The sequence below is a fragment of the Pezoporus flaviventris genome, unplaced genomic scaffold, assembly GCF_033815535.1.
Source record: "Pezoporus flaviventris isolate CSIRO_AGI_PZ_B2104156 unplaced genomic scaffold, CSIRO_AGI_Pfla_v1 ptg000153l, whole genome shotgun sequence".
Taxonomy (NCBI): Eukaryota; Metazoa; Chordata; class Aves; order Psittaciformes; family Psittacidae; genus Pezoporus; species Pezoporus flaviventris.
The window spans coordinates 231,817-303,905 of record NW_026892701.1 but is presented as its reverse complement, the minus strand read 5'-3'; the positions used below and the strand labels follow the sequence as shown (position 1 = coordinate 303,905).

Sequence of the window (72,089 nt, the reverse complement as noted above, 5' to 3'; positions counted from 1 at the left end):
GATCCTGAACTCCACCATCTCGTGGTCGCTACAACCAAGGCAGCCCTCAACCCTTACTGCTTCGACCAGATCCTCCTTGTTAGTGAGGATGAGATCCAGCAGCGCTCCTCTCCTGGTCGGCTCATCCACCATTTGCAGGAGGAAGTTATCATCCATACACTGGAGGAACCTCCTGGACTGCGGCTGGGTTGCCGAGTGGTCCTTCCAGCAAACATCAGGGAAGTTAAAATCCCCCACGACGACCATGGCCTGTGACTGTGAGGCCGCTCTCAGCTGCCTGTAGAAGGCCTCATCAACTTCCTCACCCTGATCTGGTGGTCTGTAACAGACACCTACAACAGTATCCCCCCTGCCAGCCTGCCCCTTAATTCTCACCCACAGACTCTCAACTCGCTCATCATCTGTCCCTGGACAGAACTCGGTGCACTGTAGTTCCTCCCGCACATAAAGAGCAACTCCACCACCCCGCCTGGCTGGCCTGTCTTTCCTGAAAAGGACATAGCCTTCCATGACTATATTCCAGTCATGTGAGCTGTCCCACCACGTCTCTGTAATTGCCACCAGATCATAATCTCCTGACTTAACACAGGTTTCCAACTCCTCCTGCTTATTTCCCATGCTGCACGCATTGGTGTACAGGCATTTCAGGGAGCGAGCTGAGCACACCGATTTCACCCTAGGATTGTAGGAGGCCTCCCAGTCTTCATTAATTCTGGAGCACTGCCCCACTGGGGCAAGCCCAGCTACAAGCCCATCCCCCTTCGAATCTAGTTTAAAGCTCTCCAAATGAGCCCTGCTAATTCGTGCCCCAGCATCCTTTTCCCTCTGTGAGACAAACCTTTCTCACTTGTCATTGTCCAGACTGGTGCCCTATAAAACCAGCCGATATCAAAGAATCCAAAGCCCTGCCTGTAGCACCAGTCTCGAAGCCAATTGTTCATGAACTGAATCTTCCCATTCCTTCCCACATCAGTGGAAGATGGAAGGAGAGAGGAGAAGATCACTTGAGCCCCAGACTCTTTCACCATCCGCCCCAAGGCCCTGTAGTCTTTCTTCATCCCCCTCAGACTGCGGGAAGCAGCTTCCTCCCCACCTGTCTGGAAGACCAGCAGCGGGTAGTAGTCTGTCGGGTGCACCAGGTTGGGGAGCGCCCTGGTGATATCCCTGATCCGGGCTCCAGGCAGACTACACACTTCCCTATGATGAGGGTCAACTCTGCATATCGGGCCCTCTGTTCCTCTCAGAAGGGAATCCCCTACTACAATGACCCTTCTTTCTTTCTTAACAGAGGCAGTCTTGAGGTGCAAAGTCGACTCCCTTTTCCTATGTGGCCTTGTGGGCTGGCCTTGCCCCACCTTCTCACCTACCTCTCCTTCAAGATCCAGGGCCTCGAACCTATTACGGAGGGACACCTGGGGAAGCAGGGCAGGAAGGGGGGAGGGTTTCCCACAACGTCGAACTGGAACTCGCTTCCAACCCTCGTCGTCTTTTTGGTCCCCTACCTCTGCGCAACAGCTACAGGGCAGGGGCTGCCTCGGGCCATCCCCCTCTGTGTGAGAAGGCAGGGGGTCCTTCCCCTTTTGGGGGGTATCTCCCTGGAACCATCCCATATCTAGGGATAATTAGTTCCAAAAGGGTTTTTGATACTATGTTTGCCGTAGCTCTGACAACCGGAATTGCTTCTACCCAATGAGTTAAGTGATCTACTATTACTAATAGGAACTTCCACCTCTGCACAGGAGGGAGTTCAGTGAAATCTATTTGGATGCTTTGAAAGGGCCACATCGCCAATTCACGTCCCCCGGAGGTAGTTTTTCTTATAATCTTTTTATTCACTCTTTGGCAAGTCATGCATTTATCAGTTATTTGCTTCGCTAACCCCAAAATTCCAATACATCCATACTCCCTTAAAAAGTGGTCACACAGTGCCTGTGTGCCCCAGTGAGTCTTTTGATGCATGTTTTCTAATATCTGTCTGGTCAGTGGTTTATTAAGGAGTTGTCTCCCCTCAGGGAGTTTCCATTTCCCATGTTGATCCTGTTCTCCTCCTATTCTACTCAACTTTTTCTCTTCTAACTCACTGAATTTTGGAATCTCCAGTTCCCCTTCCTCAGGTAACAGAACCAACATGACTCTCTCAATTCCATTTACTGCTGCATCTCTAGCTTCTTGGTCTGATAGCTTATTTCCCCTTATTCCGGGTGTCATTCCTTTCTGATGTCCCCTAACATGCACTACAGCTATTTCTTCAGGTAATTTTAATGCTTCTAAGACTTCCAAGATAAGTCCTCCATGAATCAACCCCTTCCCTTTTGAATTTAAAAGTCCCCGTTCTTCCCAAATTTTCCCAAAGGTGTGCACTACACCAAATGCATATTTCGAGTCAGTATAAATAGTTCCCTTTCTATGCGCTAGGTATTCTAAAGCTCTTTTCAGAGCATATAGCTCGCACGTTTGAGCAGACCAATCTGAGGGTAATTGCCCTTTTTCAATAATTTGCATCTGTTCTCTGTTGAGTAGCGTATACCCTGACATCCTTTTTCCCTGTAGACATCTAGACGATCCGTCCACATATATTCTTTCACCCTCCGGGAGAGCCTGTTCCATTAAATCCTCCCAAATCTTGATCTGGTATTGTATAACTTCTAAACAGTTATGGGTTAAACTTTCTTTTTGCTCCCCATATAAGAACTGAGCAGCGTTTAGACTTCTGTCCACCATTAATGTTAAATCACCGTTATTAATTAATATCGCTTCATACAAATAAAAGAGTTTGTCCTGTGAGAGTCCAGCAAGCCCTCAGTCCCGTCTGTCAGCATGTCTGTTCCCACTTGTCCGCCTGCCACAGCACCCATCCCATGCTTTAACACAGGAGCTGCGCCAGCTCCCCTCCTTTCCCCCTTGGTTTTCCCTTTTTTTGTTTGTTTTTTTTTTCACAGTTGCTCACCCTGCTCTGCAGAGGCTGCAGATGCCTGCCTCTGCAACAGCACTTCTGGTTTAACCCTTTCTTAACTCTGAATGTGAATCTGCTGCTTGTTAACAGTGACAGCAATTTCTTTCTCCTCATTAATATCAGATAGGACAGATACAGAGGATGTGCCTCTCTCAGAGGTTTCTGTGATACATGATTTTTCAACCTATCTTCCTTTTTAACTTTAAACATCTTTCCCCAGTATCACAGGCTCAACATCGCTCCAGCTTAGCTCTCTGTTATTCCCTGTCCTTTTCCAAAGCCAAAATTAAGGGATCTGGCTGAGCTGTATTAATTTTGTATTCAGTCTGTCATGCTGGGTTGTTTCTTAAAGTGAAAAACATACCTGCATACATCACTTCATCCCGTTTTCCTTGCCGCTTTAACAAGAACATCAATTGTAACAACGTATTATAGTTCAAAAGTTCCATTGAAGGGCCACTTTTCCCCATCTTCCAATTTATATAAATTGGAATAAATAATTACAATATTTGATCAGTTTCCTTATTCACACTTTCTCCTGGTGGCCCCCCTCTATACCTTTCCAATGAGCTAAAATGCAACCTAATGGGCTCTTTCTGAGAATTCCCCCACTCTGTTGTCCTCCCATCATAATCCTTTAAATATATATGATGCGGTTAGCCCTACATTAATAACATTTTACCCAGAATAAGAGGTATAACAGAGTTCTGCACCCACAACGGATACACCTAAATTCCAAACAGTTCTGTTAAATAAACCTCTTGTTTCCCATCAAAAGAGGTAACATATTTTGAACAATCAGGACACTTAGCCTGGATATACAAACTACAGTGATGACAGATAGGGCAAGGGCTAGTTCGAGCCCCGTGCCAGGGAGCTTGAACACTACTTTGACAGTTAACCCCTATATTGCCCTACTGGTTCTTTAGTTCTCACAAATTCTCACAAATTACTCATATTAATTCGCCCAAACGTTCAATCCGGTCCCAATCGGACCAATTTCTTAGGCAATTAACACACCAAAAATCCTGATCAAATTCCCCCACACTTTTATCCTCACAAACAAAACATTCAAAGACAAAAATTGGTTTGCACACAACACTACGGTGGACAAGACAACGAAACTCAACAATAGGTTCAATTTCAAAGGACATACGCTTTGTCCGTCTCCAGCCACTCTCCTCGTGGAGAACACAGAACTGCGGATCATGACTCCATACTCGCTTCGCAGCTATGCCACATCTCACTCACACAAAACACTCATTCACACAAGGGCCCATCTCTCAATCACCCACTTCACACAGAATGTCGTCTAAGCCAGTAATTGGTAACACATAAATCTCAAGCCATTATTTACCCGCCAAAGGTTCATAAAGCCGTTAGTACAGTTACCCTGGTACCAAACCAACCCTTGGGGCGAGCATCCACGCTCTTTGCCTCATGTAGGACGTCTCCTTACGACTTACAGGTATCCCCTTTACCTGATATTCCCCAGGAGGTAGAGCCCCTGACACCCCTAGTCTTGTCTCTCCTACCTGAACCATATTCCCTGTTAGCTAACATAACCCCCAGTGGACTGTCCGGGGATATTTCGGCCGGCATTTCCTTGCTCCCTTTCTTTCCCGGGACTTGGCTTACCTGCCCCTTGTCCCATACTTATACCCTGGGGGGTCTTTCGGTCTTTCTTTAGTTACTCGTTCACTTCGTCTCTTCACCAGCCAATTCCCTGGCGGGAGATTGGAACCGCGGTTAGAAAGACTCTGCACTCACTTCACAGATCCTGGCTACCTGGTCTGTGTCTTCACAGATCCAGGTTAACCAGTCTGTGTCTCATTCACACACCGATCACCCCCATATTCCCGCCTAACCGAACAGTACTTACAGTCCGTTTTCTTGTCCGGGTCTTCATGCACGTGAATTACAGGCAACCGCGTTTTTTCCTGGGAGCCCTTCCCTGCTTTTGCTTTATGAGTCCCCTTCTTTGCCCAGGATATAACCTGCAAGCGCCAATGAGACCAGAAGAAACCGAGCAAACTGCCGAAATCGGCAGGGCGCGCCTTTCACTCGGATTCCCCTAGGCCCACGGAAGCAAAGCAAGTTTCATCCCGGACGAGCCCCCATTTGTGAAATATGAACTCACTCCTCTAAATAAGATAACAAGGTTTTATTGAGGGACAAAGTCAATAAAGCAAAAGCACAGCTCTGGGCTCATGACCGTAGCCAGAGGCGCAAGTGATTAGCTTTTCTTACAGGTTTATATACTTCACTATTACATTAGTTACATACATATTCATAATTCCCGCATATAGGCGGGGGATATTATAACTAGCTTCAAGAATTTACCTTTTTAACTTGTTGTCTAGTCTTGTGTCTTTAGCGTGTTTTGTTTCTGTTATTGTCAACTCGTACGGTTATATCCACATAACCACACCTATGATTTGCGAAAGTCAATACATTTATGTGTTTATCACAACCTTAAAGCTCATCTAGTTCCAACCCCCTGCCATGGGTAGGGTCACCTTCCACTAGACCAGGTTGCTCAAAGCCCTGTCCAAGCTGGCCTTGAACACTTCCAGGGATGGGGCAGCTATAGCTTCTCTGGTCAACCTATGGACAGTGCCTCACCACCCTCATAGCGAAAAGTTGGTTTAGGATTCTAATTTAAATTAAAAAATCACTTCACACAGAGAAGAGCTGTCCATGCCCTCCGAAGGTCGGCGGACAGCCCGACCCGAAACTGGGCCGTCCCGGGGACACGGCGCAGGAGGCGCAGCCCCGCCTGACAGCGGCGAACAAAAGGCGCCGCGTCCATCCCCGCCCTTTCCCTTCCTCGCTGCAGGGCCCGGTCCTTTCCGCGCAGGCAGCGCTGGTAGGAGAAGGCCCGGTAAGGGGAATGCGGAGGGGAAGGGTAGGACGCTGGCGAGCGGCGGAGCCACCACCAAACAGGCCGCGCAGGGTCGGGTCGGGTGGGGTCGGGTCACGTCGCGGCGAGCCGTGCAGGCGGCTAGGAAAAGGCGGTGCCCTGAGGAGCCAGATTCCCGCGGGGGAGACGCGGCCCCAGGCCCAGCCCTCCTGCCTCCCACTCCCGCCTTTGCCCAGCCCCCAGGGCCGCTTTCCTGTCCCCGCCTGTCTGCGGAGGCTCAGCTGCTCTCTGAGACAGGGAAGTACAAAATGAAATATAATCTTTTGTAAAATAAGTAAAATCAGTTATATTTTGTGGCTAAGTAACGTTGAGCTTGGTAGCTTTGTAACAATAGCAATGGGTAAGCTTTGTGGTAGATGACAGTGAAGAAGTATCTTAGGTAAATGTTTTACAATAACTAACTAGAACTGAACTAGTGTTTGCTGGCATGACAACGGGACTTTCCAAACCCCAAAGGACGAAGGGATGAAGATGATGAAGAAATGACCACCAGGGGTACCAAAGACCACTACCCCATTTGTGTGTGCATGCGGAAGTGGGTGTGGAATTATGTAAGGCGTTTCTCAGAAATGTCACAAATATGCATGACGTTTACTGGAAATGTAATGAATTATGTGTGTTAAGCAACAATATAATCACAGTCTGTTTGATATCCCCCGTGTCTCCCAGTGCTGCAATAAAGAATACCTGCTTGTCAACTTAAACTTTGTTGGCGAGTTCTTAGCGAGTTCTATAAATCACTGCACAGCAGTATGACACTCCTGATTTTCCTCTGGTTATTCACTTAGCAAATTCTGTAGTTGTACTGTGGTTTGTGATTTCCCTGACCTTGTTCCAGCCTACCTTGCAGTTTTTCAATGCCTGCTCTGGTAAGGTCAGGCACTTTGTAAAGGAGACCCTGTGGTGGGGTGCACCAGGGGTTTGCTACTGGCTTCCCTCCTGTTCATCCAGAGTCACTCAGCAATCAGACAGAAATAAGCATGTCTTAAAGTCTCACATCCCTTGTTCTAGGTCTATGCTAAGTCAGTGTAGACTAATTAGATGATCTGGCCCTCATTTTGCCATTTAGGAGGCAGAGGGCAACTGGTAAATATCACAGACAGCCCTTGTATTCATGCCAAGCCACTCTATTGTGTTGTACGTGGCTGTTCATGGTGCAGCCAAAGGACCGCAGCTGGGAGGAAACTGCAGACAATGATAGTCTTCTGGCCTAACTGGTCATTGTGATACATGGAAGAATTGTGTTAATTTATATAAAGTGGCTTTTGCTATGTCTGCTTCTACTTGAATTTGAAAAGAAGAAATTATTCTCCCTTCTTACTGCAGACTTCATAATGCTTATTGTATTCTCTTGTCAGGTCACTTGGTGCCTAAAGCATCCCACTGCTCTTCTGCTGCAGATAAAATAGTGCCTTTTGTTTCCCCTTGTTCAGGCCTGACCTCTCCTTTTACCCTGCCATCTGCATCTCTCTGATGTTGCAATTTTTGTGGGCTCAGCCAGTGCATGAGGAAACCTTTTTGGAGGAGGATTTAAGAGACAATCTCACAGGTTCCGAAATTTCCCTTCTAGTTTTAGGCCTTGGCCTCTCACAGCTGCAGTGGGATACTTCCTCCAGTGTCCCAATTCAGTCTGATTCATCTTTCTTCCAGCAAATCTGCTGCAAGAGCCCTCTCACCCTGAGTGGGGTGATTGCATTCCCCAGAGGTCACGTGTGCTAATGACGGCTCCATCCCCAGCTTCCCTGGCTGGCTGAGAATGCTCAGGGAAGTTCAGCCTGGAGGTTATTTGAGCCATCAGCGTGGCAGCAAATTCCCACAGGAGGTGTTCTTTTCATATCCCAAAATTGGCAGATATATTCCTGGTGCCTGAGGCACCCAGGGGAGCATTTCCTGGCTGGTGAAAGCGTAGGGCATCTTAGGCAGCCTGACTGCAGGTGCCTGCTGGCTTTTATCAGAACGGTAAAGCTGACATCTCTGTATTACAGCGAAGCTTCAAGAGATCTTTTAATGGGAACACACAGCTAGATGAATTTTGGTTTTAGACTACTTTCAGCATCAAATACACAGAATAAGGCTCTGAAAGAGCTTGTGCTTTGCATTCTCAGCACACACCACAAAGTCCTTCTGTCTAGGAGAGCTAATGCCTGGAAGATGCTTTAACTGACCACACACCTTGAAATATCTCTCCACCCCCTGATGCGTGCACATGTATATAAATATAAATGCACTCAAAGAAGCATTTTCTCCTATTACGTTTTCTGAATATTAAACATCAATGTTTTTGTCACTATTTTGCTTTTTATTACCTCTTTAAAGCTTATGTTAACTAGCAAATTAGACCCAAAACCAAACACAAAAAGCCATTGCTGACTGATGCAGAACAGCATAGTATTTGATTGGAAATAACTGCAACTACTGCAGCAATAGTATCAACATTAAAGTAATAAAACTAAGCACATCTCTAGAGGGCTCTACATACGGAATGATCTAACCTTTGTAAATGTTCTGTCATGCAGCAAAATCACAGAATCACAGAATCCCAAGGGTTGGAAGGGACCTCAGAAGATCACCTAGTCCAACCCCCCTGCAAGAGCAGGGTAACCTAGAGTACATCACACAGGAACTTGTCCAGGCGGGCCTTGAATATCTCCGATGTAGGAGACTCAACAACCCCCCTGGGCAACCCGTTCCAGTGCTCTGTCACTCTCACAGTAAAGAAGTTTTTCCTGACATTCACATGGAACCTCCTATGCTCCAGTTTACACCCATTGCTGCGGAGACAGTGTTCTCACAGGAGAATGGATAATTGGTACATAAACTCTGAAAATCCTGAAAGATACAGCAAGGCCATGAGAGGCCCGAGGAAGCCTAAACAAGCAAGATAAGAAGAAGCTGGATTTCACAGAGTTAATGAGAACTGTGGACTGTTGGCAAGCTTTCGAGGTCAAGTTCCCACACCTGTGCTTAACCAATTATATGCTAGTTGCAAAGGGTCTTCAAGACATGTATCCAATCATAATATGCCAAATCACTGTAAGTGCAGGTAAGAAATAGTATTTAAGGGGTTAAAGCTTTGTAATAAAGGGCTTTTTGTCTGATCATATTGATCCCTGACTGAGTCCATATATTTTCTGCGGCAATTGGCACCCGAACAGGGACCCCCCTTATTTTTCATATTGAAGCTGAAAGAATTAAAAAGCACATGGCACCAAAGAAAGTGGAAAACGCGGAGCCGCAGGGACATCGGCTGGGTTCGATCCGGCAGGACCAGGATCGGGAGGTAGTTGCCTCGGAACGGAGCCTAGTGAGCCCGGAAGACACTGCGCAGTGCAAATAAGGTAACAGCCGACGGGGTCTGGAAGAGGGTTATTAGGATGGGGAATCAATTAAGTAAAGAAGAAACGACCATCCTTAATCTCTTCCAGCATATCCTCTCAGTGAGAGGGATAGAATATGATGATAATTTGTTAAAAAGGCTATTGCTCTGGAGTAAAGAAAAAGAGCTGATCAAGGGGGTTAATGAAGCTCTTGATCTCGGGACCTGGGAAAAAAATCGGGACATGCCTCTGGGATGAAGTTACTTGTGGGTCTAAGGAGGCGAAATCTCTTGCTGCCCCCTGGCGACTAATGAAAGAGACTCTAGCCGCAATAAAGCCTGAGAGAGAGGCTGAAAAATCTGCTCTTAAAGCGCTCTTTGACTCGCCTTTGCAACAGCAGGGTGCGACACCTACATTAGATTCAGCACCCGGCGCTACAGCCATGGTGGTGTCGTCTGTTTCAGGCACAAAATATTCTGGTCAAAAACCGGCGCGCAGTAAGGTACGAATGTTTGAGGACCCTGCACCTGTCCCCTACCCTATGTCGACAACGCCTTTATCGGCGGTAGCTCCAGCTGATACTCAGGAGCCGGTAGGGGTTACTGAGCAAACGAAACAAACTGATGTTAACCCTTTTCGTGCCGCTACTGCCCCGAACTTAGTCACCAAGGATTTTTGCCGGGGTGGGAATGTCCTGAGGAGGAGAGTGTAACTCCGAATAAATACCCACCTCCGCCACATACGCCACCGCTTGCATCGCTCCCACTGGAGCTGCAAAATGAGTGGAATTGGGGGCAGTGGACAAAATCCTTAGATAAACAATTGCAGGACTTGCGGGACCGTCTGGATAAGTTGGGGGAGGAGAGGGAGCAAGCCTCAGAAAAACCGGAAAAACCGGAGAGCCCAGCTAAGATCAGTCCGTGTGATGTGCCGTTACAGTATGGGTTGTCTTCCTCATATACACAGCAAATGTTATCTGCTTTCTTTTCTAGCAATGTTCTAACTCCAAATGATTGTCTCAGAGTGGCTGCAATTTTATAAACTCCTTCCCAGCTCCTGCATTTTAAAAGTGGGTTTGAGGAGCTTGCTGCAAGGGCTGCAGATGAGTATTCAGAGTGTAATCCTCATCACCCTTTGCACGGTGTTTCATCTGAAATGTTACTGGGAAAGGGGCAATTTCACCCTGATGGAGTACAAGCTCGTATGAAAACTGGAGTTTTACAGCAAGCACAGCAATTGGCTTTAGCTGCTCTGAAAGTTGTGCCGGAAGCGGGAAAGCCTAATCCTTCATATACATCAGTAAAGCAGGGACCTACTGAGCCCTATATGCAATTTATTGACAGATTGACAGAGGCTATCGAAAAGAATATTGATCTGGCATCTAATGCTAAAGAATCCATGCTTATGTCTCTGGCTATGGAAAATGCTAACCCAGCTTGTAAGTGTATTTTGCAGGTTTTGCCAAAATCTGCTGGTCTTCAAGAAATGATGGATGCATGTTCTAAAGTGGGCACAGCAGAGGAAAAGGCTGGATACATGGCTACTGCCTTCGCCACTGCTGTTAAACCCCTTCTACAACAAGGTCAGGGTGATCGTGGGGGTACTAAAGGACAAGCTATTATTGAACGAACACATCAAACTTTGAAACAACTGTTGGAAAAACAAAAAACGGGGGAAGAAGGACGTACACCAGTAGCAAGGATACAGAAAGCTGTATATGTTATGAATTTTGTGCAATTGACAGGAGACTTTAATGACCCCCCTGCTATAATACATGGTCGGGCATTAGGTTCAGGTTATATGACTAAAACTCTGGGTATTTTGGTCCAGTACAAGGATTTGGAAACCGGCATTTGGAAAGGTCCTGCAGAAGTAAAACTAACTGGTCGAGGTTATATATGTGTAATTACAGATTCCGGTCTGCGGTGGGCGCCGGCTCCATGGGTGAAACCCTGGAAAAAACCAGCACCACCCCAGGACAACCCCCCTTGTCAGTGATTGAATCAATTGAAATTTCAGCTTAGGACTTCCATTTTATGGATGTTTTCAGTCCTTCTTAAAGTGAAGGGAGCAATCTTTTTTACGTTAAAGAAAAACAACAACAACAACAACAAAACAAAAAAAAACCAAACAAACAAACAAAAAAACCCAAAACCACTATGCAACACCCCCCCCTCCACCCCCCCCCCGAACCTACAGCGAGACAAACACGGGATACAGGCGTATTGTGTGCGTTTTTGGTGGTGGGAAGGTCTTTCATATGTTCTTATCAGGGGTATTGGGCATACTGTGACTCATAATACAGTCTCTCTGTGATACTCATGAACTAGAAGTTGGTAAAAATAAGTATGTCCAGGTTTCTATCAACCTTTGGAGACCTTTGTAGATACTGCTGGCCACTTCTTCCAGCACAGGCTGGCCACCTGTGTTGGAATGAGTGTGCATTTTGGTCAGTATAAAAGCCCAAGCCTCATGCGCTGTGGGGGAGGCAGAGCCTCTGCGGGGACGCCCGCTAAGGTTGAGCCTGCCACCTCGCACTGCAATGATGCTTCTCAGAGCTGTTTCTCTGTTAGTCTCCACAGGGTCCTTATGCCACATTCTGTACGTGGGACTGTGTAGTGGGAGTAATAATCGTCTTTTTGTGCTTCAAATATTGTAGTTGTGTGGAGTGTGCTTGTGGGATCCCACACGTGTGTGTGTGTGTTGAGGGCTATCGGTGTTTTGTGTATTGTTGGGTTCATGTAAAAGTTTTTAACGGGTAGCTGTTTAACATATCAGGCATGAAAGAGTTAATGTAAAAGTGTGGCTGCCGGCAGGTATTTATAGTTGCTGCTGAAGCAGGCAGGCGGCTGTAGCTGCTGCCCAGCAGGCCGGCTTTTGCAAGGAAAAAAAAAAGGGGGGGGGAAAAAGAGCAATGATGCATCAAACTCCATGACAGTTAACAATGTGCAGTTTAAGCTGTCTGCTTCTCAAGAACTGATACCATGGGGGAGGGGATATATTTGTGTCCTCCTGCCTACAGGTCCATGATGACTGCCTGCAAAGTTTCTCAAGCCTTACCATGAGCCGGACAGACAAAATTGAAAAACCTGATGACTCAGGTACAGGAGCTGACCGTGAATACCCCAAGCAGAATGAGATAGAGGAAGAGAAAAAATGAATGACTACAAAACATCACTTGGGGGCAAATGAAAAGTAACATCCTAAATATGTGTGCTTCTAAAGTAGCTATTATTAGAGGTTGTGATTTTGTATATGAAACCACCTGTATTTACTAGCTAGTTGCTAATAAGAAACTACACCTTGTATTGTATAGATTGGTCACTTGTAAAAGACATATTAGAGTGTGGAAATTTGCAGTAGCTGCTAGAAAATGCTAAGGCAAAAGCTAGAAAGATTTTAATACAATGGTAGTGTTATAAAGCAGGTGATGGAACAAATTAAGAGGGTGGGAGAATTCCACTGGTAAGAAATTTCTTTGGCTAATCCCTCACTGCCATCAGCATCTTCAACATGCTGCTGCACCCTGTAATAGTTACTCTGCTAATGTAAATTTGTGTGTGCCTTGCTGTAGTAGCGACTTGTTACTGGATGAAGCAGGTGAAACTCTGCATTGACAACAAGGTGCAAGGACTGAGGCTAACAAAATGCCTGCTACCACAATCAAGGGCAAGACTGGGTTGGCCTCTGTGTTTGCCACCAAGAAGAACCTTTAGCTCCGCTGTTGGCTGCAACCCAGCAAGCATGGAGCGGTGGGGACACATGCCATGCCAGACCTTGATGTGAAGGATGGCCTCCCCTGTTACCAGAGATCCATACAGCAGAAAAAAGGGGCAGGCCCAGCAGCCTGTCGTTGGCATATATTGGAGATATGATCTAGGCCAAATCCCCTGCTCAATTAGAGTCATCCAAACCATATATAAAACAAAAAGGGGGAGATGTGGAGACAGTGTTCTTACAGGAGAATGGATAATTGGTACATAAACTCTGAAAATCCTGAAAGATACAGCAAGGCCATGAGAGGCCCGAGGAAGCCTAAACAAGCAAGATAAGAAGAAGCTGGATTTCACAGAGTTAATGAGAACTGTGGACTGTTGGCAAGCTTTCGAGGTCAAGTTCCCACACCTGTGCTTAACCAATTATATGCTAGTTGCAAAGGGTCTTCAAAACATGCATCCAATCATAATATGCCAAATCACTGTAAGTGCATGTAAGAAATAGTATTTAAGGGGTTAAGACTTTGTAATAAAGGGCTTTTTGTCTGATCATATTGACCCCTGACTGAGTCCATATATTTTCTGCGGCACATTGCCCCTTGTCGTATCACTGGACATCACTGAAAAAAACCTAACTCCATCATCCTGACACTCACCCTTCACATATTTGTAAACATTGATGAGGTCACCCCTCAAGCTCCTCTTCTCCAAGCTAAAGAGACCCAGCTCCCTCAGCCTCTCCTCATAAGGGAGATGTTCCACTCCCTTAATCATCTTTGTGGCTCTGCGCTGGACTCTTTCAAGCAATTCCCTGTCCTTCTTGAACTGAGGGGCCCAGAACTGGACACAATAGTCCAGATGCGGCCTCACCAAGGCAGAGTAGAGGGGGAGGAGAACCTCTCTTGACCCACTAACCACACCCTTTCTAATGCACCCTAGGATGCCATTGGCCTTCTTGGCCACAAGGGCACATTGCTGGCTCATGGTCATCCTCCTATCCACCAGGATCCCCAGGTCCCTTTCCCCTTCGCTACTGTCCAGCAGGTCAACCCCCAACCTGTACTGGTACATGGGGTTGTTCTTCCCCAGATGCAAGACTCTACACTTGTCCTTGTTGAATTTCATCAAGTTTCTCCCCACCCAACTCTCCAGTCTGTCCAGGTCTCGCTGAATGGCAACACAGCCTTCTGGTGTGCCAGCCACTCCTCCCAGTTTAGTATCATCAGCGAACTTGCTGAGGGTACACTCAGTTCCCTCATCCAGGTCATTGATGAAAATATTAAACAGCACTGGTCCCAGCACCGACCCCTGAGGGACTCCACTAGTCACAGACCTCCAGCTAGATTCTGCCCCATTAACCACAACTCTCTGCCTTCTTCCTTTCAACCAGTTCTTGATCCACCTCACTACCTGATCATCAAGCCCACACTTAGCTTATCTATGAGGATGCTGTGGGAGACAGGATCAAATGCCTTACTGAAATCAAGAAAAACCACATCTACTGGTCTACTATCATCCAGCCACCTAGTTACTTCCTCATAGAAGGCTATAAGGTTGGTCAAACATGACTTCCCCTTGGTAAAACCATGTTGGCTGCTCTTAATGACCTCCTCATCCTTGATATGTCTAGAGATGGTGTCAAGAATAAGTTGTTCCATCATCTTTCCAGGGATGGAGGTAAGGCTGACCAGTCTATATTTACCCGGGTCCTCCTTCTTGCCCTTCTTATAGACCGGCGTGACATTTGCCATCCTCCAATCCTCAGGCACCTCTCCTGTTTCCCACGACTTACCAAAGATGATGGAGAGTGGCCCAGCAATGACCTCCGCCAGCTCCCTCAGCACCCGCGGGCATATTCCATCCGGACCCATCGATTTATAGATGTCCAGATTGCTTAACTGACCCCTAACCCAATCCTTATCCACCAAAGCAAACTCCTCCTTTATCCTGACTCCTTCTGGGGCTATAGGAATCTGGGTCCCCCGGGGAGAGTCTGCAGGAGTAAAGACAGAGGCAAGGAAGGCATTCAGCACCTCTGCCTTCTTTATATCCTCTGTCTCCAGGGCACCCACCTCGTTCAGCAGTGGGCCTATATTGCCTCTTGTGTTAGTTTTATCCACTATGTATTTGAAGAAGCCCTTTCTATTGTCCTTAACCTGACTTGCAAGATTAAGTTCCAAGGAGGCCTTAGCTGTCCTAATTGCCTCGCTACATTCTCTAACAATTGTCCTATATTACTCCCAAGTGGCCAGCCCCTCCTTCCATAATCCATAGATTCTCTTTTTCCGCATGAGTTTGCCCAGCAGTTCCTTGTTTAACCATGCTGGTCTCCTGGTTCCCCTACTTGACTTCCTACCCATTGGGACACTCTGATCCTAAGCTTGGAAGAAGTGGTCCTTGAATGCTGACCAACTATCTTGAGCCCCTTTCCCACCTAGTACCCTTTCCCATGAGACTTCCCTTAGCAATTGATTGAAGAGGCCAAAGTTGTCTCTTCGGAAATCCAGAACTGTGGCCTGGCTAGGTATTCTATTCCTCCCACACAGGATCCTAAACTCCACCATCTCATGGTCACTGCAGCCAAGGCTGCCATTGACCATCACCGCTTCAACCAGACCCTCCTTGTTGGTTAGTATTAGATCCAGCAGCGCTCCTCTCCTAGTTGGTTTGTCCACCATTTGCATTAAGAAGTTATCATCAGTGCACTGGAGGAACCTCCTAGACTGTGAATGATTGGCTGTGTAAGTCTTCCAGCAAATATTGGGGTAGTTAAAATCCCCCATGAGGACCAAAGCATGTAGTCGTGAGGCTGCTTTCAGTTGCCTGTAGAAAGCCTCATCAACTCCTTTGTCCTGATCAGGAGGTCTATAATAGACCCCCACAACTGTATCACCCATACCGGCCTGTCCCTTAATTCCTACCCACTTGCTCCTCATCTGCCCCTGGACAGAACTCAATACATTCTAGTCGCTCTCTCACATAAAGAGCAACTCCACCACCTCGCTTTGCTGACCTGTCTTTCCTAAAAAGGACATAGACATCCATGACCACATTCCAGTCATTTGAACTGTCCCACCATGTCTCTGTAATTGCCACCAGATCATAACCTTTAGACTGCACACAGACTTCTAACTCCTCCTGTTTATTCCCCATGCTGTGTGCATTGGTGTACAGGCATTTCAAGGAGCAAGCAGAGCATGCTAGCGGCACCCTTGGGAGGCGGGAGGCCTTCTGGTCTTCATTAATACTAGAACAATGCCCCACTAGTTCAAACCCAGCTACAACCCTCTCGCACTTTGAATCTAACCTAAAGCTCTGTGAGTGAGCTCTGCTAACTCTTGCCCTGGTACCCTTTTTCCCCTGCGGGACAGGGTCTAAACAACTATCTTTTCCCTCGAATGAAACAATAGATTGAGAGTCCTCCCTAGTCCGCCATCCTTCAAGCCCTAGCATGTTTCTCTTGGGCTTGTCCCTAACTGGCCCAGTTATCTCCCCTTCCCCCTTCATATCTAGTTTAAAGCCCTGTCAGTGAGCCCTGCTAACTCCTGCCCCAAAAACCTTTTCCCCCTCTGGGACGGGTGTATCCCACCTGTCACCAGCAAACCAGGTGTCTCATATATAGCAGCCCATGATTGAAAAACCCAGAACCCTGCCTTTGGCACCAGTCACGTAGCCATACATTAATCTGCAGACTCTTCTTATTTATCTCTTCACCCTTGCTTGTAACAGGTATGGAGGCAAACACCACCTGTGCTCCAGACCCTCTAACCAGCCATCCCAGGGCCCTGAAGTCTCTCTTCATTGCCCTTGCCCTCCTTGTAATAATTTCATCACTGCCAACCTGAAAAAACAGCAGTGGATAGTAGTCAGAGGGCTGCACCAGATCAGAGAGTTTCCTTTTAACATCTCTAATCTGAGCCCCAGGTAGGCAGCAGACTTCCCTGTGGGATGGATCTGGTTCACAAATGGGCCCTTCTGTGCCCCATAGAAGGGAGTCACCCACCACAATTACTCTTCTTTTCTTCTTGGTTGAGGAAGTTCTAAGGCATGGGGGTGAGTGACAAGCCCTAGGTGACTCACTAGATAGATCTACCCCTCCATCTCCATTTACCTGGCCCTGTAGTTCCAAGACCTCGTACCTGTTATTCAAGGGCAACTGGGAGGGAGAAAGGGATTGCAAGGGTTTTTGCTTACCTCTCCGAGGAAGGGACCTCCCTCCATACCTCCTTGTCCCTTAAGTTCACTCCTTCTATCTGATGGTAGGAGGGAAGGGGATCCATCACTTGTTCCACCACTTCCCTCTGCCCTTGCCTTAGGGTGTGGCCCCACCAATCTATTTCACTTTCACATTCTCTGTTGGCTCTCAACCTTTCTACCTCCTCCCTCAGTTCAGCCACCTGCCTGAGCAGATCATTTATTTGCTCACACCGCACACAAGCGGTGTCACTGGCTCTCTCCAGTACAAGTGCCGGGCTCAGGCATTTACTGCAGCCAGAGACTTGCACGGTCGCATGTCTGCAGGAAGGCTCAGTCTGGGTACCCACAATTATTCCTCACTACAGCTTTTGATCGTGTTGTGACCATGATCTATCTGGTCCGTCTACGTCTCTCTGAACAAGCAAGCAGTCCTTCCTCCTCCTGCGCTTCAGACAAGCCCTCTTGATCAGGCGGTCACCGCGCTCGCCTGCCCACGCAAACTGCCTCGACCTGCTCTGTTCGCTCGTGCTCCCTGGGCAGGTTTTTAACCACTCACAGCTGGTGCCGCTCCTCCTGGCTCCCCCCCCCCCCCGGTGAGTCAGCTCCTCACGTGAGCTGAGCTGCCGGCTCCTGGGCAAGTCCTGTCGAGGACTTGAGGCTCCCTCCTCAGTGGCTCTTGTCGCTCTGAGGTGAGGCTCCTGGACGCTGATCTCGCCCCACTCCGCTCCGGTGTTGCAGGCCTCCTCTCTCAAGCTACTCACCCCGGCAGTATAATACATTTACAATAGACAAGGTAGAGAGTCTGAGTCAGTCTCTAAAAGTCAAAGTGAACTCTCATGGGCTGCAGACAAACAGCTGCTGTTGGGTGTATGCTTGTTGCCTTGATAATCTCCGTGGGTAGAGGCATGGAGGGAATCTCCCGGTGCTTGGTGTCCTACAGAGGAAACTGGAGATGTTTTGCCCAAGGTGTATGTGTACAAGCTGATAAGGAGGAGGTGGGAGGTGTGTAAAGTTACCAAATGGGATTGTTGGTTAGGGGTGCCACTGCTCCACAGCCTGTGCTCTGTGAGCATTGCAGTGGTATGGCGAGCCTGTGACGGCACCTAGGTTTTCACTGTGGAGGCACCTGCATCAATAACATTAGAGGAATAGGTATTATTGTAAGCCTTTGATAATGGCAACAGCAAATAAGGGGCAGATAGGATGCTGTGATAAAAAGACAAATAGGTTACATGAGATAAGCGAGGAAGAAAAAAGTTAGAAAGCTTTATAAATTACAGCAAGGAGTTATGTGACACAGAAGTTTGCTCTTTGCTAGAGAGGCAAATAGGGAAGTAGGGCGTCATGGTTTAAGCCCACACAGTAACTCAAAACCACACAGCTCCTTGCTCACTCCCCTGCTTCTTCCCCACTGCTCCCAGAGGGAAGGGGAAGAGAACAGAAAGAATGTAACTACCACGAGTTAAGATGACAAAAGTCCAGTAAGTAAGGTATAATACAAAACCACTACTACTACCACCAATAATAATAATAATGATAAGGGAAATAACAAGGGGAGAGAAGCGGGAATGCTTTCAACTCTGCAAACTGACTCAATTCACCCAGTCCTTCAGCGGTTTCTACAACTTGTCGCAGGGGACTCCATATAGCTGCCTTTGATCTCCGATACTTTCCCACAGTATGGCAGGACCCATCAGTAAACAAGGCCCAGTTAGAATTAAACTTGGCTAGGGATGTTCAGGATAACAGGAAAGGATTCTCTAGGCACGTAGCAAATAAAAGACAGACTAGGGACAATGGAGGCCCCCAACGGAAGCTATCAGGAGAACTGGTATCGTGGTTTAAACACAGTCAGGTAACTTGTTCACTCACTACCAGTGTGTGGTGCCGAGCTGACAACAATCAAGGTCCGTGTCCGTCTCCCCCCCCCCCGCACCGGGGCTCTCCCCTTCCCCGCTCCCGGAGGAACGGGGAGGAGGATCGAGAGAGTGCAACTCCTACGGGTCGAGACAAGAACAGTCCAGCAACAAATCACCACCGCTACTATCAGCTAAAACAATGATAAGGGAAAATAACAAGGGAAGAGAATACGATACCACCGGCCAAGAAAGTGAGTTCCACCCGGAAGCCCCTGTCCTTCCGGGTAACTCCCAGTTACCCCCCACCCCGGGCATGACGTGCTGCGGTATGGAATACCTCCCCGGCTAGCCCGGGTCAGGCGCCCCGTCTCTGCTTCCTCACAGCTTCCCCTCCTCCCTGGCAGAGCATGAGCCTCACAGAGTCCTTGGTCAGGGTAAACATCACTTAGCAACAACCGACAACATCGGCTTCACCAACACTGTTCTCAATCTAGAAGTCAAAACACAGCACTGCACCAGTTAACACAAAGGAAAAACATGACTGCTACTGCTGAACCCAGGACATTATCCACCCCTTATTCCATACCATTCACGTCGTGCTCAGATCCCACATTTTCAATACACCATCGCTCTCCCACATATATACATCCATATACATACAGACCAAGAGGAAAAAATCATTTTCTTAGTGCATGGACCAATCCCTATAATGCTGCCGAGTCCATTCGGTCCATGATGTTCCAAGTTCATTCTCTGTTGGGATGATGGCTGGAGGGAAGTCAGGGCCAGTCGCTGGTGACCTGGAGACATCTAGTTGATGGGCTATAAAAGCATTACACAGCAGGCAACAGCATACAATTGAGTTCACTGGCTGTTTTCCCCTAAAATCAAATCCCCTTGAGGTATACATCGGACTTCCCCATCTTCCCGCATTACCCACCAAGTATATCCAGGTCCCTGAGCAAAAGCAATCCCACGAGTGGGTTTGCCTTTACCTGAAGCAGGAATAACCCAGACTGTCTTCCCCAGCAAATTCTTCATATGCACCACGGGAACTTTGTCCCCCTCTACAATATGTAAAAGTTCTGACTGGGCTGGGCCGGCCCTGTTGGCAGATCCTCTGGTGTTGACCAACCAGGTGGCCTTTGGTAAGTGTGTATCCCAATGCTTGAAAGTTCCCCCACCCATTGCTCTCAGTGTAGTTTTTAACAGCCCATTGTACCGTTCGATTTTCCCAGAGGCTGGTGCATGGTAGGGGATGTGATATACCCACTCAATGCCATGCTCTTTGGCCCAAATATCTATAAGGTTATTCCGGAAATGAGTCCCATTGTCTGACTCAATTCTCTCTGGGGTGCCGTGTCGCCACAAAATCTGTTTCTCAAGGCCCAGGATGGTGTTCCGGGCAGTGGCATGGGGCACAGCGTATGTTTCCAGCCACCCGGTGGTTGCTTCCACCATGGTAAGCACATGGCGCTTGCCTTGGCGGGTTGGTGGCAGTATGATATAATCAATCTGCCAGGCCTCCCCATATTTATACTTCAACCATCGTCCTCCATACCAAAGAGGCTTTAACCGCTTGGCTTGTTTAATTGCAGCACATGTTTCACACTCATGAATAACCTGGGCAATAGTGTCCATTGTTAAGTCCACCCCTCGGTCACGGGCCCATCTATATGTTGCATCTCTGCCCTGATGGCCTGAAGTGTCATGGGCCCACCGGGCCAGAAATAATTCACCTTTATGTTGCCAAGCTAAGTCCATCTGAGCCACTTCAATCTTAGCCGCTTTATCCACTTGTTGGTTTTTCTGGTGTTCCTCAGTGGCCCGACTCTTGGGTACATGGGCATCTACATGACGTACCTTCACCACCAGGTTCTGCACCCGGGCAGCAATATCTTTCCACAGTGCAGCAGCCCAGATGGGTTTACCTCTGCGTTGCCAGTTGCTCTGCTTCCATTGCTTCAACCACCCCCACAGGGCATTTGCCACCATCCATGAGTCAGTATAGAGATAAAGTACTGGCCACTTTTCTCGTTCAGCAATGTCCAGGGCCAGCTGGATGGCTTTCACCTCGGCAAATTGACTCGATTCACCCTCTCCTTCAGCGGTTTCTGCAACTTGTCGTCCAGGACTCCATACAGCTGCCTTCCATCTCCGATGCTTTCCCACAATACGGCAAGACCCATCAGTAAACAAGGCATACTGCTTTTCACTTTCTGACAGTTTATTATATGGTGGGGCCTCTTCAGCACGCACCACCTCCTCCTCTGGTGACATTCCGAAATCTTTGCCCTCTGGCCAGTCCATGATGACGTCTAGAATGCCTGGACGACTGGGATTTCCTATTCGAGTTCGTTGTGTAATTAGTGCAGCCCATTTACTCCATGTAGCATCAGTTGCATGATGTGTAGAGGAGACCCTGCCTTTGAACATCCAGCCCAGCACGGGCAGCCGGGGTGCCAGGAGGAGCTGTGCTTCAGTGCCAATCACTTCCGAAGCAGCTCGAACCCCTTCATACGCTGCCAGTATCTCTTTCTCAGTTGGGGTATAGCTGGCCTCAGATCCTTTGTATCCCCGACTCCAAAAGCCGAGGGGTCGACCTCGAGTCTCCCCTGGAGCTTTCTGCCAGAGGCTCCAGGTAGGACCGTTCTCCCCAGCTGCAGTGTACAGCACATTTTTTACATCTGGCCCGGTCCGGACTGGTCCAAGGGCTACTGCATGAACTATCTCACGTTTAATTTGCTCAAAGGCTTGTTGCTGCTCAGGGCCCCATTTAAAATCATTCTTCTTCCAGGTCACATGATAGAGAGGGCTTACAATCGAACTGTAATTTGGGATGTGCATTCTCCAGAACCCCACTGCACCCAAGAAAGCTTGCGTTTCTTTCTTATTAGTTGGTGGAGACATTGCTGTTATCTTGTTGATCACATCTGTGGGGATCTGTCTACGTCCATCTTGCCATTTTATTCCCAAAAATTGAATCTCCTGTGCAGGTCCCTTGACCTTACTCCGTTTTATGGCAAAACCGGCTTTCAGCAGGATTTGGATTATTTTCCTCCCTTTCTCAAAGACTTCTTCCGCTGTATCGCCCCACACAATAATGTCATCAATGTATTGCAGGTGTTCTGGAGCTTGCCCCTGTTCCAGTGCAGTCTGGATCAGTCCATGGCAAATGGTAGGGCTGTGTTTCCACCCCTGGGGCAGTCGGTTCCAAGTGAACTGGACACCCCTCCAAGTAAAAGCAAACTGTGGCCTGCACTCTGCTGCCAAAGGAATGGAGAAAAATGCATTGGCAATATCAATCGTGGCATACCACTTGGCTGCCTTTGACTCTAGTTCATACTGAAGTTCTAGCATGTCCGGTACGGCAGCACTCAATGGTGGTGTGACTTCATTCAGGCCACGATAGTCTACTGTTAGTCTCCATTCTCCATTAGACTTTCGCACTGGCCATATGGGGCTATTGAAGGGTGAGCGGGTCCTGCTGATCACCCCCTGACTCTCCAGTCTACGGATCAGCTGATGGATGGGAATCAGGGAGTCTCGGTTGGTGCGATATTGCCGCAGGTGCACTGTTGTGGTCGCAATTGGCACTTGTTGTTCTTCAACTTTCAGCAACCCCACAGCAGAGGGATCTTCTGAGAGACCAGGCAAGGTGGACAGCTGCTCAATTTCCTCAGTCTCCAAAGCAGCAATACCAAAAGCCCACCGGTACCCTTTTGGGTCTTTGAAGTACCCTCTCTTGAGGTAGTCTATGCCGAGGATGCATGGAGCCTCGGGACCAGTCACAATAGGGTGCTTTTGCCACTCCCTCCCAGTCAGGCTGATTTCAGCCTCCAGCACAGTCAACTCTTGGGATCCTCCTGTTACTCCAGAAATATAGATGGGTTCCACCCCTTGACAGCTTGATGGCATCAGGGTACACTGTGCACCGGTATCTACTAGAGCCTTATACTTCTGTGGGACTGATGTGCCAGGCCATCTGATCCACACAGTCCAGTAAATCCGATTGTCCCCTACCTCCACCTGGCTGGAGGCAGGGCCCCTCTAATGGTCGTCACAGCATTGGACACTTAAGTCGTGTTGAAAGGGGTTATTCTTCGTTATCACAGGAGCTGGAGTAAAATCAGCTCTTCCACTCCATCTGGGAAACTGCTCACCAGAGACTGAAGCCGTAGCTCTCATGGGACGATCAGTCTTGGCCCTTGCTCCCCTCTTCAGTTCACTCACCCATTCCTCCAAAGCTGAAGTAGGTTTTCCATCCCACTTTGTCATGTCTTCTCTGTGATCCAGCAGGTAAAACCATAGGGTACCCCGTGGCGTATACCTCCTATATCTCCTCTCTTGAACAATAGGACGCATTTTGTTAATAGCTGAGACGTGTGTTGGTACAAGTGAGGAGCTAGAAAAATCAGATAGATCGTCCCTCAATTGTTCGCGGTCCTGGGACAGTTTTTCCACAGCTGAGATGATGGAAGGGGTGAGATTGTCTTCGAACTCTCGGAGTTTATGAACCATTTCATCCACTGTTAGTGGTACTATGTCATTCCAGGTCACTGTTGCCAATGAATGGGCATATGATGACGGTGCATTCCGTGTAAGTTTTCGCCACATGGGTCGTGTACATTCAACTTCATCTGGATCTATAGGTGTATCCCCGTTATTCGGCTTGATGTGATAGATCATCTCTACGATGGCCGATTCCCTCAGAGACTGGATGCCTTTGTCTATAGTAGTCCACTTGGCCGAACGACTTGTAACATCGTCCTTGTACGGAAACCTTTCTTTCACAGCTGCCAAGAGCCTCCTCCAAAGGCTGAGGGACTTTTTCTCTCTTGCAATTGCTTTGTCAATTCCCCCTTCTCTAGCAAGTGATCCCAGCTGCTTGGCTTCTGTACCTTCTAGTTCGTGACCATCGGCCACATTCTCCCAGCATCGGAGTAACCAGGTGATGATGTGCTCCCCTGGTTGACGGGTAAAATCTTTTCGCATATTCCGCAGCTCGGTTGAGGTCCGAGGTCGAGAAGTTACCTCTTCTTCTTCTTCTTCGTCATGTGATGATGACTCCTGATCAGATTCTGGCCCGGGTGATGAGTGAGTTGTTTCTTCACCTTGCTTTACCCTTCTTGCCTCTTTTTTGCTTTTCCTCTTGCGTACAGGGGCAATTGATATTGGTACAAATTGGTCCTCTGGTTTAGCTGCAGTGATTATCACTGTGGTTTGAGTAGCGACTGTACTTGTTGCTGGGGGTGGTGTAGCTACCGTGCTTGGAGCTGGGGTAACCGTGCTGTCTGTTGCAGTTGAAGTTTGAGCAGCTGCTGTACTTGCCACTGGGGTAGCTGCGCAGTTCATTGCAGCCAAAGTTTGAGTAGCGACTGTCGCTTTGCCCTCAAATCCGCCGATATTCTTTTCCTTTTGAAGGTGCTGGATAGTGTTGAACAAGGCCATGTAAGCATAGGCCAAGCCCCAGCACGTTGCCGTGATTTGTCCATCTCTGGTATGGCCAGAATGACCACACACCTCATTTAAGTGTTTTACTAATTCTTCTGGATTTTGCAGTTGTTCGGTAGTGAAATTCCAAAATACTGGAGGGGCCCACTGACCTAGATACTTGCCCATACTATCCCACACACCCTGCCACTCATGGCTGTCCAGCCTCTGGGAAAATCTCTCGGTCCTCCTACATCGTCTTTTGACCCCAGACAAGACCCAAACCTGAATCTGCTTAACTCTTGAAATCAGTAGTGGGCAAAACACACTCTGTATGCGTGTTAGCATGGTGATTCCCATCACCATCAGTAAACAAGTCTCAACAGCATTAAAATGCCATTCAAAAAATTCAAAACTCTCAAATGTAAATGGTCTGGGGGGACGACTAGGAGGGTAAAAGGATGTCTCCTTCACAGGTTGAGCACCTGAGAAGGAGAAAAAAGATGTGTAATTGCTAAGCACCTCCATCATATACCTCCCAAAGTATAAAGGTGGTGACCACACTGGGAACATAAACCAGATCAGTTTCATGATCAATGATTCTATTGTATTACAAGTCATTACCATAAAGTACAATGGGATAAAAACCTTAGCCCAAGCCCCACACTTGAAAAACACTAATACAGCCAATACCGGATGGACGTAAGATATGGTATACTGAAACTGTGAGATCAAGAGGAAAAACCTTGAGAGCCAATAAATCAGCATTGTGACGAGTGACTATCAATCCAGTCAGATCTGTTCTTATCTCAACCCCTCGTGCCCCACGTTGGGTGCCAAAAAGAACTGTCGTGGTTTAAACCCAGTCAGGTAACTTGTTCACTCACTCCCAGTGAGTGGTGCCGAGCTGACAACAATCAAGGTCCGTGTCCGTCTCCCCCCCCCCCGCACCCCGGCTCTCCCCTTCTCCGCTCCCGGAGGAACGGGGAGGAGGATCGAGAGAGTGCAACTCCTACAGGTTGAGACAAGAACAGTCCAGCAACAAATCACCACCGCTACTATCAGCTAAAACAATGATAAGGGAAAATAACAAGGGAAGAGAATACGATACCACCGGCCAAGAAAACGAGTTCCACCCGGAAGCTCCTGTCCTTCCGGGTAACTCCCAGTTACCCCCCACCCCGGGCATGACGTGCTGTGGTATGGAATACCTCCCCGGCTAGCCCGGGTCAGGCGCCCCGTCTCTGCTTCCTCACAGCTTCCCGTCCTCCCTGGCAGAGCATGAGCCTCACAGAGTCCTTGGTCAGGGTAAACACCACTTAGCAACAACCGACAACATCGGCTTCACCAACACTGTTCTCAAACTAGAAGTCAAAACACAGCACTGCACCAGTTAACACAAAGGAAAAAAACATGACTGCTACTGCTGAACCCAGGACACCATGGGACCTGACGAAATCCATCCATGGGTCCTCAAGGAGCTGTCAAATGAAGTTGCTAAGCCACTGTCCATCACATTTGAAAAATCATGGCAGTCAGGTGAAGTTCCCGACGACTGGAGAAAGGGTAATATAACCCGCATTTTCAAGAAGGGGAAAATGGATGACCCGGGGAATTACAGACCAGTCAGTGTCACCTCTGTGCCTGGCAAAATCTTGGGGCAGATTCTCCTGGAAGCATGCTAAGGCACATGAAAAACAACAAGGTGGTTGGTGACAGACAGCATGGCTTCACTAAGGGGAAATCCTGCCTGACCAATTTGGAGGCCTTCTATGATGAGGCTATGGAACTGATGGACAGGGGTAGAGCAGTTGACGTCATGTACATGGACTTGTGCAAAGCGTTCGAGACTGTCCCATGTGATATCCTTGTCTCTAAATTGGAGAGACATCAATTTGATAGGTGGACCACTCGGTGGATAAAGAACTGGCTGGATGGCTGCACGCAAAGCGTTGTGGTCAGATTTGGAGAAAACTCCAGGCACAAACTTGCCAACAAAGTTTTCAGGCTGACAAGCAGGTATTCTTCATTGTGTCTCCGGGAGACACGGGGGATAGCTCCTCCTAATGTGTGTCTCCCCATTGCCACACAAGCCGTCCTTTTATAGACACTGGGCATACATACATATTCATGAGGCTACGTATGGATTACATCATTTTCCAGAATGTTCCCCGCATGCGTACAGAATTGTGGTGGTGGTCTCTGAGAGTCGTTTACTTCTTCCAACAATCTTCATCACTTCTGGCAGCCTTTGAAGCACGCGCAGTAGATGCTCATACCAATTTAATTGGTTTGTTAGCACCAGAGACATAATAATCCTCCTATCCTCCTACTTATCAGTTAGTTTAACTGTAGCCCATCCTGGACACCTGCGGTTCCCAGATACTCCTTATCCCTGTGTCCTGTTCTTCTAGACTGTTTTTCTTAAACTATGTCACAACTATAACGATTTATCTTGTGAGAGTTTTCAGTGTTTTCTCTGGCTGTACTCTATTTTTTTCTCTATGTATCATGCACCTCAGTAATTTTCCATTGCTACTGTTACAAAGCCATCAAACTTAGCATTACTTAAAACTAATTCTAAAGGTTTCTATATTCCATTTTGTGATTTTGTGCCCCCTTGCCTCAAACTCCCCCCTTTTTCTGTCCTTTTGCAAATTCTTTTGCAACATTTTGTACATTACCATTACCATCAAAATTCTTTTTGAAATAATTTCCCATTTCTACTTGGTGCTTAATTTCATTCCTTTTCCAATCATAAACTGTTTACAACACCAGAGGGAACATTGTCTCATACTGTAAAGAATACAAGAATGATTCATGTTAAGAACTTAGGAATCACTGTTACCAATGCACCTGTGACCAGTGTACCGTGTGTGGAATGGATAAAAACGACCTTGATTATAATAAATGTTGCTGTCAATGTAATGATGGGAAAGAAGAAGAAACAAGGGAATAAGCTAGTCCTCTCTTTAATCATTTAGACTGTTAAAACAATAAGGAACGCTTTTAGCTTTGTTTAGCTGCTTGAATGCTTTAAGGGGGTTAGGTAAGCAAGGAGACACATCCTGTTAAATATACGGGTCTAAGATTGTGGTTAAGCTTGTGATAGACATCTTTCTGTTAATGTATTACCAAGAAGTTTCAGTATGTTTCTTTACCTGGAGAGAAGACCCCAGCAACAGGGACAGAAACAAATAAAAAGAAGCCACATTGAGTTTTGGGCAAAGAAGACAACAGGATTGGCTGGAACTCAAAACCAGGAACTGAAACCCTGGACCGAAAAGTATAAGAGATTGTACCCCCAAAACGCCGCTGTGCGTTGTTGGCGGAGCGGAGACTCCCCGTGCATCCAGCGCTGCTTGCTTATTGCCTCTTGATATTAATCAATTATAATAAAATAATTAAATCAGATCATGGCAAAGGCTAAATTTTTATAACAATACCACAAGTAATCAAAATTAAAATAATTACCATCGATATTCCTGCAACCAGTTGCCTCAACCAGGAGAGATTGGGTAACCATGAAATTAGCTTTTTCCATATTTCTTCAAAACCCCAGGAGGTGTCATCCATGGCCATTTCATGAAATATCTTAGTTTGTTTCCAAATTTCCTCCAGATCTGTTTCGATTCTGCCACTTTGGTCTATATAGGAACAACAGCTTTCATTGATTATGGAACAAACCCCTCCTTGTGATGCCAATACCATATCTAGAGCCATTTGGCTTTGTAATACCACTTTAGACAGGCTGGTTAAAATTGGGTATTACAGCAGCTAAGGTGCATTCCCCCTTCCAGTTGGGGGGTAGAGTCTTATAAGCATTTTCTCCACATAACCAATACCATCCTTTCCCTTTAGGAACGGACCATCACTGAACTACGATACCATCTACATTAATAGTATGATTGCAATTTGAATGGTGACCTACATCTCTGACATTTAAACAAGCAAGATTTCCTACCCTGGTTCCTGGTGTAATACATCTTTGTGCACAGGTGTAATATTTATTACCAGGATTAGGATTAACTATTCCAAATTTTAACCTTTCCCTCGAATACAGATTGCCAGTGTTTGCCCACAAATTTGTCCATGAGACGGTGTTAGGAATTGGAACTCCAATTAATGGGAGATCCAGGCTTTCTCCTGATTTAGGCAACTGTGCACACACACAACAGTCACTACGATTAAAAACATTTGTAACATTCTGCACTAATTTCAGGTATAAGTTCAGGTCCCAAGTTTGTGCGCCAGTTATCATGAGTCCAAACTATGATCGACGCAATTTCATATGTAAGGGTCCTGAAGGTTCGATCCGCCATGTCTTCTCAGGCTCTGGTGTTTTCTTAATTCTTGAATAATGTATTCAAGCAGGTTGTTCCTTTATCTTCACTGCTGTAAAGTTGGTCAGTAATACCTGGTACAGTCCGCTCCACTTCTCCTGTAGAGGATCTCCTGAAAAATTCTTAACATAAACACAGTCTCCAGATCTGAAAGGGTGAATCGGGTAATCCAAACCTCTTGCTCTTGTCCCTACTATTCTCTTATTTATCTCCTCCAATTATTTTCCCAGATTGATCAGAAACTGTCAGAGATAGCCTTCTCCCACTTCCTGAAGACTTTCTCCTTTAGACTGGTACTGATATGGTCTTCCATACAAAATCTCAAACGGACTGACCTCTTCTTTAGACCGAGGTTTAGTTTGAATTCTTAATAGAGTCAGTGGTAACGCCTGGTACCAATATAAATTCGTTTCCTGACATATTTTACTAATCTGTTGTTTGATCAGATGGTTCATCTTTTCTATTTGCCCACTGGTCTGAGGCCTATATGGAACATGTAGTTGCCAATCAATTTCTAATTTTTGCTAATTTCTTGTAACAATTTTGCACTGAAGTGTGAACCCTGGTTGGAAGAAATTGCCGCTGGTACTCCAAAATGAGGTATTATTTCATTTAATAGTGTTTTAATCACCTGTCTTGCAGTATTTATCCTACAAGGGAATGCTTCTGGCCAGCCTGAGAAAGTATCCGTTAACACCAACAAATATGGATAACCCCCTTTTCTTGGTAATCCAGAAAAATCTGTTTGCCACTGTTGTCCCGGATAACTTCCTCTCCCAATTGTCCCAATTTGATTTCTATTTTCAGCTTTAGGATTATTCTTAAGAAATAACTGACATTGTTTTGTCACTAATTGAACTGTGGTGTATAGATTCCTTCCTACAATTTGTTTGTCTAAATATTTATACAAAGAGTTGCTACCCCAATGAGTTTTATTATGTTCTTCCTGAACTAACTTCCAAAGCTGGTTATAGGGGATTACAACTCACCCATCAGGTATTTGAGCCCAACCCTCTTCATTTTCCTGTCCCTTTAGATCCTCAATCAATTTTCTATCCTCTTTTGAATACCTAGGTTTAGATTTTTCAATTGTTAGCTTGCCGTCAGGGATTAAGGACATGATTTGAGATTGTTCAGCTGCTCGTTTGGCTTCAAAATCAGCCAAATTATTTCCAATTTCCTGATCAGTCACCTTGTTGATGTCCTTTACAGTACATAACAGCTACTTCTTCAGGTAGCTGAACAGCTTCCAGTAATCGTAGAATTTCTGTAGCATGCTTAATCTGTTTCTCTTCTGTGTTCAAAAATCCTCGTTCTTTCCAGACAGCACCATGTGCATGTACCACACCAAATGCATATTTCGAATCAGTCCAAATATTTACCCTTTTATTTTTAGCCAATTCCAGGGCTCTCGTTAATGCTATTATTTCTGCCTTCTGGGCAGAGGTGTTTTCGGGTAAAGGTTTAGCTTCTGTTACCTGTGAAGTGGTGGTAATGGCATATCCTGCCTTTCGTTTACCATTTTTCATGAAGCTACTACCATCAGTAAACCAAGAATCAGCATCTTCCAGAGGTTTTTCTTTCAAATCTGCTTGGCTCAAATATACAGTCTCTATGGTGGTCAAGCAGTCGTGTGTTAGTGGTTCTGTCAATTGTTCCCGCAAAAAGGATGGTGGATTCACAACGTTAGTGACCACAATTTCTATATCATCCTGTTCTACAATGGTGGCCTGGTATTTTAAAAAACGTGAAGGAGATAACCAGTGGGCTCCTTTCTGTTCCAGGTCTGCTGATACCACATGGGACACTAGTACCGGAGTCTTTTGTCCCAAGGTGAATTTGCGAGCCTCTTCCATATTCATGACGACTGCTGCCACAGCCCTTAGGCGTCCAGGTCATCCTTTGCTCGCTTCATCCAGCTGTTTTGAAAAATATGCCACTGCCCTTCTGTAGGGTCCTAGTTCCTGAGCAAGGACCCCCAAGGCTGTTCCTCATTTTTCATAGGAATGTAGCCAAAACGGTTTAGTCACATCTGGAAGTCCCAGAGCTGGAGCTCTCATTAACTCTATCTTTAAATTTCTAAAAGCCTCCTCTGCTCTATCAGTCCAGTCCAAAGAGGGAGGGTTTCCCTTCAACAGTTGATATAGTGGTCTTACCAGAACACCATAATCATAGGTCCAATGTCTGCACCATCCTGTCATTCCCAGGAATGTCCGGAGCTCCTTGAAGGTCGACGGTCGTGGAGTCTGGCAAATGGCTTCTTTTCTGGCAGTTCCAAGTTCTCTCTGTCTTCCTGTTATTTCATATCCTAGGTAGAAAACTCGGGTTTGGATTAGTTGGGCCTTTTGTCTGGATACCCGATAACCATTCAGTCCCACAAAATTCAATAATCCCACCATTCACTGGACACATTCTACCTTTGTTTCTGCAGCAATTTACAGGTCATCCACATATTGTATCTTAATCGGGGGAAGTTTAGATTGGATATAAGAAAGAAGTTCTTTACTGTAAGGGTGATGAGGCACTGGAATGGGTTGCCCAGGGCAGTTGTGAATGCTCCATCCCTGGCAGTGTTCAAGGCCAGGTTGGACAGAGCCTTGGGTGACATGGTTTAGTCAGAGGTGTCCCTGCCCATGGCAGGGGGGTTGGAACAAGATGAAGGTCCTTTCCAACCCTAACTATTCTATGATTCTATGATTCTTCTGATGCTCCCTCTAATGATAGAAACCAATAGTTATTCAGCTTTTCCTTTCTTACACTGTTCCATTGTATGGCTTCATTTTGTGTTAGAGGACCTAGTGACAGCGAGGTTGCCTTGGAGCCTTGTCTGCCACCGCCATAAACTTGGTGGTGTGGCTCTTCCTGGCCAGAAGACATCAGAAGGGGCTCCCAGGGTTAGCCCTCAGTTTCAAACACAGAAGATGAGATACATGACTTCCTATTGGTACACAGCACTCACGTAATTTCCATTGCATCCGACTGGAAATTTAACTCAGATGCTCCTGCCTTCAATTTTAAAACAAAGTAATAAGCAACCGGCCATCAGATTATCTAATCACAGTTTATGTCCTGTGACTGCAGCACTGTTTCATTTGGTCAGACCATTTAAGTTACCCACTGTCCAAAGCCAAATCCCATGAGCAAGTTCGAATCTGGTAGTTTAGGAAGGAACAGAGGGGAATGTGCAATAACCTGCTAGAGAGCAGAGATAATAAATACCAAGAGTTTGTGAATAGGGAATTCAAGTATATTTCAAATTATAAAAAATTGCTATTTTAAACAACCACTCTCTCCCCAAAGGACAAAATACAGCCTCTCTCTCAGGCAGTGGAAACTGTGCCCAAAGTACTGTCCTGGTTTAAGGCCAGATGGTAACTCAGAGCCATGCAGCTGCTCACTCAATCCCCCAGTTCTTCCTTTCTGCTCCCGGAGGGATGGGGAGGAGAATCAAAAGAATGTAAATTCCATGGGCTGACATAAGAACAGTCCAGTAACCAAGGTATAATACAAAACTACTACTACTACCACCAATAATAATAATGATAAGGGAAATAACAAGGGGAGAGAATACAAAACTGAAAGGGGAAAGGAAAAGAAAACAATAAACACAAGTGATGCACAATGCAATTGCTCAACACCCGACAACCAATACCCATCCTGATATGAGCAGCGATCTGTGCCTTCCAGGTAACACAGCCCAGTTTTTTGTTTTTTTTTTTTACCCCCTGCAAAAGCCAGCCTACTTCAACAGCAACTATAAATACCTGCCGGCAGCCGCACTTTTATATTAACTCTTTCATGCCCGAAATGTTAAACAGCTATCCGTTAAAAGCTTTTACATGAACCCAACAATACACAAAACACCGATAGCCCTCAACACACACATGGGATCCCACAAGCACACGCCACACAAATACAATATTTGAAGCACAAAAAGACGATTATTACTCCCACTACACAGTCCCACGTACAGAATGTGGCATAAGGACCCTGTGGAGACTAACAGCAAACCAGCTCCGAGAAGCATCATTGCAGTGCGAAGTGGCAGGCTCAACCTTAGCGGGCATCCCCGCAGAGGCTCTGCCTCCCCCACAGCGCATGAGGCTTGGGCTTTTATACTGACCAAAATGCACACTCATTCTGACACAGGTGTCCAGCCTGTGCTGGAAGAAGTGGCCAGCAGTATCTACAAAGGTCTCCAAAGGTTGATAGAAACCTGGACATACTTATATTTAGCAACTTCTAGTTCATAAGTATCACAGAGAGACTGTATTAAATGAGTCACAGTATGCCCAATACCCCTGATAAGAACATATGAAAGACCTTCCCACCACCAAAAACGCACACAATACGCCTTTATCCCGTGTTTGTCTCGCTGTAGGTTCGGGGGGTTGGGTGGGGGGTGGTGGATGGTGGGTTTTTTTTTTTTTGTTGATGTTTTTTTTTTTTGTTTGTTTGTTTTTTTTTTTTTGTTGTTGTTTTTTTACTTTAACGTAAAAAAGATTGCTCCCTTCACTTTAAGAAGGACTGAAAACATCCATAAAACGGAAGTCCTAAGCTGAAATTTCACTTAATTCAATCACTGACAAGTGGGTTGTCCTGGAGTGGTGCTGACTCTTTCCAGGGTTTCACCCATCGAGCTATCACCCACCGCAGACTGGAATCTGTAATTATACACATAAAACCTTGACCAGTTAGTTTTATTTTCACACCACCTTTCCAAATGCTGGTTTCCAAATCCTTGTACTGGACCAAAATACCCAGAGTTTTAGTCATATAACCTGAACCTAGTGGCTGACCATGTATTATAGCAGGGGGGTCATTAAAGTCTCCTGTCAATTGCACAAAATTCATGACATATACAGCTTTCTGTTTCCTTGCTACCGGTGTACATCCTTCTTCCCCCGTTTTTTGTTTTTCCAACAGTTGTTTCAAAGTTTGATGTGTTCGTTCAATAATAGCTTGTCCTGTAGGAGAATAGTGTCAATAGTAACATGGACTTATTTCAATTTACCAAAAGAGGGCAACATTTGTCTGCAAAATCAGTAACACCACACTGAGGGGGGCGGGTTGCTGAACTGATTTTCTTTACAGTACACTGCTTTTTAAAATGCCCCATCCGTCCACAATTATAACATCTCATACCTTTAGTACCCCCACGATCACCCTGACCTTGTTGTAGAAGGGGTTTAACAGCAGCGGCGAAGGCAGTAGCCATGTATCCAGCCTTTTCCTCTGCTGTGCCCACTTTAGAACATGCATCCATCATTTCTTGAAGACCAGCAGATTTTGGCAAAACCTGCAAAATACGCTTACAAGCTGGGTTAGCATTTTCCATAGCCAGAGACATAAGCATGGATTCTTTAGCATTAGATGCCAGATCAATATTCTTTTCGATAACCTCTGTCAATCTGTCAATAAATTGCATATATGGCTCAGTAGGTCCCTGCTTTACTGATGTATATCAAGGATTAGGTTTTCCTTCTTCCGGCACAACTTTCAGAGCAGCTAAAGCCAATTGCTGTGCTCGCTGTAAAACTTCAATTTACATACGAGCTTATACTCCATCAGGGTGAAATTGTCCCTTTCCCAATAACATTTCAGATGAAACACCGTGCAAAGGGTGATGATGATTACACTCTGAATTCTCATCTGCAGCCCTTGCAGCAAGCTCCTCAAACCCACTTTTAAAACGTAGTAGCTGTGAAGGTGTTAATAAAATTGCAGCCACTCTGAGACAATCATTTGAAGTTAGACGGTACTGTGCGCCAGTTTTTGACCAGAATCTTTTATGCCCGAAACAGATGACACTACCATGGCTGTAGCACCGGGTGCTTAATCTAATGTAGGTGCCGAGCCCTGCTGTTGTGAAGGCGAGTCAGAAAGAGCTGTAAAAGTGGATTTTGCCACCTGTTTCTCATCCTTCATTGCAGCTAGAGTCCCATTTAGTAGTAACCAGGGGGCAGCAAGAGACTTTGCCTCCTTAAACCCACAAGTAACTTGATCCCACAGGCGTGCCCCAATTTTTTTCAAAGTCCCGAGATCATTAACCCCCTGGATCAGCTCTTTTTCTTTACTCCAGAGCAACAATCTTTTTAACAGATTATCATCATATTCTATCCCTCTCACTGAGAGGATATGCTGGAAGAGCTTAAGGATGACCATTTTTTCTTTACTTTTTTGATTCCCTATCCTAACCCTCTTCCAGACCCCGTCGGCTGTTACCTTATTTGCACTACACAGTGTCTTCCGGGCTCACTAGGCTCCGTTCCGAGGCAACTACCTCCCGATTCTGGTCCTGCCAGATCGAATTCAGCCGACGTCCCTCCGGCTCCGCGTTTTCTACTTTCTTTGGTGCCATGCGCTTTTTAATTCTTTCAGCTTCAATATGAAAAATATGGGGGGTCCCTGTTCGAGCGCCAATTGCCACAGAAAATATATGGACTCAGTCAGAGATCAATATGATCAGACAAAAGCCATTTATTACAAAGCCTTAACCCCTTAAATACTATTTCTTACCTGCACTTACAGTGATTTGGCATATTATGATTGGATACATGTCTTGAAGACCCTTTGCAACTAGCATATAATTGGTTAAGCACAGGTGTGGGAACTTGACCTCGAAAGCTTGCCAACAGACCACAGTTCTCATTACCTCAGTGAATTCTAGCTTCTTCTTATCTTGCTTGCTTAAGCTTCCTTGGGCCTCTCACGGCCTTGTTGTATCTTTCAGGATTTTCAGAGTTTATGTACCAATTATCCATTCTCCTGTGAGAACACTGTCTCCACAAATTATCCATTCTCCTGTGAGAACACTGTCTCCACAAATTATCCATTCTCCTGTGAGAACACTGTCTCCACAAACAGCCCCAGCTTTCTCAGCCTGTCATTCCCAGCATCCGGCCCACTATAGATCATATCTAGAATAGCTGCTTCCCTCAGGGACTGTATGCCTCTCTCTATTGTGGTCCACTTGGCTGAGTGAATCATAACATTGTCCTTGTAGGGACACCTTTCTTTCACAGCTGTCAAGAGCTTCTTCCAAAGGCTGAGGGCTCGTTTCTCTTTTGCAATCACTTTGTCTATCCCTCCTTCCCTAGCAAGTGATCCCAGCTGCTTGGCTTCCCTACCTTCTAGTTTGTGACTGTCAGCTCCATTGCCCCAGCACTGGAGCACCCAGGTGTCCATGTGATCCCCTGGAAGACAGCTGAAATCTTTTTCAGTATTCCACAGCTCAGTCCATATCCAGTATTGAGAAATTACCTCTTCTTATTAGAATCATAGAGTAGTTAGGGTTGGAAAGGACCTTAAGATCATCTAGTTCCAACCCACCTGCCATGGGCAGGGACAACTCTCACTAAACCATGTCACCCAAGGCACTGTCCAACCTGGCCTTGAACACTGCCAGGGACAGAGCATTCACCACTGCCCTGGGCAACCCATTCCAGTGCCTCACCACACTCACAGTAAAGAACTTCTTTCTTATATCCAATCTAAACTTCCCCTGTTTATGTTTGTCCTTGTCCTGGGTTCAGCAGTAGCAGTCATTTTTCTCCTTCGTGGTAGCTGGTGCAGTGCTGTGTTTTGACTTTTGGCTTGGGAACAGAGCTGATAGAGATGTTTTGGTTTGGCCAAGGACTTTGTGAGCCTCATGCTCTGCCAGGGAGGAGGGGAACCCAGGAGGAAGCAGAGACAGGACACCTGACCCAAACTGACCAAGGAGGTATTCCATACCACAGCACGTCATGCCCAGGATGTAACTGGGAGTTAGCCAGAAGGGCTGGGAGACTGCGGGGTTGGAGGAGGTATGGGTTGGTGCTTGGTCGGGCTGGGGGGGGGGCGAGTTATCGGTTGGCTGGTGGTGAGGTGATGTATTCTCTTCCCTTGTTATTTCCTTTATCATTGTTATTATTGGTAGTAGCAGTAGTGGTTTGTGTTATACCTTAGTTACTAAGCTGTTCTTATCTCAACCCGTGGGAGTTGCATTCTTTTCGATTCTCTTCTCTGTCCCTCTGGGAGTAGGGGGAAGGAAAAGAAGGGGGGGAGTGAGTGAACGAGTTACCTGCCTGGGTTTAAACCACGACATTCAGCAGTGGCAGTCATGGATAGGAGCGGTCATCCCCCTTTGCAACACACCTGAGAAGACCCAGAACCGATTAAAATAAATAATAATAGCATACAATTTTTTCCCAAGCCTCCAAGCCACTCTGACAGAACGACTTCAAAATGTGTCAAGGATGGACTTAAATACATTTCCCTCATAGTTATTGGCAATAAAATCTTGTCATTCTGAAAAGGAGATGGCACAGATGAGCATCGATTGGCAACATAAGGGTGAATTATTTTTGGCCCAGTGGTCCCATGATACTTTAGGCCATCAGGGCAGAGATGCAACATACAGATGAGCTTGTGATACAGAGGTGGACTTAAAAATGGACACTATTACCCAGGTTATTCATGAATGTGAAACGTGCTGCAATTAAGGAAGCCAAACGGTTAAAGCCTCTCTGGTATAGAGGACAATGGCTGAAGTACAAATATGGGGAGGACTGGCAGATTGATTATATCACACTCCCACCAACCCGCCAAGGCAAGCGCCATATTCTTACCATGGTGGAAGCAACCACCGGATGGCTGGAAACATACGCTGTGACCCAAGACACTGCCTGGAACACTGTCCTGGGCCTTGAGAAACAGATTTTGCGGCGACACGGCACCCCAGAGAGACTTGAGTCAGACAGTGGGACGCATTTCCGGAATAACCTTATAGACACTTGTGCCAAAGAGCATGGCATTGAGCGAATATATCACATCCCCTAACATGCACCAGCCTCTGGGAAAATCAAACAGTACAATGGGCTGTTAAAAACTACACTGAGTGCAATGGGTGGCGGGACTTTCAAACATTGGGATACACATTTACCAAAAGCTACCTGGTTAGTCAACACCAGAGGATCTGCCAACATATCTGGCCCAGCCCAGTCAGAACTTTTACATATTGCAGAAGGGGATAAAGTTCCTGTGATGCACATAAAGATTTTGCTGGGGAAGACAGTCTGGGTTATTCCTGGTTCAGGTAAAGGCAAACCCACTTGTGGGATTGCATTTGCTCAGGTGCCCAGATATACTTGGTGGGTAATGCGGGAAGATGGGGCAGTTCGATGTGCACCTCAAGGGGATTTGATTTTAGGGGAAAACAGCCAAAGAACTCAATTATATGATGTCACCTGCTATGTAGCATGTTTATAGTCCACCAACTAGATGCCTTCAGGTCACCAGCGATTGTCCATGACTTCTCTCCGCCCATTATTCCAACAAAGAATGAACTATGACGAAAATAGACAAGCTCATCAGTGACCAGACAAGTTCCCCAGTGTCATCAGCAGGCAACAATCCAACACTGCACAACGTCTCTCCTGCTCTGAAAGACTGTTTACAAGAGATGAATCCCGACATCATGGACCAGATGAACTCAGCAGCTTTATAGGGATTGGTCCATGAACTAAGGAATGATATCTCCCTCTTTCTGTGTGTGTGTATGCGCATATATATATACATATGGGACAAGAGTGATGGTATATTGAAAAATGTGGGATCTGAGCATGACGTGAATGGTATGGAATAAGGGGTGGATACTGTCCTGGGTTCAGCCTAACAGTCATTTTTCTCCTTCTTAGTAGCTGGTGCAGTGCTGTGTTTTTGACTTTCAGCCTGGAAACAGTGCTGATAACACCGATGTTTTTAGTTCTTGCTAAGTAATTTTATCTGACCAAGGACTTTCTGAGTCTCATGCTCTGCCAGGGAGGAGGGGAAGCTGGGAGGAAGCAGAGACAGGAAACCTGACCCAAACTAGCCAAAGGGGCATTCCACACCACAGCATGTCATGCCTGGTATATAAACTGGGGGCAGTTACCCGGAAGGGCTAGATCTCTGTTCAGGTTGGTAGCAGTAGTCTTTTTGTGTTATACCTTAGTTACTGGACTGTTCCCATTTCAACCCGTGGGAGTTACATTCTGTCTATTATTTACATAAACCCTTAGTATATGCTCCTGCACCGCTGTGCAACCACATAGTCAGGAGGATCCCCAGTTTAAGTGGAAGATGTTGAATAGCATGAAAGTTTTTGTTTTTTTTTTCAAATAATGGGGTAGGGAGGGTTTTGGAAATCACATGGCGTTTTTGCAAAAAACAGATCATAGAGTCCTAGAATGGTTTGGGTTGGAAGGGACCTTAAAATACAACTAGTTCCAGCACCCTGCCCCAGATACACCTTCCACTAGACCAGGTTGTTCATGGCCAAAATTTAATACTTCATAATCATAGAATCATAGAAACATTGCTGCATGTTAAAAAAGGGATACAAGTTTTTTGATTAAAAAAATCCAGTGAGTGGCATCTGTTTCTTGTTGACTCTCAGAACTGATCCAATGTTGCTTTTCTTTAAGCTTCCACAGCATAGGTCTGTGTCCTGGGTTCAGCTGTAGCCATTACTTTTCTCCTTCTTAGTAGCTGGTGCAGTGCTGTGTTTTCAACTTTAGCCTTAGAACAATGCTGATAACACACCAGTGTTTTTTTAGATGTTGCTAAGTAATGTTTGCTCTGACCAAGGACTTTCTCAGTCTCATGCTCTAACAGGGAGGAGGGGAAGCCAGGAGGTAGCAGAGACAAGACACCTGACCAAACTAGCCAAAGGGGTATTCCATACCACAGCACATGATACCCACTCTTTCACAGACACCCCCTTGTCATGGGGAAACAGCTTGCGTGCCCTTGTGAGGCTGGGAGCTATTCTGGTGGTGGCATATGTGTCCGGTAGGGTCTCCCATGCCAGGCAGGTCTCAACTGAAGGGTCAAAGTGTGTCTATGGGCAGGATGGGCTCACTAGCCTTCAGGCAACCATCCTAGGAGAAGGACAACTCTAACTTCAAACCCAGGCAGATGGAGCTTGTTTAGCTCTGTAAGGCCATCCATCTAAGAGAAGGATACTCTAATCAAACCTACAACCTGAGGACTTTGCTGTCACCGTCCAAGCTCACTAGGCTCTGGCAGATAAACCTCAGGTGTAAAGGGTGGGGCCAGTTCTACGCACACTGTGCCTCACCTAAAAATTCCACTGCCTGGGACCAAAGGGTTTACCCACACTTGCAAAGCCCTGTAGCTACAGGCGAGGGACAAAACAGCAGGTGATAAGGTGCACTGGAAGTCGCAGACCCAACCCTGAATGCAGGCGGTTCAGGACATTGGTCGCTCCATAATGCCGCTGTCTCCTTTGAGAACTCACACGAAATTAGTCTCGAGGAGAAAAGACAATGTAGAAAGAATCGCGCCCCGCCTATACCACCCAAGGAGACCTTTCACTGTGCTTTTTGCAACCGGATTTGCCTATCCCATATTGTCCTTTTTAGTCATCAGTGCGCTTGTAGTAAGCGTGGGTAAAGCCCTTCCCAAATCTTCGTTCACGAAGTCAAGCCATGATGATGATGACATGATACCCAGTATATAAACTGGGGAGAGATACCCGGAAGGCGCAGATCGCTGCTCAGGTCGGGCTGGATATTGGTCGGCAGGTTTTGAGCAATTGTATTGTCTCCCCTAATTATTTTACCCTTGCTATTTAACTAGTATGAGTGGTTTTGTATTATACTTTAGTTACTGATCTCGAAAGTTAGGCAGGGTCGGGTTCGGGTCTAGTCTTGGGTTAGATGTGATATAGGAGGACCACCAAGAGATTTTCCCTGAAGCTGGACAGTCATGAGTTGCTAGGTGTGTGGGATCGTGTGGGCAAGCACCTGGGCCAGGGGGGCCCAACTGTGATTTGGAATTTCACCCCTGAAGAAGTGCAAAATCAGGAAAAATTAGCAGAACACTTAAACGAGGTGTGCTGTCATTCTGACAATACCAAGGAGGGACAATTTGCTGCAACGTGCTGGGGCTTAGCCTATGCCTACAGAGCCCTGCTCAACACTATCCAGCACCTTCAAATGGAAAAGGATGTCTCTGGATTTCATGGCAAAGCAACAGACAATGCATCTACTCAACTCCCAAAGCACAACAGCTACACCAACCCCGAGAATAGACACTGCAGCCACTCCAACCCCAGTGACAGACACTGAAGCCACTCCACCCACAGGGAAAGACACTGCAGCTGCTCCAACCCTAGTGGCAAACACTGCAGCTGCTCGTACCACAGCAAAAGACACTGCAGCTAAACCAAACGACCGGTTCATGTCAATATTGGTTGCCTCTGTAAGCAAGGGGAAAAGCAAAAGAGAGGCACAAAGAGCAACCCATGCAGTGAAGTAAGTCGAAGACCTAAGGCACTTACTACAGGGGACGGAATATGAACAAGAGTTATTAATACAGAAAGAAGAGAAAGAGGAAGAAGAAGGGAAGGAATGTCATCCAGAGGGACCTTGACATGCTTGTGAGGTGGGCTGATGCCAACCTCATGAAGTTTAACAATGACAAGTGCAAGGTCCTGCGGCGCCTGGGTCGGAGCAATCCAAGGCACCGCTACAGGTTGGGCAGAGAAGGGATTCAGAGCAGCCCTGTGGATAAGGACTTGGGAGTGTTGGTCAATGAGAAACTTAACAAGAGCCGGCAGTGTGTGCTCGCAGCCCAGAAAGCCAACCTTATCCTGGCCTGCATTAAGAGGAGCCTGACCAGCAGGTCGAAGGAGGCGAACCTGCCCCTCTACTCTGCTCCTGTGAGACCTCACTTCGAGTGCAGTGTGCAGTTCTGGTGTCCTCAACATAAAAAGGACATGGAGCTGTTGGAACAAGTCCAGAGGAGGGCCACGAGGATGATCAGGGGGTAACCCAGGAAGTAGCTATGTTCTAGGCGATCATTCCCACACCAGCAGCTGCTGTGCAAGTAGAGGGGCCTTGTTTCTCTGTGCTCTCCAGGGTACATGTCCCACTCAAAGCCACTGCCCTCGCAGAATGTTTAGCAGTTGCAGTGGCTTCCAGTGGGTTTTCATTTTAGCAAGGCAAGCATTTGAAGGGTGCCGCACTGTTCTCTGGGCTTCCATACTCATGCATAGAGAAGATGTATAGAGCAGGTAGCTGCAGTGCCCATCCTCCTCATGGCTTTTCTGCCAAGTCTCAACAAAGCTAACAATCACTGGCAATGGCAGTGATTCCCTGGTATGAAAAATCACTCGTTAGGAATTGTCTGCTGCTGCTATTGACTAATTTATCACTGCACACCAGCCATGAGAGGGTAATTACTGTAATGCTTTTGGTCTGAACTGGCTTTGAACCAGCAAGTCCGACAGAAAAGCTGTGTGTACTATCACCAGTGGTGTGAGCCAGCTGGGCTCCTGGGCAGCCAGCTGCCTGCGGAGGCTCCCCATCCGATGTGTGTACAGCCTTATTGAGACGTGGGACTTTACCCTCCCTGGTATGTAATTCACTGCTGAGGTTTGGGATGTTATCTGTCTCTGTTGTTTCTTTATCAAGACTTGCCAGCCAGCCAGCTGAAAGATTGGTGCATGAAAGGCAGCTAACTCTGCATTTTCTGACTGTGAGCACATCATATATGGCACCACACACTGAAGCATACTTTAAAGGAGCAGTGATGCACTTGTGTAGCTTGACATGGCAACAAAACCAGGTTTAACTTATCTTTGCTTTCCTTGTAAACACTCTGTGGGAGTTTTTCGATAGTTGAATTGGTTCCCAGTGAGCTTTCTCTGGAAATGCTCAGCAAAGCCCACATTTTTTCATGACTTGACATGAACGTCCATTCCAGCTCTGCAGCTTCAGGCATGCACATACGTTTCCATGGCATAGGAGTGACAGCATAGTATCTCCACCTTGGTAATAACTTGCTGGATAAGGCACTTTTGTTCCAGAGATTTCAAGCCAAGTCTAACTTTCTTCCCTGTTGTTTTGCTTAGCTTCCTGTAATGATGACTTGTAAGGAGAGCTAGCCAACAGACTTTGCTAAAAGGGGAGCCGCCCAAAAATGATTGAGCAAAATTCTAAATCTACGATCCCCCTGTGGACAATACATTTTACTTAGAAAAAAATAATAATACACACGTACTCTGAGCCAGATGTTGTCACTTTTATTTGTCCAGAAGAATGGATATAAAATCTGAGATTGAAGTACATCTGAATATTTCTGAATTCTACACAAAAGCTGAATTATAATGCAATCAAAATTATTTTTTCCATTCTTAAAATTCTGACTTGATTCTTGACTGATAGATGAAGTTTGTGCTGTGTAGTGTACTTACTTATCTACATTCTGGTTCATTCTAGTTTATGCAGAATGAGTATTATTTGTCTCAAAAGCATGTCAGGAAACTTTCTACATGATCAAAGAACATCTTGTGAAGCCCAATGTTTTTGCTGGCAAATATTAATAGTACAGGGGTTAGTATTGGTGTCAGTTGTAGCTAAAGAGCTCACTACAGCCTGTCCAATCTTCCTTGAAGTTTAAAAGAAAAATGAATTCTGCAAAAGGAAATAAGTAGTCCATTTCCCTTGGCAGAGCTCAGCACTAATTAAAATGTTCTTAATTTGTTTTAGTTTAATTCACTTCAAAAATGAACTTACATTAACCAAAATAATACCACTGTAATTCTGAGCAAGACTATCCACGCAGCGGATTTGTAGATTTTAATGAATTCACCTCGGTCTTTTGGGGGTTTTGGATAATTTTCTTGACTGTGACAAGTCTCTGCGTTGAGAAGAGGTCTTTTGCCATGCCAAAAAGGGTGAGAATGTGGCCATTTATTGTAAGTCATGCTGCCTGATATTAGCCATAAAGAGATTGTAAAAGCTGCAAGAGCATGAAAAAATTGAGATAAGGTTTTCCTTCGTCTACCCTGTATTGCTGTTGGCATGCGGGTCGTGTGCTAACACTGCCAGCGCAAGCTGCTGTGCACACTTGGAATACGTCCATCAGCAGCCTGGCCTTCCCTTATCCCTGTGATACAGAAAGACACCTGTAACTGCTGCTCAGGGACCTTGTGATTTGGGCTTTTACCAAACAAGAGCCAAATACAGATCCCTTTGGAGGGAAGCAAGACATTTTGCTAGGGGATTGCTTCTGAGAGCAAGGGCTGCCCTGTCTGAAGCCCTAAGCTCTTTACTTGATAGCCATTGAATTCAGTTGTGCACATGCTTCCTTGGCCGATTTTGGGAAGTCACAGTCACATGTACTTCAGTTCTCTATCTACAAAGTTAAGGTTCAATTACCAAGGTCAGAAATTCTGTGGGGCAAGTGCTACCATTGGATGCTGGCAAAGCGCCCATCCCAGGGCACCTCTGCTCTGCCTGGACTCTGCCCACGCTACTCTCAAATAGAGGTATGTGTAGATAGTTGTATGTACTGCTCAGGAAAAGCAGCTGATTCCTTAGGGAAGGGGAAAGATGGACTCCAAATGCTGCCCTTTAGGGTTTGACATTTCCATTTTTCATAAGCTAATTACTGATTCATACAGCTCATGGGATGCTTTCTCAAAGACCCAGTAAAGCCATTCAATCTTTTTTTGACCTTAAATATTTGGTCTCTGTTGAGGCTTTATTTTCTCCTAGGATTTGTAGAACTGGCACTAGACTTAATACATGAAATCTCTTTGTAACTTAGAGAAAATGCTGAAAGACAGCTAAATGCTAAAATATATTACTTTCATTTGCAGATTTTTCTCATGTAAAAGTTAAATAGATTTACAAAGCACAGGACCTTGAAGATCCACTAATATTACAATATTTTTCAAAACAATAGTACTTCCTTACTCAGGGACAAATGTTAAACCAAATAAAAAGCAGGATATTTAATTGCTTCTACCTTTGGTTCACAGAAGCATGCAGTTGTGTCTGTCCTGATTTTCAATTTTCAGAAGTCTGAGCTCTGCTTCTGGGTTTATTATGAATGTGTGTTGTGGAATTAAATAGTTTACTATGCAATAAACATTATGCTAATTGTCTTTAACATTTCATATTATGCAGCAGTAATAATGCATTTTTTGGAAAAGCTTTCATAAAAAAAGCAGTTGTCATGAAGAAATATAGCTTTCTTTAAAGTTCTTGTAAGAGAAGTGATAGTTGCAGGCAACCCAAAGCCAGCAACTAGTTGCTTATAAACCTTCTTTAACCCTTTTCTCTTAAGTTTTCTAATTAACATAAGGTTAAAGTAAGAGCAGTTGTTTCTAACCTGTAGTTTATAGTTTATTGCTTCTTTCTGAGCCTGGATGAAGGGACTGTGTGCCTGAAGCTTATTTTTGCAGACATATCCATTGATCTAATAAAATGCACAGCCTCACCCTACTAATCTTGATCCCTTTTTATAAAACTTTTATATGTAGACGTCCTGGGTTCAGCAGTAGCAGTCATTTCTCTCCTTCTTAGTAGCTGGTGCAGCGCCGTGTTTTGACTTTCGGCCTGGGAACAGAGCTGGTAACAATGATGTTTTAGACTGACCAAGGACTTTCTGAGCCTCATGCTCTGCCAGGGAGGAGGGGAAGCCGGGAGGAAGCAGAGACAGGACACCTGACCCAAACTGACCAAAGAAATATTCCATGCCACAGCACGTCATGCCCAGGATGTAACGGAGAGTTACCCGGAAGGGCTGGGGGACTGCGGGGTTGGACTAGGTATTGGTCGGTGCTTGATTGGGCTGGGGGGGTGAGTTATCGGTCGGCTGGTGCTGAGGTGTTGTATACTCTTCCCTTGTTATTTCCTTTATCATTATTATTATTGGTGGCAGCAGTAGTGCTTTGTGTTATGCCTTAGTTACTAAACTGTTCTTATCTCAACCCATGGGAGTTGCATTCTTTTCGATTCTCCTGTCCATCCCTCCGGGAGTAGGGGGAGGGCAAGAAGGGGGAGGAGTGAGTGAACGAGCTGCCTGACTGGTTTTAAACCACGACAGTAGACCTTTAAAATAAAATGTGCCTGACATGAGGACTTGCTTGTGAATAAGAACAGGGAAGACTGGCAGCATAGGATGAGAAAGAGTCATTGTGTAGTACAGACCCTATTAGCCTCTACAGAAGACACCTTGGTGTTGCATCTTTGCATAATGTGGTAGCAGGAAAGTCCCTTTCCCAACCCTGCAAAGTACCTGCCTATCCCTGTATTTGACATGAAGGCAGCTCTGTTTGCTAACCATCCCCCTGAAATACAGAAGTCAAGCCCTGTTTATGCTGTTTGCTCTATTAAAAAATATTGGTGACTCGGTGGCTGAGTCAAAATAAGTCCTCTTGGCTACATGCATCTGCCTCTCTAGGATACCAGCTTTAAAATAGACATGTGGATCCTTCGGATGAAAGAAGCACGTGTACTAATTTACTTTGTGGGGTAGCATGTGTGGCCCATGTCTTGTCATTGTTTCCCAGGTGAGTCTCCTGCTCTAACATTGTGCAGCAACAGTATTTCTGCTTTCCACAGCCATAATCAAACAAATGCTCAATAGATTAATTAAAAAGGAGACAGGTCACCAGTGGTCTTTTTAAATCACACCTGGGATCTGTCATATGCAAATCTGGACTATTTAATTAGCCAAAATTGCTTATTGATTCTCAAAAGCCTTTTCTTTTGGATGACTTTATATATATATATATAAATGAATGAGTGCTACAACCCCCTTCCCTTGGAAGATAACACAGGAGGCTCTGGGAAGCATGACTGTTTAGTAAGTCAGGACAACGTGCGAGACTGTATATATAGCTGACAGCAGCCCTGGTGTTTAATTCCTTGGCTATGCCCTCACAGTCCTGCTTTGGGGCAGAGTTCGGTCCATTGAGTCGAGCCACATGATGGTCTGTTCCTGGCATTAGGCAACTCTGCAGTCAGGTCTATCTAAATAGATCATGCCATTATCCTTGATAAGAAAAAGGCATTTTAGACGCATTCCTGTCATTCCTGGCTACCTTTGCAGGAGTGCTTTTTGAAGCATGCCCTTTCACACTGAAAAATCAAAGCCTTCCTTGGCAGAGAAATGGTTAGAACCTGGAGAAGGAGCTTTCCTAGGAGTGATGAGTGAGGCCCCATGGGAGCAGTGGGGCTGTGTGCCTCCAGCTACATCCCAAAGACTGTTTGGAGTTGCTGATGGTGAGCAGGCTGATGCAGGTGAGCAGGTGCTGGCTCTCCCACTTTCCACAGCAATCCACAGCTGTGAATTGATTTGGAGAAGAGAAGGCTGTGTGGAGGCCTCATAGCAGCCTTCCAATGTCCGAAAGGGGCCTACAAGGATGCCGGAGAGGGATGCCATCAGGGACTGCAGCAACAGGACAAGGGATAATGGGTTTAAACTCAAACAGTGGAAGCTCAGGTTAGATATAAGGAAGAAGTTCTTTACTGTGAGGGTGGTGAGGCACTGGAACAGGTTGCCCAAAGAAGTGGTAAATGCTCCATCCCTGGCAGTGTTCAAAGCCAGGTTGTGGACAGAGGTGGCCAGGTTCTGACATGGTCTAGTGTGAAGTGTTCCTACCCATGGTAGGGGGGCTGGAACTAGATGATCTTAAGGTCCTTTCCAACTCTAACCATTCTATGATTATTCAAACTACTAACAGTGTTTCTCCTATACAATGGGTTGCTGTGTGTGGCACTCCAAACTGATGGGTTTCCCCATCCTCCCCCATTTGATAACTCAGTTCCCTGGCTTAGGTGGCCACCCCTGTGCTCTCCTCATTAGGGTGTCTTGCTTCTCACCTCCACCAGGATCTTCCTTCCTGGACTCCTCAGCCAGCCTCATCTCTCTTTGTCTTTTATTTGTCAATCCTGTCTTGCCTCACTGTATCTTCATTCCCCTGGCTTCTTTTATCACTCTAGCTCCATTTTCCATCTCCTTCCCCATCCTGATTTTCTCTTGTGGCTTGGATAGCATGCAGCAGTGACAGACATCTTGCCCCACTTGTTCTTCCCCCTCCCCTTTAGTCTGGCTTTCATCTGCTCTGTGTTCAAGTCTTCTCAAGGAGTGCTGAGGTATTGGTGAAGGCATGAAACACTGAACTGGGAAGCACCAACTTTTTTTTTCTTCTTTTGCTAATATCACCAGGTAAGCAGATGAACTGTGAATGATATTATTCTGCAGCAGAAAAATACACTGGGGAGTTAGAGCTCAAGCAGGTGAAGGTTTGTGTAGCCAGTGCTTGGGAAGAGGCTCTCTCTATAGGCAGTCAGTTCTAGCTTTGACTGGCCTCCGCTCTGCTCTCAGACTTACTTTTACACTAACATTTTTACTTTCCACATCAACACTGTGCCCAGCTCCATTTACACTGATGTGCTTGCCAACACGATGCTTTGGCTTTTACCATGTTGCCAGATCTGTCCCCTGGATTCTGGCACTTTTGCAGGGCTCACCTGGTACCAGCAGGTTTTTGCCAGGCTGTGCCTGGGCCCAAGACCTGGCAGGACAGATGCTGGGGGCTGCTGAAAGGCAGAGGGCATGGTTCACTTTTAGTTGCAATGTGACCATCTTGCTGAATCCTTGGGTTATTTTTTTCTCAGATGGCCAAATTTGAAGCAATGACTCAAAACATCCACTCTGGTAAAAATCTATTCAAGTGCATAGAGTTGTTCAATGTGTTGCTGATTTCCTCTTCTACAGCAAGGCACTGGCCTTTCAGGCACACCAAGCGTAAAGAGCCTCACAGCTTTCAAATTTACAGCTGTCCAAATCAAATGTGCAAACTCAGTGGAGTTTGTTTATTTAATTCTGCTTTATACTACCCTTAACTTGATACCAAGTAAAAGAAACAATCTGGCAAAGACATCATTAAACAGATTAATAAGGACCGGATGATTCATTTTGTTTGAACAAATGGATTATTTTGCAGTCAATCAGAAGTACAAATGTTAACCAGCTTTAATTTTAGTTGAAAATGACAAGAGATCAGAAACAATTAAAGCAACTGTAAGGTGGGAGTACCCAGAGTTTGTGTTCTCTTGGATTTACACCTTACTAAAATTGCTTTCATTGCAATTCACAGCACCTGCTGCCTCCCCCCCTCCCCCTTCTTCTTCCTCCTGCACCCGGAGGGATGGGAGGGAGAATAGACAGAATGTAACTCCTACGGGTTGAAATGAGAACAGTCCAGTAACTAAAGTATAACACAAAACCACTACTGCTACCAACCTGAACAGAGATCTAGCCCTTCTGGGTAACTGCCCCCAGTTTATATACTGGGCATGACGTGGCGTGGTGTGGAATGCCCCTTTGGCTAGTTTGGGTCAGGTTTCCTGTCTCTGCTTCCTCCCAGCTACCCCTCCTCCCTGGCAGAGCATGAGACTCAGAAAGTCCTTGGTCAGTGTCCTGGGTTCAGCAGTAGCAGTCAATTTTTCTCCTTCGTGGTAGGTGGTGCAGTGCTGTGTTTTGACTTCCAGCCTGGGAACAGTGCTGGTGATACCAATGTTTTCGGTGGTTGCTAAGTGATGTTTACCCTGACCAAGGACTTTGTGAGGCTCATGTTCTGCCAGGGAGGAGGGGAAGCAAGGAGGAAGCAGAGACGGGGCGCCTGACCCAGGCTAGCCAAAGAGGTATTCCATACCACAGCACATCATGCCCGGGGTGGGAGGTAACTGGGAGTTACCCGGAAGGACAGGGGCTTCCGGGTGGGACTCGTTTCTTGGCCGGTGGTATCGTATTCTCTTCCCTTGTTATTTTCTCTTATCATTGTTGTTGTTGATAGTAGCGGTGGTGATTTGTGTTGTACATTAGTTGCTGGACTGTTCTTGTCTCAACCCATGGGAGTTGCACTCTTTCAATCCTCCTCCCCATCCCTCACGGGAGCGGGGAAGGGGAGAGCCCTGGGGGGGGGGGGGGGGGGGGGGGCCTCAACTGCTCTCAGCCCGGCAGCACTCACTGGGAGTGAGTGAACAAGCTGTCTGGCTAGGGTATAAACCACGGCAGTTTATTTTTGGTGCCCAACATGGGGCACGAGGGGTTGAGATAACAACAGATCTGTCCGGATTAATAGTCACTCGTCACAATGCTGTTTTATTGGCTCTCAAGGTTGTTCCTCTTGATCTCACAGTTTCAGTATATCGCATCTTACTTCCATCTGGTATTTGCTGTATTAGTGTTTTTCAAGTGTGGGGCTTGGGCTAAGGTTTTTGTCCCATTGTACTTTATGGTAATGACTTGTAATACAATAGAATCATTGATCATGAAACTGATCTGGCTTATGTTCCCAGTGTGGTCACCACCTTTATACTTTGGGAGTTACATAACAGAAGTGCTTAGCAATTACACATCTTTTTTCTCCTTCTCGGGTGGTCAACCTGTGAAGGAGACATTCTTTTACCCTCCCAGTCGTCCCCCCAGACCATTTACATTTGAGAGTTTTGAAGTTTTTGAATGGCCTTTTAACGCTGTTGAGACTTGTTTGCCGATCGTGGTGGGGATCACCATGTTGGCACGCATACAGTGTGTGTTTTGCCCACAACGGATTTCAAGAGTTAAGCAGAGTCAGGTTTGGGTCTTGTCTGGGGTCAAACGACGATGTAAAAGAGGACCAAGAGATTTTCCCTGAGGCTGGACAGTCATGAGTGGCAGGGTGTGTGGGATAGTATGGGCAAGTATCGAGATCAGTGGGCCCCTCCAGTACTTTGGAATTTCACCACCGAACAACTGCAAAATCCAGAAGAATTAGTAAAACACTTAAATGAGGTGTGCAGTCATTCTGGCCATACCAGAGATGGACAAATCATGGCAACGTGCTGGGGCTTGGCCTATGCTTACAGGGCCTTGTTCAACACTATCCAGCACCTTCAAAAGGAAAAGATTGTCAGTGGACCTGAGGGCAAAGCAACAGTCAGCACAGCTACTCCAGCTCCAAGCACAGCAGCTTCACCACCCCCAGCGACAAGTACAGTCGCTACTCAAACTCTGGCTGCAATGAAGAGCGCAGCTACCCCAGTGGCAAGAACAGCAGCTACTCCAACTTCGACTGCAACAGACAGCACAGCTACCCCAGCTCCAAGCACAGCAGCTACACCACCTCCAGCAACAAGTACAGTCACTACTCAAACCACAGTGATAATCACTGCAGCTAAACCAGAGGACCAATTCGTACCAGTATCGGTTGCCCCTGTATGCAAGAGAAAAAGCAAAAAAGAGGCAAGAAGGGTGAAGCCAGATGAAGAAACATTGTATTCACCACCCGGTCTAGCATCTGATCAGGAGTCATCATCACATGACGAAGAAGAGGTAACTTCTCAACCTTGGCCCTCAACCGAGCTACGGAATATGCGAAAGAATTTTACCCATCAACCAGGGGAGCACATCATCACCTGGTTACTCCGATGCTGGGACAATGGGGCTGATGGTCACGAACTAGAAGGTACAGAAGCCAAGCAGCTGGGATCACTTGCTGGAGAAGGGGGAATTGACAAAGCAATTGCAAGAGAGAAAAAGTCCCTCAATCTTTGGAGGCAGCTCTTGGAAGCTGTGAAAGAAAGTTTTCCATACAAGGACGATGTTATGAGTCGCTTGGCCAAGTGGACTACTATAGACAAAGGCATCCAGTGTCTGAGGGAATCAGCCATCGTAGAGATGATCTATCACATCAAGCCGAATAACAGGGATATACCCATAGATCCAGATGAATCTGAATGTACACGACCCATGTGGTGAAAACTGATAAGTCTTCTTGCTCGAAACAAGCGAGGGTGATATATGAATACACCCACACACCTCCTATCAAGAAATCTTTTCATTTTTGGATTTCAGAGCAGAAAGAGAACATCAACTCTTTTTGACATCTGCATAGCTAAGTCTATATACATGCTTGCCTAACCTTTGCATTTAGTATTTTTCTGATTTCAACTCTTAAAGCAACTTTTGCAAACCACATTAAGTCTTAGATTTTGACTGAATAAAAAATTTGGTTCAGCAGTTAAACTGAATCTACAGCTAACGAGATGTCACCATGCACATATAACAGACTGGCAGGGACAGTTGTAGTAGCTGCACAAACACACACAATCAAAATGCAAGTGTATGTTTTCCTTGAAGCATATACCGGCTTGTCCTGGGTTCAGCTGTAGCAGTCATTTTTCTCCTTCTTAGTAGCTGCTGCAGAGCTGTGTTTTCAACTTTGGCCCGAGAACAACGCTGATAACACACCCGTGTTTTTAGATGTTGCTAAGTAATGCTTACCCTGATCAAGGACTTTTCAGTCTCATGCTCTGCCAGGGAGGAGGGACATGGGAAGCCAGGAGGAAGTGGAAACAGGACACTTGGCCCAAACTAGCCAAAGGGGTATTCCATACTACAGCACATCATGACCAGTATATAAATTGGGGGGAGTTACCCAGAAGGCCCAGATCATTGCTCAGGTTGGTCTGGGTATCAGTCAGCAGGTGGTGAGCAATTGTATTCTCTGCCCCTGTTATTTCCCTTATCATTACTGGTGGTAGCAGTAGTGGTTTTGTATTATACTTTAGTTACTGGACTGTTCTTATCTCAACACATGGGAGTTATATTCTTTCAATTCTCCTCCCCATCCCTCCAGGAACTGGGGAAGGAAGAAGGGCAGGGGAGTGAGTGAGTGACTGCATGGTTCTGAGTTACCAGCTGGGCTTAAACCATGACATGGCTTTATCTCAGCTTTATTTTTACATACAGGATTTCTGTAGCATCAAAGAGTATATAAATAGCTCTGTTAGATTGCCTAGAACAGCTGAATTTTTCCACTAATTTTTAGCATCTGATTGTCAAAGTGACAGAATGCTCTCCTGTCTTCCCTATTTCAACAGATGACAGTGCTTGCTAAATTCATCTGGACAGCCCAGTTAAGGAACCCATAACATTTTCATGATCCATTTCTTGTGCTTCATGAGATACTACAGACAAAGGGATGGCTCTTGCCCCTAAAGGCACCCCACCTTCGACAACTTTCTTCACATCACCAAGTTCCATGTGCTATTTCTCTCTACACTACTGAAACCATTTAATATTGCTTTAACATTCCCTTCACATCTTTATCCAATTCCCCTGTAATTCAAAAGAAAAATTACTTGTTCCATTAAATCAAATTTTAATGGAGTATTTCAGTTGGGCAGTACACAGGTATGAGCAGAGAAGATGAACCAGTGTCATACCTCTCAAACAACCCATTCTGGCCCTGCTAGAACAGATCTCCCTCCATTCCTTTCCACTGGAACTGATCCACTCGGTATCAAATAACCACTTATTGAGTAAGACACTCTCGATGATCAGAACTCTTATGTGGAAGACATGACAGATACCTGTCCTGTTCCAACTAACATTTATGGAAAGCAAGCAGCACTAACTGCACTATATCACAGAGTTCATTTCATAACGTTGCAACAGTGTCTACTGTCCATTGTTTTCTGGATGTGTTGTGGCGGTTTCAGTGCCAACAGGTTGCGCATTGTCGGCAAGGTTGTGTGCGTGCTCGAGGAACAAGTCTTTCAGTACGCTCAGCTCCTTGGTCAGGAGTTTAATTTTTGCCTCTAAACGTTCATTTTCATCTTTGAGCTGGTTGACTTTTTGCAGCGTGTCTTGTGCTTTCTGCTTGCTTTTTAACCGGCTCTTTTTCACTGCCATGTTGTTTCGCTCTCTTCGCTGACGATACTCATTACTGTTTCTATCCACAAAGGAATTTTTCTTTCCCTGTTTGCTTGGAGGCACAGCTTTGCCTCCACCACCAAGACTAACAGGCACCAGCTGGGGAACCTGCTGCAAACCACTGGTGTGTGCTTGGGTGTGAATCACACTTACTCCATTTGCATCTGCATTGGTGTTCTGTTGGGATGTCTTGCTCATTTGGACAGGCTCTTCTTGGACACAACGGAATTTATTAAGACACTGAAAAAGATTAAGTTTCTAGAAGGTGTTTCCAAAAGGTCTTTGCACGGATTAAGGGCAAGGTGAACCTAGTAGGAACAAAAAAATAATTAAAGGTGCTAGCTTCAGCTAGAATCTTATACATCACTGGCTTTTAGCATAAGGTACTGATGGTACATCTGGCAATAACACATCACAACTGTGCTGGAAGTGGACAAGCTGCCAACTACATTTCAGAAGCCTCTTGAATGTATTTGGATTGGAAGGGACTGTTACTAGGTCATCTAGTCAAGCTGTTTGCATTGTTCACTGGCTTTACTCTTATTCCAAAGCCATCCCTGATGGATGGGCATCTAGCCTAGCCTTGAATATCTCCAGTTTCACAACCTCCGTCTTGGCAACAGGTTCCACTGTCTAACTTTTCCTCCAGTTATATAATTTTCTTAATTTTCAGACTGGAGTTTTCCTTCTGCAGCTTAAACCTATTAACAGCCTGACTCCTGAGCAACAGGACCACTTGATCCTTGCCCACTTCAGACCATCCCTCTGGGTGTATGCACAGACAAATTCCTCCCTGGTCTCTTTTCTCTGGAATGAGGGTGCTCAGACTGTCCATATTCCCTCAAGCATCTTACAACACTTGCTTTTGAAGGTGATGTCCACATCAACAACTGTTTTAAGGTCCGAGTAGAAAAAAATAATCTATGGAAAAATGTAGCATGCTCTGAAGGCTGTGACTGAGTGACATTAAAGAATCCCCCATGCCACAAGCAAGGTAAGACAAGCTAAGCCTGTTAATAGTACTGTAATGAGCAGGTGGGACAGGAATGCAGGGTGATGGCAATGTGAGTGAGAATCACTACATTGCAAAGACAGGGGACTGTTGCCACCCACAGGAAGACAGCAGCCACAGCTGATTTGTCCACAAAATATATCCCCCTGCTGTAGCTCCTGCACCAGTCGTTGTCCACTCTCATTTCCAGCAAACAGGCCTGATGAGCAGGACCCCCTCTCAACTGACTCACATTCTCCCACTGCTGAAGTCAACCTGCTCCTGACCCTACTGGTGGCACAAGGAGGACTCCACCACAGCTACTGACAGGACACGGCCCTGGCAAGGCTACCAGCTGCTCCCCTTCTCTTTCCATCTCACAGGATGACCTCCTAAACATCTGGGAGAGAAGTTTGGAAGTGATGAAGGGAAGGGCAACATGGTTCTTCTAAGTTACTGAAACATCTACCGATGGCTCAAATGATCAGTCAAACAAGTGTTATTTTTCTTTACCATGACAAGAAATCATCTAACTGGCATAAAACAATCCTACTCCAGGTCCTGGGTTCATCTGTAACAGTTATTTTTCTCCTTAGTAGCTAGTGCAGTGCTGTGTTTTCAACTTTAGCCTGAGAACAGTGCTGATAACACACAGATGTTTTAGTTGTTGCTAAGCAATGTTTACCCCAATCAAGGACTTTTCAGTTTCATGCTCTTTCAGTGAGGAGAGGCACAAGAAGGGGGGGGGAGGAGTGAGCGAGTGGCTGTGTGGTTCTGAGTTACCAGCTGGACTTAAACCACAACACTCCAAGATCAGATTGCACTGCAACAGTGCGGCCCTATGCTCTGTCACAGACATATATGCAGCATCACATGACTAATGTTCAACATCCTCCTTGCCCATCCTCAAGAGGACTTGATGGGACAGCAAGCAGTTGAAGTCAGCTGTGGGCAATGTATAAGCAGTGTCCAACCCAGGGATTATGGCTAGCATCAGTAACAGCACAACAGCTTGATGACTGCACTCCTGTGTCTAGCTGATGAATGGATGTGGTTAGGTGTTTGTAAACAAGCTGCTGTATGTCACTGGTCTTTCTAAACTCAAGGGTTCATCAGCTGTTTACTGGTCTTGTTTGTTTGTTTCGGCTATTTTACCTTCTGCTAGGGTATCATTAAAAAGGTTCAAATTCCATCTAGATCAATTGCAAATTTTCTTTTGTACTGAGGGAGCCAGAACAAGTGGCAGCTGCAGTACAGTTCAGTAAAATTCACAGGAAAGCCTAACAAGTTTGGTTTGTATGTTATTCAAAATTAACAGTCTCTCACTGATAAGTCTTCTTGCTCGAAACAAGCGAGGGTGATATATGAATACACCCACACACCTCCTATCAAGAAATCTTTTCATTTTTGGATTTCAGAGCAGAAAGAGAACATCAACTCTTTTTGACATCTGCATAGCTAAGTCTATATACATACTTGCCTAACCTTTGCATTTGGTATTTTTCTGATTTCAACTCTTAAAGCAACTTTTGCAAACCACATTAAGTCTTAGATTTTGACTGAATAAAAAATTTGGTTCAGCAGTTAAACTGAATCTACAGCTAACGAGATGTCACCATGCACATATAACAGACTGGCAGGGACAGTTGTAGTAGCTGCACAAACACACACAATCAAAATGCAAGTGTATGTTTTCCTTGAAGCATGTACCGGCTTGTCCTGGGTTCAGCTGTAGCAGTCATTTTTCTCCTTCTTAGTAGCTGCTGCAGAGCTGTGTTTTCCACTTCAGCCAAGTTTCCTGATTTTGAAGACAAACAAGAAACCACCTCTGAGCATCTTCATCGCAGTGCGAGGTGGCAGGCTCAGCAGTTATTCCCACGGAGGCAACATTGACCTGGGCTGTATGAGCTTTTGCCTCCCCCACATCGCATGAGGCTCCAGCTTTTATACTGACAAAAATGCACACTTATTTTGATGCCGGGGGCCAGCCTACATCACAAGAAGTGGCCAACAATATCTAGAAAGTTCTCCAAGGGTCAAGACTTTTCTTGGGAGTTCTAAAAGCAGAACTTTCCAAGTAGGGACCAAAGATGGACTCTCTGGGGAGGAGCCAAAGCAGACAAACTTTTCTATCTTTGTGCGTTTAGCCACAGACCATTATTTATTGTCCCTGACACACCATGGGATTTACATTCTTTCAATTCTCCTTCCCATCCCTCCAGGAACAGGGGGAGGAATAAAAGGGACAGCGAGCGAGTGGCTGTGTGGTTCTGAGTTACCAGCTGGACTTAAACCACAACACCAGTATGAGTAACTAGATAGCTGGACAACTCTAATATTGTGATAACTAAAAATACAGGAAGTAGTACTAGAAGATTCAGAACTAGAAAGAAACTGGAAATACGTAGTTGTGAGACTTATTAGCTGCATAGCAAGTAAGAACAAAGGCACTGGATTTTTCCTGTAAATGAACTCCAGGCAGTGCTACAATAAAATGGATGTTTGCTCTTAGAACAGAATGACTTCTTTCTTTACTTAGTATTTTCTAAAACAAAACCACTAGAAACTTTCCAAGGCTATAGTGAGTCAGCGGTAGAATTAGAAGTACAATCCTGAAATAGTAGTCACCACTAAGCAATGTTTCCTCTCCTTTCTCTTCACCTATTCAAAAAGGCTACCTCTGACAAATCACCTATTAATAGACAAATTTATATCATTTAAATTATTAAATTGGACTGAAGAAAATCTCAGAAATTTTCTGTTTAACAAGTATAAGCTTTTTCAAACAACTGGACAGAGATATTCATAATGCTGCTGCTTTATGAATTTATTTTTTTTTAAATATAGCCAGATTCCTGATAAACAAAACTCAGCAATCCTTCTTTCTGAAGCTCTTAGAACCTCAGCTCTGCAAAATTTAAATTTCTAACAACAGAATTCTGGTCTTAGTGCAGGTCAGTCCTGAATGTGAAAAGTAATTCTTGCAATACCAAAATGAAGTGGTTATTAACAGAAGGGAGGTTTGCAATAAGAAGATTAGGGAAAACCTCTATTACAGACTATGCACTTCTGGTATATTCCTGAATGAACGTCATCTGCTTGGTGATCATAAGGAATGCAATCATATTCAGTGAACTTTTCCTGTTCAGTTTTGAACACATCCAGGTTGAAAGAACAGGGGTAGCAGATACTAATAAAAGCTTTTATTTTGTTGTAATTCAGTGCATTTGCCCTCAAATACATTAATACATTGTATATCGCAGCCTGGAATGGTGTATTTTTTACCTAAGGGGCCTATTTATTTCCACTGGTAAAATATATATACAAATACATTTATTTTCTTCTCTGCTAAAATTACTGGAAACGACAGACTTCTCATCTAGAAGAATTCAAAGTCATGGATAGAGACCAGAGGAAAAAACTACACAGTAGCATCATATACGAAAAGTAAACTTCTAAGAAAAATGTGCAAAAAAAAAAAAAAAAAAATCCAGTGAAGGGTTATCCATAAGGGAAATAGAGGCAAATAACTGAATGCTTTGAGAAAAAAAGATTTTTTTTTTTCAAGTGTAGGTTGTAGTCCAGGGTGTTTGTATGGTTTTTATTTTAGGATGAAAATAATTGCCCATGAAGACAGAGCTAACACACAAAGAATCAGACACAACAGAAGGGATTCAAACAGCCACAAACCAGTTCTCACACTAAGTGGAAGGCTGCAGAGAACTTAATGTTATTTTAAGTGTTAAGGAAACATACTGAGTGGGTAATCAACAGGGGCATTTACCCTAACAGGCTCCTCTACACCTTCTGCCTCCAATTCCTACAGTTTCTATTTCCTCAATAGCATTTCTGCTTCTAACGATAATTTACTGTAATTACTTGAAGATACTGAATACCTGTGTATTTTTTTTTAAGGGATAAGGTCTTTAAAGAATCATGAGACTGGATTATGCACACAAAAATAAGATACAATATTATTGATAGTCATACAAGTAGACCTTTGCTCTAGGAATGCATCCAGAATGGAGCAAAACCAACTCCATCCCAGCAGCAACCAGCCTGTTTCTGACACCTGACACCCGACACCCGAGTTCCAGCATAGCTCAGTAACTTGTAAACAAGCAGGTAAAGGGTGTGTTTCAATGCCACCTCTCAAGCAGTTGCACATATATTTATGTGACTACTTTTTAGAATATGACAGAAGCAATCTATTTTTACTTTAATATTGGGGGGAGGGGAATCTTGCAAACACTAAAGCACACTGTGTGATGGTTTTCCTGTAACAGGATACAATGCCAACCAAGCATGGGAGCTCCCTACTTGCATGGAATTATGTGCAAGCTTTAATATTTAAAATGATCAGACTCTATAAGAAAAAGTTGGTCTACATTTTATTTTCTTCATCTTTCTTTGATGAGGATTAATGAATGAATGGTCATAAAGTGCTCTAAAATCCTAGAAAAACACTTTAAGAGCACACACTTAACTATTGGGAGCAAAGGATAATGGTTAATGCTTACCTGGAATTTTGCTCTACCTATAGATGGATGAGTCATTGTAACAAAAAATCTAACAGTTTCAACTGAGAAACAGAAAAGCATTAGAAATTTTAAAACAAATACTTGATAAATGACAAGGAAAAGTATCTTCATAATAATGAACTGAATAAAACTCTTTGCCCAGACTAATCCTCAGAATTCTTCTGCAAATGCGGTTTATTTTCACAGGGCTTTTCAAAAACAATAATCATCCCCTTAATCTCAACATCAGCCAGTCATAAAAATGGCAAATACAAATAACTATATCTACATCACTGAGCTCTGCAATTCTGCTTACAAATTTGATTCTTCCCACTTCTGCAGACATGGTTCCTAGGCAGGTCTACCCACTAAACTGAGTAACACAGATTGGTAACATTTTTCTCTGTAATTAAACAAAACCTGCTCCCCCCCACACACACTGTTTTCATTGCTTGCACACCTGAACTTGTTCAAAATATGCTACCCTATAAACTGACAATTTTCAAAGCTGCCCACTGCAAATACACACACCTACACACCTTTGTATTTCTCATCTGAAGAGCTATAACCACATCCTGCACACATACAGCTTGAGATAGGAGCATATATATGTTTATACTGCGATTGTTCAGTCAGACTTAAGGTGAGATAAACCAAAGTGTCTGAAAACATTAAGGGCCAAAAATATATAATCCTTATTATAAAATATTTTACTTTTTACAGACAACAAACATATACCAGTGAATCAGTACTTATTCATCCGATGACATTTTAGCTCTGTGATCTGGATGCTCCCTAATCTGCCAGGGTTTAACTTTTTTAATATTTGGGAAAATAAACCCACAAAAACCAAAATAAACACCCCCCCCAAAAAAAAAAAACCAAACAAACAAACAACCAAACCCTGGCTGATTTTTTTTTAATTTGCTGTAATTTCTGCTGTCAAAAGAACAGCTACAATTCTTACTTGGTGCCTTTGGTATTACTTCCCCCATACCTCTCATCCTCCTAGAGAGACAAACCACACAGCAGGTAAATTGAGATGGAAATACACAGCCAGGTGTTACTTACTAGCCCAGACCCAATTAACAGGTACCAATCAGTACAGAAACATAACACAATCTATTGTGGTGCCCATGGGGTATCACTGGCCAATTCCGTGCCAGCTGTTGCCATGCAACCACCCAGCTGGCCCCTGGCCTGGAGGTAGTCAGACCGCCCTCTCCTTCATGGGTGGCCGTGGGATGAGCCTCTAACGCTGCCCGCGAGGGGAAGGAATCAGAAAAACACAGGGTTTGTTCCTACCCCTCAGGCAGATGAGAACCGTGGGGTCCGTTGGGAGGCGCCACCAGCCTCCTCGGCCTGGGGATAGGGGTGACCGCCCAGTTCCTCACAGGCCGCCAAGCCCCAGGTGGGCCGGAAGGGCACTTGACACCTCCACCAGCCCAATCCCCCATCGGCGAGGGGAAGATAACACCGGCAGCGCCACGCTGGGGGGATATGCGTAGCTCTGCTACGCGTTTCTTTCTACCCTGCAACAGCACAACTCCATGGGGCGGCCTCAGCACCTCCTAGCCTTCCATGCCCCTAACGGGGCGGGCAGAATCAGTACTAGAACACACACCATCATTCCGCAGAGAGAGGGGGGCAGAAGCCCTCGCCCTTACAGGCTACCGGTGGCCTGATTGGTCGCGCCAGCTGCCAATTCCGGCGGGCGGAGCGGGAGGTGTCGCAATCGCCCCTCATTTGCACGCCTCACGTAAACGAAAGAGGTTCGGGTTCAGCCTAGTGCCCGCTGCCGTCCGCTCGTGCCGACATAGGTAAGTGCTACTACGCAAGGGGCGACAGGCCGGGGGTCTGCGGCAGTTCCCGTTTCTCCCTCCGCTGTGTCGCGGTGGATGCCGCGTAAGGGAGCGCATGATGCAACTGGTAGGCGGCCTTGCCTCTTTTCCTTCCTCTCCGCCGCTGAAGTCACGGTTTAGCACCTCTAACCATCCCCGCGCGGGCGGGGGAGGAGGAGTAGTGCTGCCGGGAGGGCGGTGGCACCGCTGCCACGGGCCCGTGGGGGAGGGGAGCGGGGCTGGGCTGGGTCGGGCCGAGGCGTCTCCACGTGTCATTGACGGCGGGGTCGGGCCGTCGTTACGACTCGTCGCAGCCGTTACTGAGTGTACCCGGCCTGGGGAAAGGTCAGTGAGCGGCGTGTGTAACACTGCTGGTGCCGTCACCGCGTAAGGCCGCGAGGGACCCCGGAGCAGCCCTGGACCGTGACAGAATGCCGTGCTGTAACGACTGGGACTCTGTAACAGCTCTTAATGGCGTTCTGAATGTCTTGACAAGTCACTGTGGTTCCCAACAAATTTTTAGTTCCAGATGCAACTTTCAAAATAGACCTAGTCCAAAACGCCTGGTGTCAGTTTTAGCTCTGACAATTCGGTACTCCCCTCAATAATAGTGGTTATAATGCCTCTTCAGAGTATAAAAATTCATAATTTGAAAATCTTGACTATAAGGCATTAGTTCATCTTTAGAAATAGTTGCTTTCATTACAACTCAAAAGACAGTCATATCGATACCTCCTGGCATCTGGGATTGTTTTTGGTTTTGTCATCAATGCTGCCAGCCTGCAGTTGAGATATATAGCTCAGATGTTCCGAGCACTTTTTTTTTAAGGATGTTGGAGTGTATTTTTTTCTTTTAAGGTATATAGAAAAGACAGATTCCAAGAAAAATATGGGAAAGCAATGTCAGTTATGGCAACAGATTATAGATTTGAATGACCCAGTCTTAAAGTTGTGTAGCCTTCAGTATGTGAGAATTACCATCAACTCTTACTAACTTGCCTGTGAGAGTGGGCAGAAAACCACTCGGGAGTGGATACTCCCAGTGTTCCACAAACATATGGCTGAAGCTTTATGCTGTTGTTCTTTGTACAGAGTCATCTGGATTTAGAGTCAGATCCTACTGGGGTATTCCTGTTGAAGTCAGAGACAAGGGAGACCACCTATTGCTGTGCAGATTGGGACTGATTTTACATTAGACAAGGCAGCCGAGTAACTGCAGTAAAGTCATTCTGACTAAAAATCACAATCAACAGTCACATCTCGGAAAAGGAGCAGAGAAGTGCTTTGTGTTGTTTGGGTTTATTCCCCCTTTTTTTTCTGCCAAATAAAAACAAAGGCAACTGATTTAATTAACAAATTAAAACACATCTTGTTTTTTACCAAAGCAAACTTTTTTTTTTTTTTGAAAGCAAAGATGATAAAAGCCTTGATTTGCTTGGGAGTCTTTGTGGTCTCTGAGGAGCACTGTCAGTAAGAAACATCTCTCTGCCTGATAACACACCTTTGAGTTACCAGCTATTATGCTGTAGTTGGTGGCCCAAGGAGAGAACAAGGCAGTTCTACCTGGTCACTGGAAACACTACCATGTGCTGGGTGGAATCAGCCTAGGGCTGTTGCTGAGCTTAAGGTGATGATCACCTTTATGTGAACAAGATGAGAAACTCAGTGGCTCTCTGAGGCTGTGCTGGGGCTATCACCCATTCACAAGAAATCAGCCTGTTTGCAGTAGGGGAGAGGAGCAGAGCAGCTGTGTTTGTGTGACAAAGTGAGAAATGAACTTTGAGACACATCTGCCTCCCTGCCCTCATGGCACCTCCCAATTACTGTGTATTTTACCCCACCCTTTATAAGGGCCCCCCTCTGTGTCTCATACCTGCTGCTTTTAAATCTTGCAGTGTTCCTTGAAGGATGCTCCATAGCACCTGTTGCTATCCTTCCCTCATTGTTCTGTTGAAGAACTGACAGTTGGTAATAGGAATCCAGGCTCCAAATAACCAAGGGGAAATTAGTTTCAAGAATGAGCTGTTGCCACTCCTGGGTTATCTGTGATATAGTGCAGTTAGTGCTGCTTGCTTTCCATAAATGTTAGTTGGAACAGGACAGGTATCTGTCATGTCTTCCACATAAGAGTTCTGATCATCGAGAGTGTCTTACTCAATAAGTGGTTATTTGATACCGAATGGATCAGTTCCAGTGGAAAGGAATGGAGGGAGATCTGTTCTAGCAGGGCCAGAATGGGTTGTTTGAGAGGTATGACACTGGTTCATCTTCTCTGCTCATACCTGTGTACTGCCCAACTGAAATACTCCATTAAAATTTGATTTAATGGAACAAGTAATTTTTCTTTTGAATTACAGGGGAATTGGATAAAGATGTGAAGGGAATGTTAAAGCAATATTAAATGGTTTCAGTAGTGTAGAGAGAAATAGCACATGGAACTTGGTGATGTGAAGAAAGTTGTCGAAGGTGGGGTGCCTTTAGGGGCAAGAGCCATCCCTTTGTCTGTAGTATCTCATGAAGCACAAGAAATGGATCATGAAAATGTTATGGGTTCCTTAACTGGGCTGTCCAGATGAATTTAGCAAGCACTGTCATCTGTTGAAATAGGGAAGACAGGAGAGCATTCTGTCACTTTGACAATCAGATGCTAAAAATTAGTGGAAAAATTCAGCTGTTCTAGGCAATCTAACAGAGCTATTTATATACTCTTTGATGCTACAGAAATCCTGTATTTAAAAATAAAGCTGAGATAAAGCCATGTCATGGTTTAAGCCCAGCTGGTAACTCAGAACCATGCAGTCACTCACTCACTCCCCTGCCCTTCTTCCTTCCCCAGTTCCTGGAGGGATGGGGAGGAGAATTGAAAGAATATAACTCCCATGTGTTGAGATAAGAACAGTCCAGTAACTAAAGTATAATACAAAACCACTACTGCTACCACCAGTAATGATAAGGGAAATAACAGGGGCAGAGAATACAATTGCTCACCACCTGCTGACTGATACCCAGACCAACCTGAGCAATGATCTGGGCCTTCTGGGTAACTCCCCCCAATTTATATACTGGTCATGATGTGCTGTAGTATGGAATACCCCTTTGGCTAGTTTGGGCCAAGTGTCCTGTTTCCACTTCCTCCTGGCTTCCCATGTCCCTCCTCCCTGGCAGAGCATGAGACTGAAAAGTCCTTGATCAGGGTAAGCATTACTTAGCAACATCTAAAAACACGGGTGTGTTATCAGCGTTGTTCTCGGGCCAAAGTTGAAAACACAGCTCTGCAGCAGCTACTAAGAAGGAGAAAAATGACTGCTACAGCTGAACCCAGGACAAGCCGGTATATGCTTCAAGGAAAACATACACTTGCATTTTGATTGTGTGTGTTTGTGCAGCTACTACAACTGTCCCTGCCAGTCTGTTATATGTGCATGGTGACATCTCGTTAGCTGTAGATTCAGTTTAACTGCTGAACCAAATTTTTTATTCAGTCAAAATCTAAGACTTAATGTGGTTTGCAAAAGTTGCTTTAAGAGTTGAAATCAGAAAAATACTAAATGCAAAGGTTAGGCAAGTATGTATATAGACTTAGCTATGCAGATGTCAAAAAGAGTTGATGTTCTCTTTCTGCTCTGCAATCCAAAAATGAAAAGATTTCTTGATAGGAGGTGTGTGGGTGTATTCATATATCACCCTCGCTTGTTTCGAGCAAGAAGACTTATCAGTGAGAGACTGTTAATTTTGAATAACATACAAACCAAACTTGTTAGGCTTTCCTGTGAATTTTACTGAACTGTACTGCAGCTGCCACTTGTTCTGGCTCCCTCAGTACAAAAGAAAATTTGCAATTGATCTAGATGGAATTTGAACCTTTTTAATGATACCCTAGCAGAAGGTAAAATAGCCGAAACAAACAAACAAGACCAGTAAACAGCTGATGAACCCTTGAGTTTAGAAAGACCAGTGACATACAGCAGCTTGTTTACAAACACCTAACCACATCCATTCATCAGCTAGACACAGGAGTGCAGTCATCAAGCTGTTGTGCTGTTACTGATGCTAGCCATAATCCCTGGGTTGGACACTGCTTATACATTGCCCACAGCTGACTTCAACTGCTTGCTGTCCCATCAAGTCCTCTTGAGGATGGGCAAGGAGGATGTTGAACATTAGTCATGTGATGCTGCATATATGTCTGTGACAGAGCATAGGGCCGCACTGTTGCAGTGCAATCTGATCTTGGAGTGTTGTGGTTTAAGTCCAGCTGGTAACTCAGAACCACACAGCCACTCGCTCACTCCTCCCCCCCCCTTCTTGTGCCTCTCCTCACTGAAAGAGCATGAAACTGAAAAGTCCTTGATTGGGGTAAACATTGCTTAGCAACAACTAAAACATCTGTGTGTTATCAGCACTGTTCTCAGGCTAAAGTTGAAAACACAGCACTGCACTAGCTACTAAGGAGAAAAATAACTGTTACAGATGAACCCAGGACCTGGAGTAGGATTGTTTTATGCCAGTTAGATGATTTCTTGTCATGGTAAAGAAAAATAACACTTGTTTGACTGATCATTTGAGCCATCGGTAGATGTTTCAGTAACTTAGAAGAACCATGTTGCCCTTCCCTTCATCACTTCCAAACTTCTCTCCCAGATGTTTAGGAGGTCATCCTGTGAGATGGAAAGAGAAGGGGAGCAGCTGGTAGCCTTGCCAGGGCCGTGTCCTGTCAGTAGCTGTGGTGGAGTCCTCCTTGTGCCACCAGTAGGGTCAGGAGCAGGTTGACTTCAGCAGTGGGAGAATGTGAGTCAGTTGAGAGGGGGTCCTGCTCATCAGGCCTGTTTGCTGGAAATGAGAGTGGACAACGACTGGTGCAGGAGCTACAGCAGGGGGATATATTTTGTGGACAAATCAGCTGTGGCTGCTGTCTTCCTGTGGGTGGCAACAGTCCCCTGTCTTTGCAATGTAGTGATTCTCACTCACATTGCCATCACCCTGCATTCCTGTCCCACCTGCTCATTACAGTACTATTAACAGGCTTAGCTTGTCTTACCTTGCTTGTGGCATGGGGGATTCTTTAATGTCACTCAGTCACAGCCTTCAGAGCATGCTACATTTTTCCATAGATTATTTTTTTCTACTCGGACCTTAAAACAGTTGTTGATGTGGACATCACCTTCAAAAGCAAGTGTTGTAAGATGCTTGAGGGAATATGGACAGTCTGAGCACCCTCATTCCAGAGAAAAGAGACCAGGGAGGAATTTGTCTGTGCATACACCCAGAGGGATGGTCTGAAGTGGGCAAGGATCAAGTGGTCCTGTTGCTCAGGAGTCAGGCTGTTAATAGGTTTAAGCTGCAGAAGGAAAACTCCAGTCTGAAAATTAAGAAAATTATATAACTGGAGGAAAAGTTAGACAGTGGAACCTGTTGCCAAGACGGAGGTTGTGAAACTGGAGATATTCAAGGCTAGGCTAGATGCCCATCCATCAGGGATGGCTTTGGAATAAGAGTAAAGCCAGTGAACAATGCAAACAGCTTGACTAGATGACCTAGTAACAGTCCCTTCCAATCCAAATACATTCAAGAGGCTTCTGAAATGTAGTTGGCAGCTTGTCCACTTCCAGCACAGTTGTGATGTGTTATTGCCAGATGTACCATCAGTACCTTATGCTAAAAGCCAGTGATGTATAAGATTCTAGCTGAAGCTAGCACCTTTAATTATTTTTTTGTTCCTACTAGGTTCACCTTGCCCTTAATCCGTGCAAAGACCTTTTGGAAACACCTTCTAGAAACTTAATCTTTTTCAGTGTCTTAATAAATTCCGTTGTGTCCAAGAAGAGCCTGTCCAAATGAGCAAGACATCCCAACAGAACACCAATGCAGATGCAAATGGAGTAAGTGTGATTCACACCCAAGCACACACCAGTGGTTTGCAGCAGGTTCCCCAGCTGGTGCCTGTTAGTCTTGGTGGTGGAGGCAAAGCTGTGCCTCCAAGCAAACAGGGAAAGAAAAATTCCTTTGTGGATAGAAACAGTAATGAGTATCGTCAGCGAAGAGAGCGAAACAACATGGCAGTGAAAAAGAGCCGGTTAAAAAGCAAGCAGAAAGCACAAGACACGCTGCAAAAAGTCAACCAGCTCAAAGATGAAAATGAACGTTTAGAGGCAAAAATTAAACTCCTGACCAAGGAGCTGAGCGTACTGAAAGACTTGTTCCTCGAGCACGCACACAACCTTGCCGACAATGCGCAACCTGTTGGCACTGAAACCGCCACAACACATCCAGAAAACAATGGACAGTAGACACTGTTGCAACGTTATGAAATGAACTCTCGAGGTGTAACTTATCTGCAATGTCCATGAAGTAGCCAAGCAAAAACTCTATTCTTTTAGCCATCATTTTGTGGCGATTTTCTTCTTTTTAAGTTTAACACTGAAGATTTGATACAATTAAACAAGAAACTGCTTAGTATATTCATTTTAAATATTTTTCTCCTCTAAAAGATGTATCTGATAAATGCAGATCTAAGTTCATAGTCAACAAGGAGCTTAGTATCAGGGAAGTAGCATTTTCATTTTCATTTCACAGAAATGTTCACTTACTTACCTTCTTATAGTTTGCATAATGGGAGGAATCCAGCAGGATGGTTCACTGTAGCATCAGAAACTCATAATTGGATAAAATGTCTTTTAAAAAACTTAGAGTATTTAGGACCTTTGTTTTCCCTGTTACATATTACCAAACTGCAAAGGCTGTGGAGGGTGTTTGGTTTCCTGTGTGGTGGACAACTTTAAATATTTAAAGCAAGTCCTATAAAGCACCACTTAGGTTGTTCCTGTCCTCTTATAGTTAATGGGAAAGGTGTGTAGTAATAGTGAGCTGGGACGCTTACTGATGTTTTCTCGAAAATTAGTTATATATTTAGGTGATCCTGCCCCTCTACTCTGCTCTCATGAGACCCCACTTGGAGTACTGTGTACAGTTCTGGTGTCCTCAACACAAGAAGGACATGGAGCTGTTGGAGCAAGTCCAGAGGAGGGCCACGAGGACGATCAGGGGGCTGGAGCACCTCCCATATGAAGACAGGCTGAGGAAGTTGGGGTTGTTCAGCCTGGAGAAGAGAGAGCTGCATGGAGACCTCATAGCAGCCTTCCAGTATCTGAAGGGGGCCTACAGGGATGCCGGAGAGGGACTCTTCATCAGGGACTGTAGTGATAGGACAAGGGGTAATGGGTTTAAAATTAAACAGGTGCAGTTCAGGTTAGATATAAGGAAGAAGCTCTTTACTGTGAGGGTGGTGAGGCACTGGAACAGGTTGCTCAAAGAAGTGGTAAATGCTCCATCCCTGGCAGTGTTCCAGGCCAGGTTGTGGACAGAGCCTTGGGTGACATGGTCTAGTGTGAGGCATCCCCGCCTATGGCAGGGGGGTTGGAACTAGATGATCTTAAGGTCCTTTCCAACCCTAACCATTTTAGGATTCTGTGATGATATATACAGGCAGTTGGCTTCCAAATGGCAAGTGGGTCTGAAGCATCATGTGCAAGAGGTAAAGCAGCAGAGTAACAAAGCCTAATTTTAAGCCTCTGTTCACATTGCTCACACACTGACTGGGGCCTTATGAGAACAAGATTTTGTTTTTCATAGAATGTTAAAATGCTACCAAAAACTTCTGCTCTGCAAAATTGCATTCTTGCTGGGGTACAGGTATTGGGGAGAATGAAATATGTGGCTTGGTTGCATCTATTCAGTCAGAATGTATGGATCACTGCTCGTTGACATTCATCTCCACTTTCGCAGCTGCTCAGATTTACAACCAAGATCTTATATTTACAGTGGTTTTAAAAATAAATGGCCCTAGTTTGAAGAACTGATTCAGTGGAATTGCTATAGCCATCATACAGTTGTGTAAAGGAGTATCTTTGGTCTTGTTTTATTTTGATAAAAGTTTTTCTATTATAACTTATAATATTTCTATTATAATTTATAATGCTAGTGCTAAGTCTTTGCCATGATCCATAATGAAGTGGTATGTTCTATACTGAGGATTTAAACAATACAAGTAAAGCAGGAACTTTGATGTAACCTTAATTTATTTTCATTTTAAAGTATTTCATTGATGGTATGGTCATGTTACATTTAACATAGGTGGCTGGCTAGTGGATTATTACACTGTCTTAATTTCCCTCCTACACTACCTTTTTCCAGAGATTATTTTGTAGGATGCTTGTTTGCCTTGTACCTGTACTTAGGAAGAGAAGTGGGATATTATCTCTATGAAGATGCTGTTAGAAAATGAAACCTTGAAAAGTTCTTTTTGAATTTAAACTTTTAATACATGTGTAAAACTTTTATGGATTGTTTTGGTAGTCTTTTTACAAAGATATGGTTTTTTTTTGTTTGCAGCTTAAGTAGGTGGGGTTGAAATATCAGAAGCTAATAAAAACCTTTTGCTTCTAGTGCTGCCCTCATTTTTCCTGTCCCTTTTCTATTTTCCTCAAATGCAGAGGTGCCTACCTCAAGCAGCTATCATTGAGAAATCAGTGCAACAGTCTCCATTCCTGTCTTCCATGCAGGTTTTTACACAGTGGAAAGAATCAAAACCTCGTTACACTTTTGGCTGAATTCCTGATTTAAAAACACCAACACACCAAAAAACAAAACCAAAAGAAATTTAAGACTGAGAATGTATTGCAATTAAAGGGTGGAGGAACAGAACACCGAAAACTGAGAAAAAGATGACTTGAAAGCACCTTATTTGTTAACTGTCCACCTACTCTGATGCAAAGGGCAGGAGCTTGTCAGTTGTCTGCTCTGTGAAGTGGGACTATGTGGCCTTGTCGACTGGCTGGTGTTGGATGTTCCCCTAATAACCACAACAGGGGCTTCAAATGATTTCTTAAATATCTTTGAGTGGAAGTAATAATCTTTCTGATGCTCTGGAGGGTGCCTTCTCCACTTGTTACTCCTGACAACTCCAATTCCACGTCTTTCTTGTCTAAAACAAAACCACTGAGTTATGAAGTCATTTGTCTGCACAATGGCATTTCTGGCTTGGCAGTCTCTGTGCTTGCCTTGATAGCCTAGAGAAGTGTGTAGGCTGTATGCATCATATCACTTTAATATGTGAAGTCATGAACCCAAGATTATAACAAATTATTATATTAAATTTACTCTCAGTGAGAGTTTGGTTGCAAGGAAGATGCTAGTCTATTATTCTAAGATCCCTCCTGCCAAAAAAGGGGAGATTTAGATTAGATATTAGGAAGAAATTCTTCACTATGAGGGTGGTAAAACACTAGAACAGGTTGCCCAGAGAAGCTGTGGCTGCCCCATCCCTGGCAGTGTTCAAGGCCAGGTTGGACAGGGCCTTGAGCAACCTGGTCTAGTGGAAGGTGTCCCTGTGGCTGTGGCAGGGGATTGGAACTAGATGAGCTTTAAGGTCCCTTCCAACCCAAACCATTCTATGAAAATAGTTGTCTCAGACCTCTAAGGAGCAAAGGCAGAGGCAAGGCTTTTCCGCTCTGCCCCAAGGTCAGCAGCCCAGGCTGTGTGACAGCAAAATGCCTCAATCTTACCCCTCCACTGCAAAGCACAGAACACTCAGGTGACTTAGACGATTCTCCTTCCTAAAAAAAGGCTGGAATATATACACACCTACACAAGAAAATGTCAGTGTAGGCCTATAAAAGTTCAGGTTTTCCTTTTTGACACATTTTTCTTAACAACAGCTATAGTCTGTGACAGAATACAGTGCCTATCACTATAAGAAGGAGCATTACAGCACCATATGTTTCACCAGGAAACCTTATTCCCATTTTCTTGCTACTCTAGCCTCTACAAGTACTAGGAGGCTCTACCACTTTAACTATACCCTGCAGATAAATCGTGAGTTCATCCAACCCCAGGGAGCTGACACAGTTTAAGGAGAACAGTTCAGAAGCACTCAGCCCTTTCTAAAGTGTATGTCGTGGTTGAACCCAGGATTAAATATCACTTTGCTGTTTTTAAAAGGCTTAATTCCCTGCATCACCCCCTCCCCCCCCCTCCCCTCCCCCCCCCTCCCCCCCCCCCCCACATACACATTTAGAAAAAAGTTCTAATTCACTTCTTTCTTAAGTGGATAAAAATTATCATAATTACAGAACAGAATTCTGGAAGGAAGGATGAATTTCATATGCACCAAGTTCATGGGCCTGATAATGAAGGGAAATGGGAGACAGTGCACCATCCCGGACCGAAACACATCCATGCCTTGAGCAAGCAAAACAACAGAGCAGCCGTTACGTGAGTGAGTGCTCTCACCCAGAACTTACTCGTGGTAGGGTTTGTTCGCTGGTACATGTCAAAGGAGAACCAGTTCTGCCTCTTGCAGCACACCAGATTGCTTGACCTGTTCTGCAGCAGCAGAGCCCAATATTTGTCAAGATTAATCACAGGCAGGGAAAGGCCTAGACAAGTCTGGAGCAGCACTAGTGTAGTTTCTATATTCTTGTATCTGCAAAGCTACCAAAGCAAAGCCTGATGTCCTCTGCACAAGTACAGCATAGAATCATAGAATCCCAGAATGGTTAGGGTTGGAAAGGACCTTAAGATCCCTGCCATAGGCAGGGATGCCTCACACTAGACCATGTTACCCAAGGCTCTGTCCACAGCCTGGCCTTGAACACTGCCAGGGATGGAGCATTTACCACTTCTTTGAGCAACCTGTTCCAGTGCCTCACCACCCTCACAGTAAAGAGCTTCTTCCTTATATCTAACCTGAACTGCCCCTGTTTAATTTTAAACCCATTACCCCTTGTCTTATCACTACAGTCCCTGATGAAGAGTCAGGCATCCCTATAGCTCCCCTTCAGATACTGGAAGGCTATTATGAGGTCTCCATGCAGCCCTCTCTTCTCCAGGCTGAACAGCCCCAACTTCCTCAGCCTGTCTTCATACGGGAGGTGCACCAGTACCCTGATCATCCTTGTGGCCCTCCTCTGGACTTGCTCCAACAGTTCCATGTCCTTTTTATGTTGAGGACACCAGAACTGTACACAATACTCCAAGTGGGGTCTCATGAGAGCAGAGTAGAGGGGTAGTTCTGACTGGGCTGAACCAGCTCTGTTGGAAGATCCTCTGGTGTTGACCAACCAGGTGGCTTTTGATAAGTGTGTATCCCAATGCTTGAAAGTTCCCCCACCCATTGCTCTCAGTGTAGTTTTTAACAGCCCATTGTACCGTTCGATTTTCCCAGAGGCTGGTGCATGGCAGGGGATGTGATATACCCATTCAATGCTGTGCTCTTTGGCCCAAGTGTCTATAAAGTCATTCCGGAAATGAGTCCCATTGTCTGACTCAGTTCTCACAATGGTGCAGTGTCTCCACAAAATCTGTTTCTCAAGGCCCAGGACAGTGTTCCAGGCAGTGGCGTGGGGCATAGCGTATGTTTCCAGGCGTCCAGTGGTTGCTTCCACCATGGT

General features: G+C 45.3%; 2 protein-coding genes across 2 annotated transcripts; one reads left to right on the top strand and one right to left on the bottom strand.

The window, feature by feature from the left end:
* Positions 1-53,014: 53,014 nt before the first annotated feature.
* On the bottom strand, positions 53,015-59,129 carry LOC133283083 (CCAAT/enhancer-binding protein gamma-like). Its single transcript, XM_061479562.1, has 2 exons — positions 58,802-59,129; positions 53,015-53,598 (listed from the first exon to the last, which is right to left on the bottom strand). Exon 2 carries the CDS (start codon positions 53,486-53,488, stop codon positions 53,036-53,038), a length of 453 nt encoding a protein of 150 aa, XP_061335546.1. The 5' UTR covers positions 53,489-53,598; positions 58,802-59,129; the 3' UTR covers positions 53,015-53,035.
* Positions 59,130-60,548: 1,419 nt separating this feature from the next.
* Positions 60,549-69,083, top strand: LOC133283082 (CCAAT/enhancer-binding protein gamma-like). Its single transcript, XM_061479561.1, has 2 exons — positions 60,549-60,621; positions 66,367-69,083. The coding sequence occupies exon 2, from the start codon at positions 66,477-66,479 to the stop codon at positions 66,927-66,929; it is 453 nt and encodes a 150-aa protein (XP_061335545.1). The 5' UTR covers positions 60,549-60,621; positions 66,367-66,476; the 3' UTR covers positions 66,930-69,083.
* Positions 69,084-72,089: the final 3,006 nt, after the last annotated feature.

Excerpts from the sequence above, each read along its gene's own strand:
- LOC133283083 (XM_061479562.1), bottom strand. The coding sequence starts at position 53,488 with ATGAGCAAGACATCCCAACAGAACACCAATGCAGATGCAAATGGAGTA.
- LOC133283082 (XM_061479561.1), top strand. The coding sequence starts at position 66,477 with ATGAGCAAGACATCCCAACAGAACACCAATGCAGATGCAAATGGAGTA.